The 70,104-nt window shown below is 41.2% G+C and overlaps 7 protein-coding genes across 9 annotated transcripts; 5 read left to right on the forward strand and 2 right to left on the reverse strand.

Annotated features, from left to right (window-relative positions):
- The first annotated feature begins 1,384 nt into the window (after window positions 1–1,384).
- LOC106597551 (ladderlectin) lies at window positions 1,385–4,500 on the forward strand. The gene is made up of 6 exons (XM_014188719.3): window positions 1,385–1,477; window positions 2,502–2,566; window positions 2,697–2,797; window positions 3,201–3,377; window positions 4,073–4,181; window positions 4,327–4,500. Exons 2-6 carry the CDS (start codon window positions 2,509–2,511, stop codon window positions 4,416–4,418), a joined length of 537 nt encoding a protein of 178 aa, XP_014044194.2. The 5' UTR covers window positions 1,385–1,477; window positions 2,502–2,508; the 3' UTR covers window positions 4,419–4,500.
- Window positions 4,501–7,431: 2,931 nt separating this feature from the next.
- On the forward strand, window positions 7,432–10,753 carry LOC106593335 (equistatin-like). 2 transcript variants are annotated; one of them, XM_045701699.2, is made up of 5 exons: window positions 7,432–7,533; window positions 8,834–8,897; window positions 9,573–9,695; window positions 9,785–9,880; window positions 10,576–10,753. In XM_045701699.2, exons 2-4 carry the CDS (start codon window positions 8,846–8,848, stop codon window positions 9,862–9,864), a joined length of 255 nt encoding a protein of 84 aa, XP_045557655.1. In that variant the 5' UTR covers window positions 7,432–7,533; window positions 8,834–8,845; the 3' UTR covers window positions 9,865–9,880; window positions 10,576–10,753. The 2 variants fall into 2 exon arrangements, with proteins under 2 accessions (XP_045557655.1, XP_014040141.1); XM_014184666.3 differs by lacking the exon at window positions 10,576–10,753 and adding an exon at window positions 10,007–10,059.
- Window positions 10,754–10,864: 111 nt separating this feature from the next.
- Window positions 10,865–16,316, reverse strand: LOC106593060 (ladderlectin-like). Its single transcript, XM_014184406.2, has 5 exons — window positions 16,133–16,316; window positions 15,902–16,002; window positions 15,302–15,478; window positions 14,511–14,619; window positions 10,865–14,363 (listed from the first exon to the last, which is right to left on the reverse strand). Exons 1-5 carry the CDS (start codon window positions 16,188–16,190, stop codon window positions 14,272–14,274), a joined length of 537 nt encoding a protein of 178 aa, XP_014039881.2. The 5' UTR covers window positions 16,191–16,316; the 3' UTR covers window positions 10,865–14,271.
- A 5,096-nt stretch (window positions 16,317–21,412) lies between these two features.
- Window positions 21,413–23,406, forward strand: LOC106593062 (equistatin-like). The gene is made up of 5 exons (XM_014184407.3): window positions 21,413–21,503; window positions 22,060–22,124; window positions 22,767–22,898; window positions 23,102–23,189; window positions 23,265–23,406. The coding sequence occupies exons 2-5, from the start codon at window positions 22,073–22,075 to the stop codon at window positions 23,275–23,277; spliced, it is 285 nt and encodes a 94-aa protein (XP_014039882.2). The 5' UTR covers window positions 21,413–21,503; window positions 22,060–22,072; the 3' UTR covers window positions 23,278–23,406.
- A 23,073-nt stretch (window positions 23,407–46,479) lies between these two features.
- Window positions 46,480–50,699, forward strand: LOC145861812 (equistatin). 2 transcript variants are annotated; one of them, XM_082965375.1, is made up of 5 exons: window positions 46,480–46,564; window positions 49,144–49,207; window positions 49,883–50,005; window positions 50,095–50,190; window positions 50,522–50,699. In XM_082965375.1, the coding sequence occupies exons 2-4, from the start codon at window positions 49,156–49,158 to the stop codon at window positions 50,172–50,174; spliced, it is 255 nt and encodes an 84-aa protein (XP_082821501.1). In that variant the 5' UTR covers window positions 46,480–46,564; window positions 49,144–49,155; the 3' UTR covers window positions 50,175–50,190; window positions 50,522–50,699. The 2 variants fall into 2 exon arrangements, with proteins under 2 accessions (XP_082821501.1, XP_082821502.1); XM_082965376.1 differs by lacking the exon at window positions 46,480–46,564 and adding an exon at window positions 47,752–47,842.
- Window positions 50,700–54,100: 3,401 nt separating this feature from the next.
- LOC106595770 (ladderlectin-like) lies at window positions 54,101–56,172 on the reverse strand. The gene is made up of 5 exons (XM_014187126.3): window positions 56,102–56,172; window positions 55,865–55,965; window positions 55,265–55,441; window positions 54,474–54,582; window positions 54,101–54,326 (listed from the first exon to the last, which is right to left on the reverse strand). Exons 1-5 carry the CDS (start codon window positions 56,157–56,159, stop codon window positions 54,235–54,237), a joined length of 537 nt encoding a protein of 178 aa, XP_014042601.2. The 5' UTR covers window positions 56,160–56,172; the 3' UTR covers window positions 54,101–54,234.
- An 8,491-nt stretch (window positions 56,173–64,663) lies between these two features.
- LOC123728774 (equistatin-like) lies at window positions 64,664–66,577 on the forward strand. Its single transcript, XM_082965377.1, has 5 exons — window positions 64,664–64,726; window positions 65,264–65,328; window positions 65,959–66,090; window positions 66,293–66,380; window positions 66,456–66,577. Exons 2-5 carry the CDS (start codon window positions 65,277–65,279, stop codon window positions 66,466–66,468), a joined length of 285 nt encoding a protein of 94 aa, XP_082821503.1. The 5' UTR covers window positions 64,664–64,726; window positions 65,264–65,276; the 3' UTR covers window positions 66,469–66,577.
- The last annotated feature ends 3,527 nt before the right edge of the window (window positions 66,578–70,104 follow it).

Below are 70,104 nucleotides of genomic sequence, written 5' to 3' on the forward strand. Positions count from 1 at the left end.
AATATTTATAGTTACGTGATAACATCACGTACCCCAACAAACAACGATTAATCAGACTCATTTTCCACAACAATTTGAACCCCTTTTTGTTCCATTCTTGGACTTTACTGTTGTCCACTCATCTTTCTCGCTAACTGTACTCAACATACTTTCAACTTCAAATGACACTTTTGCTTCCGCCATCTCCACCAAACTCCTCACATAACTCGAGAGGGAGGGGTCTGACTCGATCTGTCCATAAAAAGGAGAGGAGGGAGAGGTAGAACTCAATTTCAGCCAAAGGGAGAGTGTGGTGTCTAATTTCTGCATTACCAAATGAGGGGAGGTACAAACACACCAGTCTCAGTTAAACTACATATTTAATAATTAAGATACTTTTGCAAAAGTACTTTCACCTTCAATAATGCACTCTCTCGAATGAACCAGGAAGGTCCCAACACAATGGCTACTGAGATATTTTATACCCAAGAACCACCTCTTCAACGTACATTGACGAACCACAAATCTTAGGAACAGTTCACAAAGTTTAAGTTTTGTATGAAAATACATCTATAAAACACAGCAGACAGCAACTGCTATCTCAACAGTGTTTATTATATAGACGAGTGTCTGGTCTTCCTAGAACTGTCCCTCCCTGGTACGGTATAGTACAAAACCATTAGCTCATGTCGTCTGGAATGCTTTCTAGGCATTCTTATCAAAATATACCATAAATCTCCTCTGTCAGTGCTATCTCATAGAGGCCCATCCTCAGTAAAACACCTCTTGTTCCCACTCCTGGACAAGCTCACTGAGGGGAGTGACTTGCGCCCAGACAATGTGGAGACAAATAATTGGTTCCCCATTAATCACGCCATCCCTTCACATGGTTTAAGAATAGGTAAAGACACATTCACATATGAAGACAATGTTTCATTCTGTCCTCCTCTCTTGCTGATATTCTGCATAGCAACAGAGACATGTAAAAAACAAGTCTGACCTCTCCCCTCTCTGGGCCCCAAGTGACTGAGCCCCAGCTAAGGGAAATGTGCAACAGTATCTCACATAAGCATATTATACTAATGAAACATCTTAATTATCTGTTACCCAACTAATTCTGATTCATCCACCACAAGAGTTAGAACTCAACTCACAGGCAGGATTTCAGAAGGTGAGATTTCAACGTCTGTTCATCTAATACTGTATGTGACAGTATCCCAAATAGCCCTCAATTGCCTATGAAGTGCACTACTTTTGACCAGAGCCCGTAGTGAATATGTGGCCCTGCATTTGTTTTGAAGGATAATGCTAATTCCACAAACTCCCAATTACCCTCTGGACACGCCCCTCTCCTGCTAACTCACCACACCTGAACTCTCTCTGCTAATCACCAATTCCTCTTCCATTCCTTTGGTATAAAAGCAGCTTGTTCTACCTGGGTTTGTTCAGTAGTTGTGGTGTCCCAGTTCCTTTATTGGTCTGTTGTTGTTTGGCTAAAGTAAGTTCCTGCTATTGAAAAATGTATAGGGTTTTAATTTCCTGCGTTGTGGCATAATGTCCTGTTCGTCCTAGCCCAGTATTAGACCTTTAATTTAACTGTAAGGGACTTGTTACAGCTTGTGAGATGAGACATGGTCCAATGATGGTACCTGCTAGCAGAATGAGTCTTACATCTATAATCCTGTAGACTGTTCTGCTCGGTTGCCTTTTGCACTGCGTCTCAGTGAACAACAAACTGAAATGCTGTTTTTACTTTCACCCCCCCCCCCCCCCCCCATCAAAACCTTAAATGGATTTCATGTTGTGCTCAGCTGTCTAGCTAATCCACCTCACCATATGGGCACCATGCAGGGCCATATTGGAAATAGAAGAAACATGGATGTGCAAAGCCAGAACGCAACATAGGCAGCCAAATTTGGATGGGTAGTGTATAAATTTGATTTAGTTATTGATCAGTGCTGTAAATGGTGACTTATCAGAACCATGTAATGTATTATGGATGGCTCTTCAGAGGTGGGACCCATGCTGCTAGCAGGTACCTCATAGAACCATGTCTAGCAAGCTGTTGCTATGGAATGACCTTATACCTTGATTCATTAATTGGTATAATATTGGGCTGTGGTGTAGCTTACTGGTCAGTCGTATGGTAATGTGGAGTATTCGATCCAGCACCACATGTTATCACAGCCTTTCCTGATGGCCATTTCACCTTACCTACTGGTGTTATAAGCCACTAAGCCTTATCTGCCAGCCTTTAATATTATGCTTTTATTTTTTGTTGGATAATAAAAGAACCAGAATTGAATATGGTTCAATAGCCAAAGCTGCAGGGCATTTCTACATTTGGGATCTAGGCCTCTATTACTCCTGTATGAGTGGAGAGAAATACCTGCCCAGATATTCTCCTCAGCCCTGCTTAGGGAATAGGATGGCATTTAGAAAAGCAGACATATTCCTGTTCTAATCTACTGTATGTGGAGTTGAATCTGGTTTTGATGGCTTCACTCTTTGTTTCGCTCAAGAGACTCCATGACCATGTTGACTAGTCTTCTGATTCTCAGTGCTGCCTTTGCTCTAGGAGATGCAAGTAAGAGTCCACTCTTCTTGACTCATTCTGTATTTTTCTTGTAGCATAGGTGACTGACTGATCTACAAATAATATTGTAGCTGTGATTTGTACACTGGCCTTTAAAGCCACATGTAACTTCTCCGTACAGATTCAATTCTAGAAGAAGACTTGTGTCCTTCCGGTTGGACCAAATATGGATCACGCTGCTTAATGTTTGTAAAGACTACAAGGAGCTGGCCTGAAGCAGAGGTATAACCCTTACCATCTAGTGTGAATTTAAAGTGGAAGTGCAGTTGAAATTAGCTCTTTGACATTACCTTAACGGTAATACTTTCTTAAATGGCAACACATGACTGATGTGAAATACTGAACTTCCCTTTAAGATGGGAATTTTCTATACATATTTAATGTGGAGTCGTGCCTCCTGTATACTAGAACCCACAGGACATGGTTTAAGACTGAGGTGAACTAATATCTTTAAGATAATGTTTTTAAAAGGTTAATTAGTTGTGATGGTCAAGTCCAGAAGACAAATTCTCAGCAACACTGGCTAATACATGAAATGTCTTTGTTCCCATCTACTGCTTGGCTGTTACTGTAGGTAATATTTTTTAATTGACTTGCCTAGTTAAATAAATACTTTCTTCTCTAGCGGAACTGTGTGTCCCTTGGTGATAAACTGGTGTCTGTACCCAACGTTGTGAAGTACCTTGGCGCAAACCTGTCATCTGTGCACAGCTCCGAGGAGGATGAGTTTCTACAAGCGTTGGTCTTGGTCAAGACTGTTGGTTTCCCTCCTACCTGGATTGGCGGATTTTATTCTGTGAAGGTGGGACCATTAAGCACAGTGTTATATAGAGCCATTACTGCAAGGAACTCCGTTCCATCTCATATTGCTCAAGTGAAGCGCAGACCTGGATTAAAAAAATAAACGTGAGGTGTGGCATGTAGGCACCTATAATTATTTTTCGTAGTTCTATCTGAGTTGTGTAATGCTATTTTGTGTGGACTCCAGGAAGACTAGCTGCTGCTTGTTAACAGCTACTGTAATGGGATCCACATAAAATATCAAGAGTACTTAGGTAGCCTAGCCGTTAAGACCATGGGTCCAATAAAGGCAAGGCTGCTAGTTTGAATCCCAGAGCTCACTCCGTGAAATCTGACGTGCCCTTGAGCAACGCCCTTAACCTAATTGATCCTGTAAGTCCTTCTAGATGAGAGAATCTACTAAATTACATTTAACTGTCAACTTCAGTAGGAGGTTTTTATACACATGTGAAACGGTTCTAGTTAAGTATAAATGTGATCTATTCCAGACAGTCTTCTTGTAAACGTGTGTGGTCTTTGAAATGCATTGGGATGATTGCGGATGTGAGGATTAGGCTCCACGTTGTTCGTTACACAAGCAACAGTCCCAGTCGGAGGGTTTTGAAGTAGTGGTAGCTTTAACTGTTTTGTTGTTTCAGGTGGTAGAGGAAGGACTACATTTAGTTTGTATTCTGAAATCCCACTTTCCCCCCTCAGGACAGGCGGTGGTTCTGGAGCGATGGCTCCGACTTTGATCACCAGAACTGGGCAAAAGGAAGGCCTGATGCTGGTGCCAGAGAGGCCTGTATTCATATCAACTTTGGAGGTACAGTAATCCCAGTGTCATTCATTGATCCAGTCATCAAAAGAAACTTTATTCCCAGTTCATTTAACAATTGACTCATGTAGACTTTCCTACTGTTGTGTGTCTGTGTACAGCTGAATATTTTGGTTCTGTGTTTCGTCTTCAGGTCAAAAGCGCTGGAACAATGCTTTATGTGGAAGGAGCTTGCCCTCGGTGTGCTCCCTGAGACTCCTGCCGCTTCGCCAGACTATACATTAAAAGCAGCAATGCTATTCCGTAGTGTCTGCATCCTCAATACTTTGTTGAGGATTTGTTTACAGCCAATAAAACGTGTTCACTATTTTGTCTCATGAGTTATTGAACATGAATGATACGTTGTAGTTAGTACTTTCTCTTACTGGTCCCCTGTGGGACTCAAACCCACAACCCCAATGTTGCAAGTGCCATGCTTGACTGCGCCACCAGGACTTAACTATATGTTAATGTAGACCTGCAAAATGCCGCAATATGTTTAGGATACTGACGGTTGAAAAGACATGTTTAACCTGTCATGAAGTTATTTTGATTATGAATTTTTCTTAAGTTGTGTGTTAACCTCTCTAGGCTAGGCGGGACGAATTCGTCCCACCTACGTAACAGCCACTGCTATCCTGTGGCGCGATTTTCAAAACCTTAAAAATCCTATTACTTCAATTTCTCAAACATGACTATTTTACAGCCATTTAATAGGTCTAATATTGGGCTGTGGTGTAACTTACTGGTCAGTCGTATGTTAATGTGGTGTATTCCATCCAGCACCACATGTTATCACAGCCTTTCCTGATGGCCATTTCACCTTACCTACTGGTGTTACAAGCCACTAAGCCTTACCTGCCAGCCTTTTGTATTGTGCTTTTATTTTTTGTTGGACAATAAAAGACCCAGAATTGAATATGGTTCAACCATAATGCCTGCATTCTGACAGATTTGTCAATAGCCAAAGCTGCAGGGCATTTCTACATTTGGGAACTAGGCTTCTGATTCTCAGTGCTGCCTTTGCTCTAGGAGATGCAAGAAAGAGTCCACTTTTCTTGACTCATTCTGTATTTTTAATGTAGAATAGGTGACTGACTGATCTTCAAATAACATTGTAGCTGTGATTTGTACACTGGCCTTTAAAGCCGTATGTAACTTCTCCTTACAGATTCAATTCTAGAAGAAGACTTGTGTCCTTGCGGTTGGACCAAATATAGATCAAGCTGCTAAATGTTTGTAAAGACTACAAGGAGCTGGCCTGAAGCAGAGGTTTCGCCCTTACCATCTACTGTGAATTTGGAGGGACAGTGCAGTTGAAATTAGCTCCTTTACATTACCTTAAAGGTGATACTTTCTTAAACGGCAACACATGACTGATGTGAAATACTGAACATCCCTTTAAATTAACCTTTTAAGACAACATATTTTGCTACAGGGGTACAATAGGAACCATCTTTCACAATAATCCTATTGCAAGATATTCCCTACATAGTACACTGCTTTTAACCAGGGCCTATAGGGTCACAACTAGTCCACTATATAGGGAACAGGGTTCTATTTGGGACACAACTCATCCATCTATTCCATTGTCCTGTTCTTCCAGAAATACAAAAAGTCACCTTGATGACAAGGTTTGGTGAAAGAGAGGCACGCTAGCTATTCACCTTCTCCCACCTTCTCTCCTCCTCACAAAGGAATGCTGTTGGTCCTATCTCTCTTCCAATACTTTAGCCTTAAGACATTGATCTATCACCTCTCATCTTGCAGACTGTTTGAAATTAAATCACACTGAGATTGTGGTATTTCTTGCACAATACTTTTGCACTACGATTATGTAAAAACGTACTACAAACGTCTGCTAACATTAGCCACCGCTAGTTGAGAATCATTGGGAGTGGTGGGGCAGGCTGTGCCGGTCATCTTTTTTTTTTTTTTTTTTTTTTCAAGGGTCTGAAAGATGTTGGAAATTAATATCTTGTTAATGCAAAGAGCAGGAAACTCTGGAAAAAAATACAAGTCGATTTATATAAATGAATGGCTCTGAATGCACTGTCAGCATGCAGCCAAAAGTTACCAACCACTTTTGGAGCTAACTAGCTAGTGCTCTCAAATGGAATCCTTATGTCGACAGCAGATGAGACTTGTGTTCATAACATGGCTAACTTACCTAGCTAACATGACCTAGCTAACAAAACAAGTTATTTTAACAGGATAGATAGCTGGCCATCAGCAACATTGGGTTGTCAATGAGACAGAGCTCGCTAACCAGCTGAGCCAGCAAACAAAATAATAATTTCGTATTTGAAAAAATACCCAACAGACTCTGCATTTCAGGAATCACAGTAGCAAGTATCCCTGGTGCACTGTTGAAATATTTAGCCATTTTAAACTATTTGTTTTTCAATGAAAACTCTACCTTTTTGTAATCATCTCAATGGATTTCATGTGTTTTAAACATGAGCTTGTCCAAGGTGTTGACACTTGACGACAGTGCTATTCATTGGAGCTCTACGATCAGATGCCCAACATTCTGGGGCAAAAGGTCAATAAGACAGACAGCAGGGTTGGCAGTTAATTAAAATGAATGTAACATTCCAGAGCTTATAGTTAAAGTTGCATCTAAAGTCTATCTGCTGACATCACAATGATGACAAAAGGTTTTCCTGCTCATTATTTATCTCATTCTGAAATGTCATTGTGTTTCCAAGACATTATAATGAACTTCAGACTACATCTTCCTCAGCTTCAATTAGGTAGAATTAAGTATCTTCATAACCATATTGTGACCCAATATGCAACACATGAATGTGTTACAAAAGTTGAATACCTTCACTTTGAATTGACCCCAACCCTGTCAAACCGGTAGATGTTGGACAGGTCCAGCAGGTGTTGGGCTGGACAGAAAGTATGCAGAGGTTTGAAGGATGAGAGATAGATTGAGAAAAAAAGAGGGAGGAGTCTGACTGGACGGGTCCTTAAAAAGGAGAGGAGGGAGACTTAGTACTCAACTCACAGGCAGGATTTCAGAAAGTGAGATTTCAACATCTGTTCATCTAATACTGTATGTGACCGTATCTCGAATAGCCCTCAATTGCCTATGAAGTGCACTACTTTTGACCAGAGCCCATAGTGAATATGTGGCCCTGCACTTGTTTTGAAGGATAATGCTAATTCCACAAACTCCCAATTACCCTCTGGACACGCCCCTCTCCTGCTAACTCACCACACCTGAACTCACTCTGCTAATCACCAATTCCTCTTCCATTCCTTTGGTATATAAGCAGCTTGTTTTGTCTGGGGTTGTTCAGAGTTTGTGGTGTCCCCGTTGCTTTATTGGGCCTTTTGTTGGTTGGCTAAAGTAAGTTCCTGCTATTGAAACGGCTCTATGATTTTCATTTCCTGCATTGTGGCATAATATCCTGTTCATCCTAACTTGTGTATTGTTATGGTGTTGCTAGTCCAGTATTAAACCTTTAATTTAAGTGTAAGGAAATTGTTACAGCTTGTGAGATGAGACAAGATACAATGATGTTACCTGCTAGCAGAATGTGTCTTACATCTATAATCCTGTAGACTGTTCTGATTGGTTGCCATTTGCACTGCGTCTCAGTGAACTAGAAACGATGAAATGCTATTTTTACTTTCAAATCAAAAATGGATTCCATGTTGTACTCAGTTATCTAGCCAATCCACCTCACCATATGGGCACCGTGCTGGGCCAGAACGGAAGTAGAGGAAACATGGATGTGCAAAGCCAGAACAAAACATTGGCAGCCATATTTGGATGGGTAGTGTATAAACTAGATTTAGTTATTGATCAGTGCTGTAAATGGTGACTTACTAGAACCATCTAGTGCATTATGGATGGCTCTTCAGAGGTGGGACCCATGCTGCTAGCAGGTACCTCATTGAAAATAATGTAAAGTGAAAGTTGTCAAAAATATAAATAGTAAAGAGACACCCAAAAAATGACTTAAGTACTACTTTAAAGTATTTTTAAATAAGTTCTTTACACCACTAACTAACGGCCCGACAACGGGACCGCTCATTGGGTTAATGAGGCAACTAGTCACACCTGTGACAGGTCCTGTTGGAAGAAGTAGACCGTAACTCAGAGACACCCAGTGAATCCCTTGTGAGAGTGCATCGTTATTTAATAGACGATCTGCATCTCAAATTCTACCTTAATGTTATGTGGCCCTTGTCAAAAGTAGTGCACTATATAGTTGTGCCATTTTGTGGAGCGGCCCCCTGAATTTAAGAGCATAGACTTATCCGTACCTTTGCAGTAAATGGGTAGTCTCTGACAATATCTATAATGCTTCCCATTCCCTATGTAGTGCATTGTAGGCCCTCATCAAAGGTAGTTCACTACATAAGGAGTGAGGAGCCATTTGGGAAGGATGCATATTCCTGTGTGCCAGGCTAATCTATTGTGTGGTTGAAGAAATGATACATGCGTTTTGGCAGAAGACTAGTAGCACCGTGTTGCCCGTACTTGGTTCTTGGGGTCCTCAGTACTGGGTTTAGAAAATTCTGCTTTGGCAGTTGATTAAGTTTTGACAGTAACAGTGGGTTTCCTTAACCTCTCCTCTAGTACCCACAGCCATTCCAGATTTAAAATGCTCAACTAATCTCGCTCTTGGTCTCTCTCTCAGGAGACTATCACCATGGCGATATTGACCATCATTGTGCTTGTCAGCACAGCTTTTGCTCTGGGAGGTAAGAGTGACGTAGCTCACACCTACTCACCACATTTTAATATAAACATTAGTTGGTGTTGCTCTGTCCTACTTCACACACATGTAGGTATTAATACGCAGGTGTGAATTGGAAATGCGTTAATATTCATAACCGGTTCTCCATGGGACACCCTATGAGGGGTCAGCCATTATCAACCTTGACACTGGAGAAATGAAGGTTGTGCCTTGCTGAAGGGAACATAGACGGATATATGAACTTGTCAGCTCACTGACTTGACCTACTGGCCCAACTCTCTAACTGCTAGGCTACCTGCCACTCCTCTACTTCCAGAGATGTATATTGGCGTCTAGATGCTGGACTGAGGTATACTGATATGAATGGTTTGATCATTCAACTGGATTTACGATAGGTTTGTTTAGCAACTATCAGGAAATAACACTGATACAATTTCCAGTCTTAGTATCATCAGCTGTTATATGGAACACAGAAACAGAATTGACTGCACAGGGCTTTTAAACAAGTAGCAGAACTTCAATATTTAGGTTGCATCTGAAACGGAACCCTATTCCGTATGAACTTCTTCTGACCAGGGCCCATATGGGACGCAACCCAAGATTCCAGAAATGTATATTCTGTCCGTACATTTTCCTGTAATGTGATGTCTACATTACAATGTATGTTACCTGTGTCCAGATGCTATGATACGACCCTGTGAGGATGCTAGAGATGCCGCTAAACATGGCCCACCTGGAGCCTACGTCCCCACGTGTGACGACAATGGACAATACACCCCTGAGCAATGTTCGGGCTCTACAGGTTAACAGTGACGCACATGCACACGAAATTCACTTGAATGTGATAATTCAATGTGTATATATTGTATATGCAACATGTCTTTCTGGTAGGTTACTGTTGGTGTGTGACCAGCTACGGACAGAAGATCCAGGGTACAGAGACCCCACCAGGCACTGCTATCAACTGCTAGCAACTGTTCCCCCAAGGTGTGTGTATATAATCATTCACTAAATGTTACTTCTTGCAGCTGGTTCTTGATGTGTCTAATTGTAGATGAAAGGTGTTGGAACTAAAGATGTAGAAGACTGACAGTTGTCTTTACTGTTCTACAGGAACTGATTCACATTCCATACAAATAAATACATGACGGAATCCAGAGATTAAACTGTATTTACTTACTTTATTGTTGGTGTGATATGCTGAACAATTTATCTGAACCAGTCCATTTCTGGGAAATAGAGGAAGGAGTAGGACTGTATTACCACCACACCGGCGGTTACAGGACATGAAGACAGTCAAATTCCACGTGACCATGTAGTAGTTAGGCTTCTCCAAGCTCTGATGCTGGTGATGGTCATTAGTAGCCTGGTACTCAGCACTCTATTGTCCCTCTAATCACTCTGACAAAAGTTGGACAGCCGTTAAGGGGGTTGTGGGGTTAGGTTACACAGGCAAGGCCTTTTTAACGCCTATGGCTCTTGGGTCCATGATATGGGGCATCAGCTTACTCAGTGACACCCACAGAACACAATTGAAAGAGTTGACAGATATTAGCATCTTAACTCTGATTGGAGGACTTGGACTGTGGAATCAAATCTGTAAGTATTTCCTTTGTGGATTTGTCTTTATATGGCAGCTTTCATTCTCTATAGACATCAACATGTCATTCCAATATATACAGGAGTTCAGCAGAGTCCACAATCAGAACCATGCTACTCTGAGGCTGAAGAATTGTTCCAGGCCACTGACGGATGAAAGACCCTTTTACTGAATCTACATCTTCACATTTCACTAAATCATTGCGTTGTTTGCTTCATGCATTCTATCATCCTGTAAAATAAATGACATGCTCTTCGTCATTTGCTGCCATCTGATCTTTTAGGGCCAGACTATGATCTATTAATGGTTAGGGTACGTCATGCCAATATTTGGAGGCAGGGAAGTAACTTGTATGAAAATGGTGGCTCAGTTGGTAGAGGATGGTGTTTGCAACACCAGCTTGGTGTTTGCAACGCCAGGGTTGTTGTGGGTTCGATTCCCACGGGGGGGCCAGTATGAGAAGAAAAGAAATGTATGCATTCACTACTGTAAGTCGCTCTGGATAAGAGTGTCTGCTAAATGACAAAAATGTACAGTATTAGCTAGCATTAAAGTATCGGTTATTCACGTCATTGCCCTATATGAACAGGACATCCAAGAAGTGAAATGAATAACTTCAGAGGGTTAAGTAAATGTTCAGCCTATAATTTTGTAACTAGTTTATTTTATAACTAAAACACACATGACCAGAACAATGTGGGCACCTGCTCGTCAAACATCTCATTCCAAAATCATGGAGTTGGTCCCCTTTTGCTATTACAGCCTCCACTCTTCTGGGAAGGCTTTGCACTAGATGTCGGGAACATTGCTGTGGGGACGTGCTTCCATTCAGCCACAAGAGCATTAGTGAGGTCGGGCACTGATTTTAGGCAATTAGGCCTGGCTTGTAGTTGGCGTTCCAATTCATCCCAAAAGTACTCGATGGGGTTGAGTCAAGTTCTTCTACACCAATCTCGACAAACCATTTATGTATAAACCTGCACGGGGGGGGGGGGACTGTCATGCTGAAACAGGAAAGGGCCTTCCCCAAACTGATGCCACAAAGTTGGAAGCACAGAATCGTCTACAATGTCATTGTATGCAGCAGAAGACCATTGTTCCTCCACCAAACTTTACAGTTGGCACTATGCATTCAGGCAGGTAGCATTCTCCTGGCATCTGCCAAATCAAGATGTGTCCGTCGGACTGCCAGATGGTGACGCGTGACTCATCACTCCAGAGAACGCGTTTCCACTGCTCCAGAGTCCAATTGCGGTGAGATACACACCGCTCCAGTCGACTGTTGCCGTTGCGCATGGTGATCTAAGGGTTGTGTGCGGCTGCTCGGCCATGGAAACCCATTTCGTGAAGCTCCCGACAAACAGTTCTTGCGCTGACATTGCTTCTAGCGGGCTGTTCTAAACTCGGTAGTGAGCGTTGCAACCGAGGACAGACGATTTTTACTTAGGCGTTACGCGCTTCAGCACTCGACGGTCCAATTCTGTGAGCTTGTGTGACTTACCACTTCGTGGCTGAGCCGTTGTTGGTCCTAGACTTTTCCACTTCACAATAACAGCACTTACATTTACAAACTAACTTGTTGAAAAGGTGGCTTCCTATGACGGTGCCACATTGAAAGTCACTGAGCTCTTCTGTAAGGCAATTCTACTGCCAATGTTTGTCTATGGAGATTGCATGGCTGGGTGCTCGATTTTATACACCTGTCAGGAAGGGGAATGTTGCGACAAACAAAAAACATCCAATCAGTGGCAGTACTTTAGGGCGAAAACAGCAAGTTGATGAAAGAGAATGTCAGGTATCATGCAAGCTGGACAATTGAGTGGAAAAAACAGCCTGGCCCGATGAATCTCTAAGCAGCATCAGTCCACAGCCACATCCTGCCTGGTGTCAACGGTACAGGCTGGTGGCGGAGGTGTAATGTTTCCCTGGTACACGTTAAGTCCCTTGATAGTTTCCAAGCCCTGAAGAACTCAAGCTTTTCTGGAGGCAATGGGGGGGATCCAACCCAGTATTAGATGGGTGTACATGTCTTTTCATTATTTAAACTGGTCTACCTTCAGATGAGTCTTGTGAGGCTTGTGTGAAAAGCAAAACAACCGCCATTTTATATTTTGATGGTGGGGTCATATCAATGTCTTTTGAAGAATGTTTAGGGATTTTCACTCTCATTATTCCCAAAAGGTCTTAATGATGAAATGCCTATTTATGTTTTAAATGTGAACATGAATTAATGCTGCCACTTTAGTTTACTCATGTTTTATTCTTGTACGGAAACTTACTTGATAGGTCTATGTCCTCTCTGTGATTTTAGTCTTGTTTGACACGTTATGTTCACACTTTATTAGAATACTCATGAAACGCACAGTTATTTTTGGGTAACACTTATTTTCTCTCATACTCCAACCCCATTGGATGCATTGAACGGATGTGGTTGGAGCAATGTCTACATAGAGGTGCAGGTTGTGAACACTGAAAGCTCTGACAAGGGCGATACGTACAGCTTTAGAGCAGTCAGACTAGCATAGTGTTCGGTGTTCTTTCTCGTCTTATTCAAAACCATGCACCTGCAAATAGATGTGCGAGTGCCTTTTGAATCCTAGTCAGAGTACAATAAAAATGTGGGGTTTAACTGGAGTTCTAAGGTCCGCAGTTCTTTGAACAACCTTACGGTTCTTGGCACTGAAAGTAGCCCCAGAAAGGTTTGTCCAAGAACCCCATAGAAGGTGGGGTTCAAAGAACCTCCTTAGCTGTGTGGGGGGGTTTGCAGGAACCTACCTGCCCAACAAACATTTTGATTTAATGGACAGTAGCAGGCGCTTAACTGAAAAATGGAAAGATCAAGGTGAGCTTTGTCCCTTGTATGATCTAAATATAGTTTGATACCATTTTCCTTTGTGTTCATCTTAAACAGAGATTGGACACAATTCAATGGATAATCATGAGGTAAGATAAGGTTAGCTGTATTGCGTGCAGAAGACTGAACTGCTCACTTGTCTGCAGGTATACAGATGAGGCATGTCAAATGGTATGTTATTCAGATCACATTTACCATCCTTCCACTCAAATATCATGTAGGACTCCACGTTATGGACAAGGTATGAAAACAATAAACAAAAGTTCTGTCACCACAAAAATCAAGGCATGAATTCTGTCATGTGCTTGTGAGTCTGTATAATAAATGCTCAGACTTCGACCTCACTACACCGCTGAATATAACAGTAATCCTGTTCTGCAGTGCACGGTGAGCATTCTGGCTATGGATAGAGAACAGCAACACCCCAGATATCAAATTTTGGACTTGCATGTCACCTCATGATTTTATTTTCTCTCCAAGGATCACTTACAAGGGGTTCTTTGAACATAGGGTTTCTTCAAATTGTAACCAGGGGGAACTCCTAAACGATACTCCAGGAACCTGCACCCGAGTGGCACTGCTGAGTGGTGACAAAGGACAGGCATAACACTTAATGACCTTCTCAGTTCTTTAACACACAACTTAAGAAACATTTATAATCAAAAGAACTTGGCGCAGTCAAGCATGGCACTTGCCAGGGTTGTGAGTTTGAGTCCCACAGGTGACCAGTAAGAAAAGGTACTAACTACAACGAATCAATCATTCATGTTCAATAACTCATGAGACAAAATAGTGTACACATTTTATTGGCTGCAGACAACTCCAACATTTGTGTAGTAACTGAAACTTCATTTAGCAGCAACAATATTTGACTTTACCATGAAGTATTAAGGATGCAGACACTACGGAATAGCATTGCTGCTTTTAATGTATAGTCTGGCGAAGCGGCAGGAGTCTCAGGGAGCACACCGAGGGCAGGCTCCTTCCACATAAAGCATTGTTCCAGCGCTTTTGACCTGAAGATGAAACACAGAACCAAAATAGTCAGCTGTACACAGACACACAACAGTAGGAAAGTCTACATGAGATTCAATTGTTGAATGAACTGGGAATAAAGTTTAATTTGATGACTGGATCAATGAATGATACTGGGATTACTGTACCTCCAAAGTTGATATGAATACAGGCCTCTCTGGCACCAGCATCAGGCCTTCCTTTTGCCCAGTTCTGGTGATCAAAGTCGGAGCCATCGCTCCAGAACCACCGCCTGTCCTGAGGGGGGAAAGTGGGATTTCAGAATACAAACTAAATGTAGTCCTTCCTCTACCACCTGAAACAACAAAACAGTTAAAGCTACCACTACTTCAAAACCCTCCGACTGGGACTGTTGCTTGTGTAACGAACAACGTGGAGCCTAATCCTCACATCCGCAATCATCCCAATGCATTTCAAAGACCACACACATGTTTACAAGAAGACTGTCTGGAATTGATCACATTTATACTTAACTAGAACCGTTTCACATGTGTATAAAAGCCTCCTACTGAAGTTGACAGTTAAATGTAATTTAGTAGAGTCTCATCTAGAAGGACTTACAGGATCAATTAGGTTAAGGGCGTTGCTCAAGGGCACATCAGATTTCACGGAGTGAGCTCTGGGATTCAAACTAGCAGCCTTGCCTTTATTGGCCCCATGGTCTTAACGGCTACTCTTGATATTTTGTATGGAACCCATTACAGTAGCTGTTAACAAGCAGCAGCTCCTCTTCCTGGGGTCCACACAAAATAGCATTAAACAACTAACACAGAACTACGAAAAATAATTACAGGTGCCTACATGCCACACCTCACGTTTATTTTTTGAATCCAGGTTTGCTCTTCACTTGAGCAATATGAGATGGAACGGAGTTCCTTGCAGTAATGGCTCTATATAACACTGTGCTTAATGGTCCCACCTTAACAGAATAAAATCCGCCAATCCAGGTAGGAGGGAAACCAACAGTCTTGACCAAGACCAACGCCTGTAGAAACTCATCCTCCTCGGAGCTGTGCACAGATGCCAGGTTTGCGCCAAGGTACTTCACAACATTGGGTACAGACACCAGTTTATCACCAAGGGACACACAGTGCCGCTAGAGAAGAAAGTATTTATTTAACGAGGCAAGTCAATTAAGAAAATTATCTACAATGACAGCCAAGCAGTAGATGGGAAGAAAGACATTTCATGTATCAGTCAGTGGGCATTGCTGACAATTTGTCCTCTGGACTCTCAACCAAATATTGATCACCAAAACTAATTCCCTTTTAAAACATTCTTAAAGATAACAGTTTATCGCCGCCTCAGGCCATGTCCTGTGGGTTCCAAAATAAAGGAGGCACGACTCCACATTAAAATATTTAAAATGTATAGAAAACACCCATCTTAAAGGGATGTTCAGTATTTCACATCAGTCATGTGTTGCCATTTAAGGAAGTATTACCATTAAGGTAATGTCAAAGAGCTAATTTCAACTACACTTCCCCTTCAAATTCACAGTAGATAGTAAGGGTTATACCTCCGCTTCAGGCCAGCTCCTTGTAGTCTTTACAAACATTAAGCAGCGGGATCCATATTTGGTCCAACCGGAAGGACACAAGTCTTCTTCTAGAATTGAATCTGTACGGAGAAGTTACATGTGGCTTTAAACGCCAGTGTACAAATCACAGGTACAATATTATTTGTAGATCAGTCAGTCACCTATGCTACAAGAGAAATACAGAATGAGTTAAGAAAAGTGGACTCTTACTTGCATCTCCTAGAGCAAAGGTAGCACTGAGAATCAGAAGACTAGTCAACATGGTCATGGAGTCTCCTGAGAGAAACAAAGAGTGAAGTCATCAAAACCACAGATTCAACTCCACATACAGTAGATTAGAACAGGAATATGTCTGCTTTTCTAAATGCCAACCTATTCCCTAAGCAGGGCTGAGGAGAATTTCTGAGCAGGTATTTCTCTCCACTCATACTGGAGTAATAGAGGCCTAGATCCCAAATGTAGAAATGCCCTGCAGCTTTGGCCATTGCCAAATCTGTCAGAATGCAGGCATTATGGTTGAACCATATTCAATTCTGGTTCTTTTATTTTTCAACGAAAAAGTAAAAGCACAATACAAAAGGCTGGCAGCTAAGGCTTAGTGGCTTGTAACACCAGTAGGTAGGGTCAAATGGCCATCAGGAAAGGCTGTGATAACATGTGTTGCTGGATGGAATACTCCACATTAACATACGACTGACCAGTAAGTTACACCACAGCCCAATATTAGACCTATTAATTAATGAAGCAAGGTCTAAGGACATTCCATAGCAACCGCTTGCTAGACATGGTTCAATGAGGTACCTGCTAGCAGCATGGGTCCCACCTCTGAAGAGCCATCCATAATGCACTAGATGGTTCTAGTAAGTCACCATTTACAGCACTGATCAATAAGTAAATCTAGTTTATACACTACCCATCCAAATATGGCTGCCAATGTTTTGTTCTGGCTTTGCACATCCATGTTTCCTCTACTTCCGTTCTGGCCCAGCCCGGTGCCCATATGGTGAGGTGGATTAGCTAGACAGCTGAGCACAACATGGAATCCAAGTTTTTTTTTTTTTTTTTTGGGGGGGGGGGGGGGGGGTTCAGGTGTGGTGAGCAGAGTGAGTTCAGGTGTGGTGAGTTAGCAGGAGAGGGGCGTGTCCAGAGGGTAATTGGGAGTTTGTGGAATTAGCATTATCCTTCAAAACAATTGCAGGGCCACATATTCACTATGGGCTCTGGTCAAAAGTAGTGCACTTCATAGGGAATAGAGGGTTATTTGGGATACATTCACATACAGTATTAGATGAACAGATGTTGAAATCTCACTTTCTGAAATCCTGACTGTGAGTTGAGTTCTAACTCGCCCTTTGGCTGAAACTGAGTTCTATCTCTCCCACCTCTCTATTTTATGGACAGATCCAGTCAGACCCCTCCCTTTCGAGTTTTGTGAGGAGGTCGGTGGAGATTGCGGAAGCAAAAGTGTCGTTTGAAGTTGAAAGTATGTTGTGTACAGTTAGCGAGAAAGATGAGTGGACAACAGTGAAGTCCAAGAATGGAACAAAAAGGGGTTCAAATTGTTGTGGAAAATGAGTCTGATTAACCTGTTATGGCTAGGGGTAGTATTTTCACGGCTGGATAAAAAACGTACCCGATTCAATCTGGTTCCTACTCCTGCCCAGTAACTAGAATATGCATTTAATTATTGGCTTTGGATAGAAAACACTCCAAAGTTTCTAAAACTGTTTGAATGGTGTCTGTGAGTATAACAGAACTCAAATGGCAGGTCAAAACCTGAGAGATTCCTTTACGGGAAGTGGCCTGTCTGACCATTTCTTGAACTTCTTTGCCATCTCTATCTTTTACAAAGGATCTCTGCTCTAACGTGACACTTCCTACGTCTTCCATGGGCGCTCAGAGCCCGGGAAAAACCTGAATGTCGTCATCCCAGCCCCAGGCTGAAACACATTATCGCCTTTCTCAAGTGGCCGATCAAGGGATTGTGGGCTTAGGCGCGTGCCCTGGCCGCCCCCGTCTTTGTGATTTTTCCTCTGTTTGCCGAAAAGGAGATTCCCGGTCGGAATATTATCGCTTTTTTACGAGATAAACTGCATAAAAATTGATTTTAAACAGCGGTTTGACATGCTTCGAAGTACGGTAATGGAATATTTAGACATTTTTTGTCACGAATTGCGCCATGCGCGCGACCCTGATTTACCATTTCGGATAGTTTCTGGAACGCACGAACAAAACGCCGCTATTCGGATAAAACGATGGATTATTTGGGACCAAACCAACATTTGTTATTGAAGTAGCAGTCCTGGGAGTGCATTCTGACGAAGACAACAAAGGTAATAACATTTTTGTTATAGTAAATCTGATTTTGGTGAAGGCTAAACTTGCTGGGTGTCTAAATAGCTAGCCCGTGATGGCTGGGCTATGTACTTAGAATATTGCAAAATGTGCTTTCACCAAAAAGCTATTTTAAAATCGGACATATCGAGTGCATAGAGGAGTTCTGTATCTATAATTCTTAAAATAATTGTTATGCTTTTTGTGAACGTTTATCGTGAGTAATTTAGTAAATTGTTAGTAAATTCCCCGGAAGTTTGCGGGGGGTATGCTAGTTCTGAACGTCACATGCTAATGTAAAAAGCTGTTTTTTGATGTAAATATGAACTTGATTGAACAAAACATGCAAGTATTGTATAACATAATGTCCTAGGTGTGTCATCTGATGAAGATCATCAAAGGTTAGTGCTGCATTTAGCTGTCTTCTGGGTTTTTGTGACATTATATGCTAGCTTGAAAAATGGGTGTCTGATTATTTCTGGCTGGGTACTCTGCTGACATAATCTAATGTTTTGCTTTCGCTGTAAAGCCTTTTTGAAATCGGACAGTGTGGTTAGATAAAGGAGAGTCTTGTCTTTAAAATGCTGTGAAATAGTCATATGTTTGAAAAATTGAAGTTTTTGTATTTTTGAGGAATTTGTAATTCGCGCCACGCCTATCATTGGATATTGGAGCAGGTGTTCCGCTAGCGGAACGTCTAGATGTAAGAGGTTAATCGTTGTTTGTTGGGGTACGTGATGTTATCACGTAACAATAAAGATTCAATCCTTTAACCTCTATGGGCTAGGTGGGACGCTTGCTACTCTACAGCCAGTGTAATCCCGTGGCGCGTTATTCAAATTCCTCAAAAATGCAAAACCTTCAATTTTTCAAACATATGACTATTTTACACCATTTTAAAGATAAGACTCTGGTTAATCTAACCACACTGTCCGATTTCAAAAAGGCTTTTTTTTTATTATTGAACACAGAGTGAGTCCATGCAACTTATAATGTGACTATATAAGAAAATCATTACTCCTGAACTTGTTTCGGTTTGCCGTAACAAAGAGGTTGAATACTTATTGACTCAAGACTTTTCAGCTTTTCATTTAGCTTTTTTTATCAAGCTGCATTTTTATAGTGAAAATTATTTTCCCCAAATGAGAAACTCACGCGCTGCAAATGTATTCCAGTTAGGCTCTACACCCATTGTAAAGGGGATTAATATGCTTAATTTTTAAGAAAGTATTTGGCCACTTTAGTTGTGACACAAACCTTATGAAAACATATCGGGCGGCAGGGTAGCCTAGTGGTTAGAGCATTGGACTAGTAACCGAAAGGTTGCAAGATCGAATCCACGAGCTGACAAGGTACAAATCTGTCATTCTCCCCCTGAACAAGGCAGTTAACCCACTGTTCCTAGGCCATCATTGAAAATAAGAATTTGTTCTTAACTGACTTGCCTAGTTAAATAAAAACATTACATTACGCTTTGATTTGAAAAAGTAGCAAAAAAAAAGTTATGTGCTGTTTCTTGAATTACACTGGGCATAAGTGATAATATATCATTCACAATTTATAGGGTAATATTGTCACCCATCAGACTATTCTTGATTTAATCTTGTCTTTACATGTACTAAATGTGTGAAATTTGTTTTGATTTAGAATGGACAATTATAATACACCTGTCTCAAATCAGGGGCCATAATGTATTATTCCAGCCAGGTGAATTTAGATTTTGGCTAGATGGGAGCAGTGTATGTGCAAAGTTTTACGCTGATCCAATGAACCATTTAATTTCTGTTCAAAATGTTGCATCAACAAACATGTTTATTAATGAAGATTATCTGACTTAGGACTCTAGGCGCAATTTATATTTTGGCTACTAGATGGCAAGTTTTGCATTTCTATTCAAAATGTTGTATCAAGTCTGCTCGAATGTGCCTAATTGATCAATATATACATTTTCAAGTAGATAACTGTACACTCTCCTCAAACAATAGCATGACATTTTTTCACTGTAACAGCTACTGTAAATTGGACAGTGCAATTTGATTAACAAGAAGTTAAGCTTTCTGACCGAAAAAAGACATGTCTATGTCCTGGGAAATGTTCTTGTTACTTACAAACTCATGCTAATCACATAAGCCTACGTTAGCTCAACCGTCCTGCATGGGGGACACCGATCCCGAGGTTAACTAAAATTGGAGAATTTAGTAGTGTGTGTGTGTGTGTGTGTGTGTGATTGTGTGCGCCGACTCGTGCTGGTGTGTGATCCTAGACCCATCAAAACCTCCCCACTATTCCACTACTTGGCCCAATCTGATCCTACAGAAGGCCGGCAGCCTGGGAGAACGGGACACTATCGTTCATTACACCTTGTAACTATTCTGCAGTAAAATCTCATAATCCAATGAGTTCTCTGCAGCTACCACCACAACATCTATTTTCAGTGATTTATGTTCCATTTCTGTTGTACAGTTGATAACCATGGCTATGAATGCTAAGAAACCAACCTTACTGAAACACATGTTATTCCTATCACTCTCTATTGGCAACGGCATACTCACAGGGAGCCTCTCTGGATCCCTCGAAACTGGACCCATCTTCCTCTACTACTCTCTTCACTGCCTATGAAGATTCCTTCAATGAAAATGACTGAAGTAAAAGTGAAAGTCACCCAGTAAAATATTACTTGAGAAAAGGTCTAAAAGTATTAGGTTTTAAATATACTGAAGTATCAAATTCCTTATACTAAGCAAAGCAGACGGCACCATTTTATTGTTGTTTTTCATTTAATTACGGATAGCCAGTGTCACACTCCAACACTCAGACATAATTTACAAAGAAAGCATTTGTGTTTAGGGAGTCTGCCAGATCAGAGGCAGTATGGATGACCAGGGATGTTCTCTTGATAAGTGTGTGAATTGGACCATTTTTCTGTTCTGCTAATCATTCAAAATGTAACGAGTACTTTTGGGTGTCAGGGAAAATGTACGGAGTAAAAAGAACATTATTTCCTTTAGGAATGTAGTGAAGTGAAAGTTGTCAAAAACATAAATAGTAAAGTAAAGATACCCCAAAAAAACGAATTAGTACTTTACACCACTGGCTATGGCCGACATCGGGATCTCTCGTTGGGTTAATGAGGCAACTAGTCACACCTGTGACAGGTCCTTTAAAAGGAGAGGTAGAAGAGGTAGACCATAACTCACAGACAACAAAGAGAGAGACTCACAGTGAATCCCTTGGAAGAGTGCAGAAGGTGAGATTGTGTCATTATTTAATAGACTATCTGCATCTCAAATGGCACCTTAATCTTATATGGCCCTGGTCAAATGTAGTGCACTATATAGGGTGCCATTTTGTGGAGTGACCCCCTGCATTTAAGAGCGTAGACTAATAGTTACCTTTGCTGTAAATGGGTAGTCTCTGACTAGATCTAGGCTGCTTCGCAATCCCTATGTACTTCATTATGGGCCCTCGTCAAAGATGGTTCACTACATAAGAAATGAGGAGCCATTTGTGAAGAATACATATTCCTGTGTGCCAGGCTTATCTATTGTATGTGGTTGAAGAGCTGATACCTGAGTTTTGGCAGAAGACTAGTAGCACCGTGTTGCCAATACTCGGTTCTTGGGGTCCTCAGGACTGGATTTAGGAAAGGCTGCCTTAGCAGTTGCTTAAGTGTTATAATTAACAGAGGGTTTCCTTAACCTCTCCTCTAGTTCCACCAGCCATTCCACTGACTTGGAATATTCCAGTACTATCACAGCTGATTAAAATTCTCAACTAATCCTCTCTCTCTCTCTCTCTCTCAGGAGACCTATCATCATGGCGACATTGACCATCATTCTGCTTGTCAGCACGGTTTTTGCTCTGGGAGGTAGGAGTTACATACCTCACACCTGCATTTTAATAAACATTAGTGGGTGTTGCTCTGCCCTATTTCACACATGCAGGTGTGACTTGGAAATGTTTTCATAACCGGTTCTCCATGGGACACCCTCTGACACTGGAATAATCAAGGTTGTGCCTTGCTGAAGGGAACATGGATGGATATATCAACTTGTCAGTACACTGATATGAACTACTGGCCCAACGCTCTAACGGCAAGGCTACCTGCCACTCCTCTAGTTCCAGAGATGTATATCGGTGTCTAGATGCTGGACTGAGGTGTTCTGATATGATTGGTTTAATCATTCAACTGTATGTATGACTGGCTTGTCTAGCAAGTATCCGTGTCACTTCTTGATAGAATTTACCCCCACTTTTACAGTCTTTTTTTTTTTCATCAGCAGTTATACAATATGATACAAACACAGGAACTGAATTGACTGTGGGGCCCTTTAAACAAGTAGCAGAATTTCCATTTTTAGCCAGGAAGTCCCTAGGTTGCATCTGAAATGGAACTCTATTCCGTATAAACTACTTCTGAGTAGGGTCCCACACGCGGGCCCCAGGCCCAGCAGCCCAAGCTTCCAGAATGTTATGTCTACGTTACAATGTATGTTACCTGTGTGTCCAGATGCTATGAAACGACCCAAGACCCCTTGTGAGCGTGCTAGAGATGCTGTGATAAATGGCCCGCCTGGAGTCTACGTCCCCACGTGTGACTGCCAGGGAGAATACACCCCTGAGCAACACTGGGGATCTACAGGTTAATGCTCACCCAGTCTTGTACAGCTAACCTTGTGGGGACACACAATTCAGTCCCATTTAAAATCCTATTTCCCCTACCCTTAACACAAAAACCGTACCTGTAATTCTAACCTTAACCCCCTTGGAAATAGCATTTGACCTCATGGGGACTAACAAAATAAGACTTATGCAACAGCTTTTTAACATGTCCACTTCTGGTAGGTTCCTCTTGGTGTGTTACCAGAACTGGACAAAAGATCCCGGGTACTGAGACTCCACCAGGCACTGCTTCTGTCAAATGTGCATGCAGGTACACTCATTCACTAAATGTTCATTCTTTGCAGCTTGTTCTGAGTGTTAATATTTGTTTTTTGTTTAATTATAGTGGCGCTCGCTGATGAGAGGCATTGGAACCAAGACGTTGAGAAGACTTTGCAAAAACATTGGAATTACTTTGATGCTTGTCTTTACAGTACTATGGGTGTTGATTCACATTCTATATGAATAAATCCAGAGCTAAAATTGTTGCTTCACTTGCTTTATTGTTGGTGTTATATGCTGAACCAGTCCATTTCTGGGAAATGGAAGGAATAAGGCTATGGTGACCGTATTACCACCACACCTGTGGTCATGAAGGCAGTCAATTCCATGTGACTGGGCTTTTCCAAGCTATGCTGATGGTCATAAGTAGCCTACTATACTTGATAACTGCCTGGTACTCAGCACTTTATTGCCCTCTAATCACTGACATCAATGCAAATGTAATTGCAAATCAACTATTGGTCACATGCAGGTTATTAGCAGATGTTGTGGGTGTAGCAAAATGCTTGCGCTTCTAGCTCCGACAGCGCAGTAATATCTAACAAATTACACAACGTGTATACACTTAAGTAGGAATGAATTAAGACTATAAACCTATGGAAGAAGTTACAGTATATACATATGAGATGAGGAATGGCAGATCTGTAAATACTTTTGACGTGGCCAGTGATTCCTAGCCGCTTCCTATAGGCAGCAGCCTCTAAAGTGCTAGTGATGGCCTTGCGAGAGTAGCTATTAAGTCTCTCGGTTCTGGCTTTGATGCACCTGTACTGACTGCCTTCTAGATGATAGCGGGGTGAACATGCAGTTGCTCGGGAGGTTGTCCTTGATCTTTTTGGCCTGCCGGTGACATTGGGTGCTGTAAGTTTCCTGGAGGGGGGATAATTTGCTCCCGGTAATTCCTTGGCCAGACCGCACCACCCTCTGACGAGCGTTGGCGGCAATACAGCCTGACAGGATGCTTTCAACTGCATCTGCAATGTGTGGGTTTTAGGTGACAAGCCAAATTTCTTTAGCCACAAGGTTGACGAGGCTCTGTTGTGCCTTACCACACTGTGTGGGTGGTTCATTTGTCTGTCAGTGACGTGTACGCCAAGGAACTTGAAGCTTTCCACCTTCCCCACTGTGGTCCCGTCAATGTAGATAAGGGGGTGCACCCTCTGCTGTTTCCTGAAGTGCACGATCATCTCCTTTTGTTGACATTGAGTGAGAGGTTGTTTCCCAGGCACTACACTCCCAGAGCCGCCCTCCCTGTAGGCTGTCTCATCGTTGGTAATCAAGCCTTTTAGTGTTGTCTGCAAACTTGTGTTGGAGGCGTGCTTGGCCACGCGGTCATGGGTGAAAAGGGAGTACAGGAGGGGATGAGCACTCACCCTTGTGCGACCGCAGTGTTGAGAATCAGCGGAGTGGAGGTGATGTTTCCTACCTTCAGCACCTGGGGGCGGCCTGTAACTAAGTCCAAGACCCAGTTGCACAGGGCGTGGTTCAGGTCCTCGAGCTTAACCAACACAAAAATATCCTGTGGCGTTCTGCATTAGCATCGAACTGCCCCCGCGATGTGCAACTTTTCAGGGAAGTTAGAAACCAATACACACAGGCAGTTATAAACGCCAAGGCTAGCTTTTTCAAACAGAAATTTGCTTCCTGCAACTCAAACTCTAAAAAGTTCTGGGACATTGTAAAGTCCATGGAGAATAAGAACACCTCCTCTCAACTGCCCACTGCACTGAGGATAGGAAACTCTGTCACCACCGATAAGCCCACTATAATTGAGAATATCTATCATATCTTTCAACTATGCTGTGATGTTTAACGTACAATTTCAATCTATTTAATCGAATAGATTCCACAGATTGCGAGTTGAAGATAAATAATTTTACTAAGAGTATTAGTATGTTAGTAATTGACTGACCTGGTCTCTCCAGATCTCCTAACAGTACTATATCTAGGGTCAATTTTAGATCAATGCTATGCATTTTCAGCCATTCCTGAACCTGAACCCAGAAACAGGCTACCTGAGGGCAATACCAAAATAAATGGTCTATTGATTCTGTATCCTCACAACAAAATCTGCAGAGCTTCGATGATTTTATGCCCAAAATATTCAACATTTTGTTGGTAGCAAGACTTCTATATAATAATTTCTGCTGAAAAGCACAAAGTCTTGAATCATGCGTTGTTTTATATATCAACTCATACGCCCTGTACCATGGAATAGGTACATCATAAATCTCTTCCCAACTATTTTGCAATCTGTATGGCACAGTTGTCAACATCCTGGTCCTCTAATGAAACTGGTATACTTTCCTATTTATGCTATTTTTATTCCTCCGCAAGGTTTGATCCTTTATGTTGGGCAGACAGACCAGTTCCCTACCTCCTCCTGCTGCCACCTGCCTCCTCCTTTTTTGGAGTAATGCTGTAATCAATTGGTTGTACTCTTGGATTGAGCAGACCTTTCCTTACAATTCTGATAACTCCATGAAGGACATAACTATACCATTCCAATTTACAATATCATTTAAGAACAAAATACCCTTTTCAAACATCTTTCCCATAAATACAGGTATTTTATCAACCAGCACAGTTGAGTTCAGCCATAATGTGTTGTAATATTTGTTGTATCTTTTCAGGGGATGAAATTGAAATTGTAGCCAGCTCTGCAATGCTTGTTTGAAAAAGAGAGCTACTTTGAAAAAAAGTATCATTTTCAATTCATTGAAAAGGAGACATGGCAATCTGCACAAAGGCAAAAAGGCCATTTTTAAACAATGGATTTGCTTTTCTTAGTAATCTACTTGAGGACCATTTAGGGTTCAAATAAAACTTTTGAATGAGTGAAGCTTTGAGAGAGAGGTTTAGTGCTTTTATGTTTAATAATCGCAACCCACCCAATTCATATTCAATATATAGATATGCACGTTTTATTTTGTCTGGTTAATGCGTCCCAGATAAAGCAAAATATATTTTGCTAATATGATTTGGGAAAAAAATCATCAGGAGTGGGCAGCGCAATAAGTAAGTGAGTAAACTGACATATGACTAAGGAGTTAATCAGGGCCATTTTTTCATAAATAGACGTATTTACCTCTCCATGGTTGCAGGATCTTGTCTATTTTTACAAGTTTTCTATTGAAATTCATTGTGTAGAGCTTATTTTTATCTTTTGTGATATGAATACCGGAATACCGAGTACGTCTACTTCACCATCAGCCCATTTTATAGGTAAACATGCAGGGTAATGTAAAAGTTGTATTTTTTAAGGATCCAATACGTAATATTGAACACTTATCATAATTAGGTTTTAGTCCAGAGAGTACAGAAAAGTTATCTAGATCTTCAATGAGACAATGCAGGGATCTAGCTTGCGGACTTAATTTAAAAGTTGAGTCATTGGCATACATTTTTTTTTTATTTTACCTTTATTTAACTAGGCAAGTCAGTTAAGAACAAATTCTTATTTTCAATGACGGCCTAGGAACAGTGGGTTAACTGCCTGTTCAGAACAACAGATTTGTACCTCGTCAGCTCGGGGATTTGAACTTGCAACCTTTCGGTTACTAGTCCAATGCTCTAACCACTAGGCTACCCTTCCACCCCATACATGGACAGCCTTTGTTTTAAACCTTGGATATCTAATCCTCTAATGCTGTTATTGGATCTGATTTTCATTGCTAGCATTTCGATGGCCATAACGAATAGATATGGTGACCGCAGACACCCTTGTTTAACTCTTCTTGACATTGCAAAACTCTCTGAGAAGTAGCTGTTATTTACTATTTTACACCTGGGGTTGCTATACATTATTTTCACCTATTTCATAAGAGAATTACCGAAATTAAAAAAACCCAGGCATTTATAAATGAAATCCAGTCTTACTTTATCAAATGCCTTTTCGAAATCCGCTATAAATACCATTCCTGGCTTCTTATATGTTTCATGATGTTCTATTATTTCTAGTAGTTGTCGTATATTATCTCCAATGTATCGTCCATGTCAAAAACCTGTCATTAAACCCTTTTAATTTTGATTGCTTTGGATTTTGCTAGTATTTAAGCATCACAACATTGAAGTGTAAGGGGCCTCCAGTTTTTTAGATAGACTGGGTCTTTATATTTGCCATCTGGGTCTTGTTTTAATAATAGAGAAATCAGACCTTCCTGCTGAGTACCTGACAGACTACCATTTCTGTAGGAGAAGCTAAAACAATCTAACAATGGAGCTTTTAGTATATCAAGAAATACCTGATATACCTCTACCGGTATGCCATCAAGCCCTGGGGTTTTTCCAGACTGAAAGGATTTAACCTCTCTAGGCTAGGCGGGACGAATTCGTCCCACCTACGTAACAGCCACTGCCAGCCTGTGGCGCGATTTTCAAAACCTTAAAAATCCTATTACTTCAATTTCTCAAACATATGACTATTTTACAGCCATTTAAAGATAAGACTCTCGTTAATCTAACCACACCGTCCGATTTCAAAAAGGCTTTACAACGAAAGCAAAACATTAGATTATGTCAGCAGAGTACCAAGCCAGAAATAATCAGACACCCATTTTTCAAGCCAGCATATAATGTCACCAAAACCCAGAAGACAGCTAAATGCAGCACTCACCTTTGATGATCTTCATCAGATGACAACCCTAGGACATTATGTTATACAATACATGCATGTTTTGTTCAATCAAGTTCATATTTATATCAAAAACCAGCTTTTTACATTAGCATGTGACGTTCAGAACTAGCATACCCCCCGCAAACTTCCGGGGAATTCGCTAAAATTTTACTAAATTACTCACGATAAACGTTCACAAAAAGCATAACAATTATTTTAAGAATTATAGATACAGACCTCCTCTATGCACTCGATATGTCCGATTTTAAAATAGCTTTTTGGTGAAAGCACATTTTGCAATATTCTAAGTACATAGCCCAGGCATCACGGGCTCGCTATTTAGACACCCGGCAAGTTTAGCACTCACCATAATCATATTTACTATTATAAAAATGTCATTACCTTTTGTTGTCTTCGTCAGAATACACACCCAGGACAGCTACTTCAATAACAAATGTTGGTTTGGTCCAAAATAATCCATCGTTATATCCGAATAGCGGCGTTTTGTTCGTGCGTTCCAGACACTATCCGAAATAGTAAAGAAGTGTCGCGCGCTTGGCGCAATTCCTGACAATAAAATTCAAAGTATTCCATTACCGTACGTCGAAGCATGTCAACCGCTGTTTAAAATCAATTTTTATGTCATTTTTCTCGTAGAAAAGCGATAATATTCCGACAGGGAATCTCCTTTTCGGCAAACAGAGGAAAAAATCCCAAAGGCGGGGGCGGTCGGGGTCACGCGCATAAGCTAGTGTCTCTTGATGGGCCACTTGAGAAAGGCGATAATGTGTTTCAGCCTGGGGCTGGAATGACGACATTCTGTTTTTTCCCGGGCTCTGAGAGCCTATGGAAGACGTGGGAAGTGTCACGTTAGAGCAGAGATCCTTAGTAAATGATAGAGATGGCAAAGAAGTTCCAGAAATGGTCAGACAGGCCACTTCCTGTAAAGGAATCTCTCAGGTTTTGACCTGCCATTTGAGTTCTGTTATACTCACAGACACCATTCAAACAGTTTTAGAAAATTTAGGGTGTTTTCTATCCATATGTAATAAGTATATGCATATTCTAGTTACTGAGTAGGAGTGGTAACCAGATTAAATCGGGTATGTTTTTTATCCAGCCGTGTCAATGCTGCCCCCTAGCCCTAACAGGTTAAGTCTCAAAAAGTTATTCCTCTGTAATTTGGCCTTCGCACTGACCTTTCTGTACATTTGTTAATTTTCCATTTGTTATATTATTTGGAAAGAATTCCTTACCATAATCTTCATTCAGTGGGAAAGGATGAGACGGAAAAGTGAACATCTGCCTAAAATAATTAGCTTCCTCTTTTAAAAGATAATTCGAAGAATCATAGACGACTTTGTCTTCAGTAACGAGTTTCTGCAAATTCTTTTTGTTAGCGTTCCTGTATTGGAGATTCAGGAAGAATTTGGTGCATTTTTCTCCATATTCCATCCAGTTTGCTTTATTTTTGTAATAGATTACATTAGATCGTTCTTGAATAAGTTCCTCAAGTTCTTTATGTTTTTCCTCCAACTTATTTTGTATCTCTGCAGTATCATTTTTATTGCTATCTACCTGTACTATTAGTTCATGGATTTCCCTTGTTAGTCTTGTCTCTTTAGCCAGAAACTGTTTTTTTATATGTTGTGGTCCCCAGCATCAAGATATGGGTGGTCCCCAGTTCACCTGGCTGTGCTTCTGCTCCAGTTTCAACTGTTCTGCCTGCAGCTATGAAGCCTTGACCTGTTCACCGGACGTGCTACCTGTCCCAGACCTGCTGTTTTCAACTCTCTAGAGACAGCAGGAGCGATAGAGATACTCTGAATGATCGGCTATGAAAAGCCAACTGACATTTACTGACTTGTTGACCTGTTGCACCCTCGACAACCAATGTGATTATTATTATTTTACCCTGCTGGTCATCTATGAACATTTGAACATCTTGGCCATGTTCTGTTATAATCTCCACCCGGCACAGCCAGAAGAGGACTGGCCACCCCTGGTTCCTCTCTAGGTTTCTTCCTTGGTTCTGACCTTTCTAGGGAGTTTTTCCTATCCACCATGCTTCTACACGTGCATTGCTTGCTGTTTGGGGTTTTAGACTGGGTTTCTGTACATCACTTTGTGACATCAGCTGATGTAAGAAGGGCTTTATAAATACATTTGATTGATTTGATTGATTGCAAGTGATGCACCATCCAGCTACGCTCTGAAGACGCAAGTCTAATAGGGCTGAGATGCAAGTTTACGTGGACCGAGTTATAACGTGTGGGCTGTGTCCTGTTCTGGAGAGTGAATTCATGACATTTTGTGACACAAAAAAGGGGAGGGTATAAAAGAATGGAGAAATGGATAGAAAAAAAACTGAAAACAAAAATTGCCCTACCAACTAACCATACACACATTAAAACATCACCACTATTCCACTACCTGAACCTGTCTGAACATAGACCCATTAACTTCTTGGGGCTATGTGGGACGCTAGCGTGCCACCCGTGGTGCACCCTATCAACAGCAGGTGCATTTCAAGAGCGGCAAATTTGAAACCAAATAAATGTCAAAATTCAAATTTTTCAAACATACAACTATCTTACACCCTTTGAAAGATAAACATCTCCTTAATCTAACCACATTGTCCGATTTCAAAAAGGTTTTACGGCGAAAGCATAAAGTAAGATTATGTTAGGAGAGTACATTGACAATAGCTGTGTGTAATGTTTTGTCAATTCAAAGACAGGGTCACCAAAACCATAAAACCAGCTAAAATGATGCACTAACCTTTTACAATCTCCATCAGATGACACTCCTAGGACATTATGTTAGACAATGCATGCATTTTTAGTTCTATCAAGTTCATATTTATATCCAAAAACAGCGTTTTACTATGGCATTGATGTTGAGGAAATCGTTTCCCTCCAATAACCGGCAGTCAAGTCAGCACCACAAATTAAATAATTAAAATTAGAAAACATTGGTAAAATATTATATTGTCATTTAAAGAATTATAGATTTACATCTCTTGAACGCAATCAAGTTGCCAGATTTAAAAATAACCTTACTGGGAAATCACACTTTGCAATAATCTGAGCACTGCGCCCAGAAAAATATGCTTTGCTATACAGACAAACGGCCATGTTGGAGAGATCTAAAATCGAAAATACTATGTAAATAATCCATTACCTTTGATTCTCTTCATCAGATGTCACTTCCAGGAATCCCAGGTCCATAACGAATGTAGTTTTGTTCAAAAAAGCTCATCATTTATATCCAAAAAGCTCCGTGTTGTTAGCACATGATCTAAGCCAGCCGGACTTCTCGTCATGAACGAGGGAAAAAAATATATTTACGTTCGTTCAAACATGTCAAACGTTGTATAGCATAAATCATTAGTGCCTTTTTTAACAGGAACATGAATAATATTCAAGGTGGACGAATGCATTCTCTTTTATAACGTATTGGAACGAGGGTACCCAACATGAACTCGCGCGCCAGAGTCTAATCGGCCATCATCGTTCCATGGCTCTTGTTCGGTCAGATCTCACAGTAAAAGACTCAAAACACTTTGTAAAGGCTGGTGACATCTAGTGGAAGCAATAGGAAGTGCCAAAACATTAATCAACCCCTGTGTGTTTCAATGGCATAGGCTTAAAGGTAATTCAACACATCAGGTATCCACTTCCTGTCAGAAAATGTCTCAGGGTTTTGCCTGCCAAATGAGTTCTGTTATACTCACAGACACCATTCAAACAGTTTTAGAAACTTTAGGGTGTTTTCTATCCATAAATAATAAGTATATGCATATTCTAGTTACTGGGTAGGATTAGTAACCAGATTAAATCGGGTACGTTTTTTTATCCAGCCGTGAAAATACTGCCCCCTAGCCCCAACAGGTTAACCTCTTGGCGTTCCCCTAGGATAGGGGGTGCCGCAGCGCATTTTGAAAAAAATTCGTGCCCATTTTAAACGGCCTACTACTCAAACTCAGAAGCTAGGATATGCATATAATTAATACTTGTGGATAGAAAACACCCTAAAGTTTCTAAAACTGTTTGAATGGTGTCTGTGAATATAACAGAACTCATATGGCAGTCAAAACCCCGAGACCGATCGTAACAGGATGTGGAATTCTGAATTGTGGACTCAACTTCACATCTTTGCCTATTAATCACACCGTGAGCTATGGTTCATTGAGCACTTTCTATTGCTTCCACTAGATGTCCCCAGTCTTTACAAAGTGGTTTGAGCCTTCTACTGTTAAAACTGAATGAATGAGACGCTGTTGAAATTGGTCACACGGAGAGGTCCATCACCATTATGACGCCGGCGGCCCTGTCTACCCTCCCCTTTCAAAACGTTTTGAAACACAATGCAATCATCCCCCTCGATTCTTATTGGCTCTCTTGTTGAAACAGGCCCTGAAGATTTATGTTATACAACGTTTGACATGTTTGAACGAACCTAAATGGGAAGAAAAATTTTTTTTGTCGAAATAGCTGGCCCGCGCCCGACGGAGCTTTTGGATCAGCCTTCAGACGCGCTAACAAGAACAAGCTATTGGAATATAAAGGATGAACTTTTTCAAACGAAAATACATTTGTTGTGGACCTGGGATGCCTGGAAATGCTTTCTGATGAAGACAACCAAAGGTAAGGGATTATTGACAATAGTATACAAGACTAGATGTGATATGCGATTGTTCCAAGATGGCGCAGAGCTGTATTTACTAGGTAATTTTCTGAGTATCGCATCCCCTTTTATCGCAAAGTGTGATTACCCAGTAAAGTTATTTTTAAATCTGGTATTACAGGTGCTTTCAAGAGATATTCATCTATAAATCTTAGAATGACAATATTACATTTAAAAAATGTTTTCGAATAGTAATTGAGTAAATTGTAGCACTGTTTCCCCAGATGCATTTGAGGGAAAATAGTTAGTCAACGTTACGTGCCGATGTAAAATGCTGTTTTTATATATAAATATGAACTTTATCGCTGTTTTTGGGTTATTTGTGATGCATGTGGTTGGTCGGAAAATGGCTATGTGGCTACTTTTACGATATACTCCTCTAACATAATCTGATGTTTTGCTTTTCCTGTAAAGCCTTTTTGAAATCGGACAACGTGGTTCGATTCAGGAGTGGTGTATCTATAAAACGATATAAAAATTGATTATTTTATTTATTTTTTTATTATAAAATTTTGTTATGCTAATGGCGATATGATTTTTCGCTGGAGGCCGTACAGGGGTTAAAACATCCCACTATTCCACTACCTGAACCTATCTGACTATAGACCCATTAAAACCTCACCACTATTCCACTACTTGACCCTATCTGACCTTAGACCCGTTATAACCTCACCACTATTCCACTATCTGAACCTATCTGACCATAGACCCATTAAAACCTCACCACTATTCCACTACTTGACCCTATCTGACCATAGACCCATTAAAACCTCAACACTATTCCACTACATGACCCTATCTGATACTAGACCAATTATAACCTCACCACTATTCCACTACCTGAACCTATCTGACCATAGACCCATTAAAACCTCACCACTATTCCACTACTTGACCCTATCTGACAATAGACCCATTAAAACCTCACCACTATTCCACTACATGACCCTATCTGATACTAGACCAATTATAACCTCACCACTATTCCACTACTTGGCCCTATCTGATTCTAGACCCATTAAAACCTCACCACTATTCCACTACTTGGCCCTATCTGATTCTAGACCCATTAAAACCTCACCACTATTCCACTACATGACCCTATCTGGTCCTAGACCCATTATAACCTCACCACTATTCCAATACTTGGGTCTATCTTATCCTACAGCAGGCCGGCAGCCTGGGAGAACGGGACACTATCGTTCATCACACCTTGTAACTGTTCTGCAGTAAAATCTCATAACCCAAGGAGTTCTCTGCAGCTACCACCACAACATACATTTTCTGTGATTTATGTTCCATTTCTGCGGTACAGTTGATCACCATGGCTATGAATGCTAAGAAACCAACCTTACTGAAACACATGTTATTCCTATCACTCTCTATTGGCCTCGGCATACTCACAGGGAGCATCTCTGGATCCCTCGAAACTGGACCCATCTTCCTCTACTACTCTCTTCACTGCCTATGAAGATTCCTTCATTGAAAATGACTCAAGTAAAAGTGAAAGTCAACCAGTAAAATGTTACTTGAGAAAAGGTCTAAAAGTACTAGGTTTTAAATATACTGAAGTATCAAAAATAAAAGTATAAATCATTTCAAATTCCTTATACTAAGCAAACCAGACGGCACCATTTCATTGTTGTTTTTAACCTCTTATGGCTAGGGGGCAGTATTTTCACGGCTGGATAAAAAACGTACCCGATTTAATCTGGTTACTAATCCTACCCAGTAACTAGAATATGCATATACTTATTATATATGGATAGAAAACACCCTAAAGTTTCTAAAACTGTTTGAATGGTGTCTGTGAGTATAACAGAACTCAAATGGCAGGTCAAAACCTGAGAGATTCCTTTACAGGAAGTGGCCTGTCTGACCATTTCTGGAACTTCTTTGCCATCTCTATCTTTTACTAAGGATCTCTGCTCTAACGTGACACTTCCTACGTCGTCCATAGGCGCTCAGAGCCCGGGAAAAACCTGAATGTCGTCATCCCAGCCCCAGGCTGAAACACATTATCGCCTTTCTCAAGTGGCCGATCAAGGGACTGTGGGCTTAGGCGCATGACCTGACCGCCCCCGTCTTTGTGATTTTTTCCTCTGTTTGCCGAAAAGGAGATTCCCGGTCTGAATATTATCGCTTTTCTACGAGAAAAATGGCATAAAAATGGATTTTAAACAGGGTTGACATGCTTCGAAGTACGGTAATGGAATATTTAGAATTTTTTTGTCACGAATTGCGCCATGCGCACGACCCTTCTTTACCATTTCGGATAGTGTCTGGAACGCACGAACAAAACGCCACTATTCGGATATAACGATGGATTATATTGGACCAAACCAACATTTGTTATTGAAGTAGCAGTCCTGGGAGTGCATTCTGACGAAGACAACAAAGGTAATGAAACTTTTGTAATAGTAAATCGGAGTTTGATCAGGGCTAAACTTGGTCGGTGTCTAAATGGCTAGCCGTGATGGCTGGGCTATCTACTGAGAATATTGCAAAATGTGCTTTCACCGAAAAGCTATTTTAAAATCGGACATATCGAGTGCATAGAGGAGTTCTGTATCTATAATTCTTAAAATAATTGTTATGCTTTTTGTGAACGTTTATCGTGAGTAATTTAGTAAATTCGCCGGATGTTTGCGGGGGGTATGCTAGTTCTGAACGTCACATGCTAATGTGAAAAGCTGGTTTTTGATATAAATATGAACTTGATTGAACAAAACATGCATGTATTGTATAACATAATGTCCTAGGGTTGTCATCTGATGAAGATCATCAAAGGTTAGTGCTGCATTTAGCTGTGGTTTTGTTTTTTGTGACATTATATGCTAGCTTGAAAAATGGGTGTCTGATTATTTCTGGCTTGGTACTCTGCTGACATAATCTAATGTTTTGCTTTCGCTGTAAAGCCTTTTTGAAATCGGACAGTGTGGTTAGATAAAGGAGAGTCTTGTCTTTAAAATGCTGTGAAATAGTCATATGTTTGAAAAATTGAAGTTTTTGTATTTTTGAGGAATTTGTAATTCGCGCCACGCCTATCATTGGATATTGGAGCAGGTGTTCCGCTAGCGGAACGTCTAGATGTAAGAGGTTAATTTAATTACGGATAGCCAGTGTCACACTCCAACACTCAGACATAATTTACAAAGAAAGCATTTGTGTTTAGGGAGTCTGCCAGATCAGAGGCAGTATGGATGACCAGGGATGTTCTCTTGATAAGTGTGTGAATTAGACAATTTTTCTGTTCTGCTAGTCATTCAAATGTAATGAGTACTTTTGTGTGTCAGGGAAAATGTATGGAGTAAAAAGTACATTATTTTCTTTAAGAATGTAGTTAAGTGAAAGTTGTCAAAAACATGAATAGTAAAGTAAAGATACCCCCAAAAAACGACTTAAGTACTACTTTAAAGTATTTCTAATTAAGTTGTTTACACCACCAACTAATGGCCCGACAACGGGATCTCTCGTTGGGTTAACCTCTATGGGCTAGGCGGGACGAATTCGTCCCACCTACGTAACAGCCACCTGAAGCCTGTGGCGCGATTTTCAAAACCTTAAAAATCCTATGACTTCAATTTCTCAAACATATGACTATTTTACAGCTATTTAAAGACAAGACTCTCGTTAATCTAACCACACTGTCCGATTTCAAAAAGGCTTTACAACGAGAGCAAAACATTAGATTATGTCAGCAGAGTACCAAGCCAGAAATAATCAGACACCCATTTTTAAAGCTTGCATATAATGTCACCAAAACCCAGAAGACAGCTAAATGCAAAACTAAGCTTTGATGATCTTCATCAGATGACAACCCTAGGACATTATGTTATACAATACATGCATGTTTTGTTCAATCAAGTTCAGCTTTTTACCAGCTTTTTACATTAGCATGTGACGTTCAGAACTAGCATACCCCCCGCAAACTTCTGGGGAATTCGCTAACATTTTACTAAATTACTCACGATAAACGTTCACAAAAAGCATAACAATTATTTTAAGAATTATAGATACAGACCTCCTCTATGCACTCGATATGTCCGATTTTAAAATAGCTTTTTGGTGAAAGCACATTTTGCAATATTCTAAGTACATAGCCCAGGCATCACGGGCTAGCTATTTAGACACCCGGCAAGTTTAGCACTCACCATAATCATATTTACTATTATAAAAGTTTGATTACCTTTTGTTGTCTTCGTCAGAATGCACTCCCAGGACTGCTACTTCAATAACAAATGTTGGTTTGGTCCAAAATAATCCATCGTTATATCCGAATAGCGGCGTTTTGTTCGTGCGTTCCAGACACTATCCGAAATGATAAAGAAGGGTCGTGCGCATGGCGCAATTCGTGACCAAAAAATTCTAAATATTCCATTACCGTACTTCGAAGCATGTCAACCGCTGTTTAAAATCAATTTTTATGCCATTTTTCTCGTAGAAAAGCGATAATATTCCGACCGGGAATCTCCTTTTCGGCAAACAGAGGAAAAAAATCACAAAGACGGGGGCGGTCAGGTCATGCGCCTAAGCCCACAGTCCCTTGATCGGCCACTTGAGAAAGGCGATAATGTGTTTCAGCCTGGGGCTGGGATGACGACATTCAGGTTTTTCCCGGGCTCTGAGCGCCTATGGACGACGTAGGAAGTGTCACGTTAGAGCAGAGATCCTTAGTAAAAGATAGAGATGGCAAAGAAGTTCCAGAAATGGTCAGACAGGCCACTTCCTGTAAAGGAATCTCTCAGGTTTTGACCTGCCATTTGAGTTCTGTTATACTCACAGATACCATTCAAACAGTTTTAGAAACTTTAGGGTGTTTTCTATCCATATGTAATAAGTATATGCATATTCTAGTTACTGGGTAGGAGTGGTAACCAGATTAAATCGGGTACGTTTTTTATCCAGCCGTGTCAATACTGCCCCCTAGCCCTAACAGGTTAAAACCTTGTCTGGGCTAGGGAGCAGTATTTTTACGGCCGGATGAGAAACGTACCCAATTTAAACGGGTTACTACTCTGGCCCAGGAACTAGAATATGCATATTATTAGTAGATTTGGATAGGAAACACTGAAGTTTCTAAAAGTGTCTGAGTATAACATAACTCGTATGGCAGGCAAAAACCTGAGGAAAAATCCAAGCAGGAAGAGAATTCCGAGAATTGTAGTTCTTCTGATTCTCTATCGAAACTAGTGTCTCTGGGGGACGTTGCACTTCCATTGGCTGTCTAAAGCCTTCAGACAGTGATTTGAGCATATTCCTGTCACTGGGCAGATAATAGGAGCTCAGTTTCTGAGTGGACTGCCTGGCAACAAAGGGATTGGATATGCTCGGTCCCGTGAGCGCACCCCTCCTTCTTTTTCTTCTTGAATGAATATGCCATTGTCCGGTAGGAATATTATCGCAATTTTACGTTAAAAATATCATAAAGATTGATTTTAAACAGCGTTTGACATGCTTCTAAGTACGGTAATGGAACATTTTGACTTTTCGTGTCTCGTTCCGCCCTCGCGCGTTATGCCTTTGGATAAGTGATCTGTATGCACGAACAAAACAGAGGTATTTGTACATAAATATGGATTATTTTGAACAAAAACATTTCTTGTGGAAGTAGCAGTCCTGGGAGTGCCTTCTGATGAAGATCAGCAAAGGTAAGAGAATATTTCTAATACTAATTCTGAGTTTAGGTTGCCCCGAACTTGGCGGGTGTCTGAATAGCTCGCCGTGATGGCTGAGCTATGTACTCAGAATATTGAAAAATGTGCTTTCTCTGTAAAGCTATTTTAAAATCTGACACAGCGGTTGCATCCAGGGGTAGTCTATCTATAATTCTAAAAAGAATTGTTATGTTTTGTCAACGGTGATGAGTATTTTTGTAAATTGATGTGCACATTCACCGGACGTTTTGGTGGGAATACATTTTCTGAACATCACGCGCCAATGTAAAATGCTGTTTTTGGATATAAATATGAACTTTATCGAACAAAACATACATGTATTGTGTAACATAATGTCCTAGGAGTGTCATCTGATGAAGATCGTCAAAGGTTAGTGCTTCATTTAGCTGTGTTTTGGGTTTTATTGACATGTCCTTGCTTGGAAAATGACTGTGTGATTATTTTTGTCTATGTACTCTCCTAACATATTCTAATGTTTTGCTTTCGCTGTAAAGCATTTTTGAAATTGGACAATGTGGTTAGAATAACGAGACTTGTATGGTTGAGAAAGTTGAATTATGACATTTTGTTGTTTTTGAATTTTCCGCCATGATATTTCACTGGCTGTGCCCATAGAAGTTAAGATTGACACACAGGAAATAAATGTTATCCTACAAGGGACAAACCTCATCTTGATCTTTCCATTTCAGTTAACCTCTCTCGGGTATGTGGGATGAAATCGTCCCACCCTATTCAACAGCCAGTGAGAAATCAGAGTGCCAAATTTGAAACCACAAAATGTCATAATTCAAAGTTCTCAAACAGGACTATTTTACACCATTTTATAGATGCACTTCTCCTGAATCGAACCACGTTGTCCGATTTCCAAAAGGCTTTACAGCGAAAGCAAAACATTAGAATATGTTAGGAGAGTACATCGTCACAATAACCACACAGCCATTTTCTAAGCAACTAGCATGCATCACAAATACCCAAAACACAGCTAAATGCAGCACTAACCTTTGATGATCTTCATCAGATGACACTCCTAGGACATTATGCTATACAATACATGCATGTTTTGTTCAATCAAGTTCATAATTATATCAAAAACCATCTTTTTACCTTAGCATGTGATGTTCAGAACTAGCATACCCACCGAAAACTTCCGGTGAATTGACTAAATTACTCACGATTAACGTTCACAAAATACATAACAATTATTTTAAGAATTATAGATACACAACTCATTTATGCAATCGCAGTGTCAGATTTTAAAATAGCTTTTCGTCGAAAGCACATTTTGCAATATTCTGAGTAGATATCACGGCTAGCTCATTTGACACCCAGCAAGTTTGGCCCTCACCAAACTCAGATTTACTATAAGAAAAATTGGATTACCTTTGCTGTTCTTCGTCAGAATGCACTCCCAGGACTTCTACTTCAACAACAAATGTTGTTTTGGTTCCAAAAAATCCATAGTTATATTCAAATAGCTCCGTTTTGTTCATGCGTTTAGGTCAGTATCCGAAGGGTGACGCGCGGGCGCATTTCGTGACAATTTTTTTTCTCAAAATATTCCATTACCGTACTTCGAAGCATGTCAAACGCAGTTTAAAATCAATTTTTATGCGATTTTTCTCGTAAAATAGCGATAATATTCCAACCGGGAGACGTTGTATCCGTTCAAACACTGAAAGAAGTAAAATGGAGTCGTCACATGCACGCGCGCACCAGTGTCATTGTTCTCAGAACGACCACTTTCCAAAACCCCTACTGTTTTTCGCCCAGGGACTGCAGAGTTATCATTCCACGTTCTGGCGCCTTCTGAGAGCCTATGGGAGCCTTAGAAAATGTCACGTTACAGCAGAGATCCTGTATTTTTGATAAAGAGGCTATAGAAGGACAAGAAATGGTCAGACAGGGCACTTCCCATATAGAATCTTCTCAGGTTTTGGCCTGCCATATGAGTTCTGTTATACTCACAGATACCATTCAAACAGTTTTAGAAACTTTAGGGTGTTTTCTATCCAAATCTACTAATTATATGCATATTATAGTTTCTGGGCAGGAGTAATAACCAGATTAAATAGGGTACGTTTTTTTTATCCGGCCGTGAAAATACTGCCCCCTATCCTAAACAGGTTAACCTTTGTGAACTGTTCCTAAGATTTGTGGTTCGTCAATGTACGTTGAAGAGGTGGTTCTTGGGTATAAAATATCTCAGTAGCCATTGTGTTGGGACCTTCCTGGTTCATTCGAGAGAGTGCATTATTGAAGGTGAAAGTACTTTTGCAAAAGTATCTTAATTATTAAATATGTAGTTTAACTCAGACTGGTGTGTTTGTACCTCTCCTCATTTGGTAATGCAGAAATTAGCCACCACACTCTCCCTTTGGCTGAAATTGAGTTCTACCTCTCCCTCCTCTCCTTTTTATGGACAAATCCAGTCAGACCCCTCCCTCTCGAGTTACGTGAGGAGGTTAGTGGAGATGGCGAAAGCAAAAGTGTCATTTGAAGTTGAAAGTATGTTGAGTACAGTTAGCGAGAAAGATGAGTGGACAACAGTGAAGTCCAAGAATGGAACAAAAAGGAGTTCAAAGTGTTGTGGAAAATGAGTCTGATTAACCTGTTAGGGCTAGGGGGCAGCATTTGCACGTCTGGATAAAAAAAATGTACCCGATTTAATCTGGTTACTAATCCTACCCAGTAACTAGAATATGCATATACTTATTATATATGGATAGAAAACACTCTAAAGTTTCTAAAACTGTTTGAATGGTGTCTTTGAGTATAACAGAACTCATTTGGCAGGCAAAACCCTGAGACATTTTCTGACAGGAAGTGGATACCTGATGTGTTGTATTACCTTTAAACCTATCCCATTGAAAAACACAGGGGCTGAGGAATATTTTGGCACTTCCTATTGCTTCCACTAGATGTCACCAGCCTTTACAAAGTGTTTTGAGTCTTCTGGAGGGAGATCTGACCGAACAAGAGCCATGGAACGATGATGTCCCATCAGACACCTGGCGCGCGAGTTCATGTTGGGTACCCTCGTTCCAATACGTTATAAAAGAGTATGCATTCGTCCACCTTGAATATTATTCATGTTCTGGTTAAAAAAGGCCCTAATGATTTATGCTATACAACGTTTGACATGTTTGAACGAACGTAAATATATTTTTTCCCCTCGTTCATGACGAGAAGTCCGGCTGGCTTAGATCATGTGCTAACAAGACGGAGATTTTTGGACATAAATGATGAGCTTTTTTGAACAAAACTACATTCGTTATGGACCTGTGATACCTGGAAGTGACATCTGATGAAGAGAATCAAAGGTAATGGATTATTTACATAGTATTTTCGATTTTAGATCTCCCCAACATGACGTCTAGTCTGTATCGCAACGCGTATTTTTCTGGGCGCAGTGCTCAGATTATTGCAAAGTGTGATTTCCCAGTAAGGTTATTTTTAAATCTGGCAAGTTGATTGCGTTCAAGAGATGTAAATCTATAATTCTTTAAATGACAATATAATATTTTACCAATGTTTTCTAATTTTAATTATTTAATTTGTGACGCTGACTTGACTGCCGGTTATTGGAGGGAAACGATTTCCTCAACATCAATGCCATAGTAAAACGCTGTTTTTGGATATAAATATGAACTTGATAGAACTAAAAATGCATGCATTGTCTAACATAATGTCCTAGGAGTGTCATCTGATGGAGATTGTAAAAGGTTAGTGCATCATTTTAGCTGGTTTTATGGTTTTGGTGACCCTGTCTTTGACCTGACAAAACATTACACACAACTCTTGTAAATGTACTGTCCTAACATACTCTAAATTTATGCTTTCGCCGTAAAACCTTTTTGAAATCGTAAAACGTGGTTAGATTAAGGAGATGTTTATCTTTCAAAGGGTGTAAAATAGTTGTATGTTTGAAAAATTTGAATTTTGACATTTATTTGGATTCAAATTTGCCGCTCTTGAAATGCACCTGCTGTTGATGGAGTGCACCACGGGTGGCACGCTAGCGTCCCACCTAGCCCATAGAGGTTAAACAGCGTTTGACATGCTTCGAAGTATGGTAATGGAATATTTAGAATTTTTTGGTCACGAAACGCGTCGGGCGCGTGACCCTTATTTACCCTTCGGATAGTGTCTTGAACGCACGAACAAAACGCCGCTATTTGGATATAACTATGGATTATTTGGGACCAAACCAACATTTGTTATTGAAGTAGAAGTCCTGGGAGTGCATTCTGACGAAGAACACCAAAGGTAATCAAACTTTCTAATAGTAAATCGGAGTTTGGTGAGGGCTAAACTTGGTTGGTGTCAAAATAGCTAGCCTGTGATGGCTGGGCTATCTACTTAGAATATTGCAAAATGTGCTTTCACCAAAAAGCTATTTTAAAATCGGACATAGCGAGTGCATAAAGGAGTTCTGTATCTATAATTCTTAAAATAATTTGTTTTTTGTGAACGTTTATCGCGAGTAATTTAGTAAATTCACCAGAAGTGTTCGGTGGGAATGCTAGTCACATGCTAATGTAAAAAGCTGGTTTTTGATATAAATATGAACTTGATTGAACAAAACATGCATGTATTGTATAATAATGTCCGAAAGATTGTCATCTGATGAAGATCATCAAAGGTTATTGCTGCATTTAGCTGTGGTTTGGGTTTATGTGACATTATATGCTAGCTTGAAAAATGGGTGTCTGATTATTTCTGGCTGGGTACTCTGCTGACATAATCTAATGTTTTGCTTTCGTTGTAAAGCCTTTTTGAAATCGGACAGTGTGGTTAGATTAACGAGAGTCTTGTCTTTAAAATGCTGTAAAATTGTCATATGTTTGAGTAATTGAAGTAATAGCATTTCTAAGGTATTTGAATAACGCGCCACGGGATTCCACTGGCTGTTGAGTAGCCCATAGAGGTTAAATTTAAGGTCTAATACTGGGCTAGCAACACCATAATGCTACACAAGCCAGGATGAACAGGATATTATGCCACTATGCAGGAAATTAAAACCCTTTAAATGTTTCAATAGCAGGAACGTACTTTAGCCAACCAACAACAATACCAGTAAAGGAACTGGGACAGCACAAATGCAGAACAAACCCAGGTAGAACAAGCTGCTTTTATACCAGAAGAACGGAAGAGGAATTGGTGATTAGCAGAGTGAGTTCAGGTGTGGTGAGTTAGCAGGAGGGGGCGTGTCCAGAGGGTAATTGGTAGTTTGTGGAATTAGCATTAGCCTTTAAAACAAGTGCACTACATTTGTCCAGGGCAACATATTCACTATGGGCTCTGGTCAAAAGTAGTGAATTTCATAGGGAATAGAGGGCTATTTGGAATACAATCACATGTCAGTATTCTGCCATGGCCAGCGAAGAGCCGGGTCTCAATCCTATTGAGCACGTCTGGGACCTGTTGGATCGGAGGGTGAGGGCTAGGGCCATTCCCCCCAGAAATGTCCGGAATCTTGCAAGTGCTTTGGTGGAAGAGAGGGGTAACATCTCACAGCAAGAACGAGCAAATCTGGTGCAGTACATGAGGAGGAGATGCACTGCATTTCTTAATGCAGCTGGTGGCCACACCAGATACTGACTGTTTCTTTTGATTTTGACCCCCCCCCTTTGTTCAGGGACACATTATTCCATTTCTGCTAGTCACATGTCTGTGGAACTTGTTCCGTTTATGTCTCTGTTGTTGAATCTTATGTTCATACAAATATTTACACATGTTGAGTTTGCTGAAAATAAACGCATTTGACAGTGAGAGGACGTTTCTTTTTTTTGCTGAGTTTAGAAGTAACATGTTTTTAACATGTCCATTTCTGGTAGGTTACTGTTGGTGTGTGACCGCTACTGGACAGAAGATCCAGGGTACTAATACTCCACCAAGATCAACTGTTTCACCTAAGTACACACACACATTCACTAAATGTTAAATCATTACAGCAGATTCTGAATGCAGTTTCTGTCTGTAATTGTAGATGTGAGCGTAGATGAAAACCGTTGGAAAGAAGATGTTGAAAAGACTGACAGTTGTCTTTACTGTACTACAGGAACTGATTCACATTCCATTAAAATAAATGAAGAAATCCAGAGATTAAACTGTCCATTTTATCACGACCGTCGTAGATAGTGGACCAGCGGGTTGAGTGCTCATTTTTACGTTTTATTACAAAAAACCACAAACACTTTACAAAACAAGAAACCGTATGGACAAACAGGATTGCAGGCTAAACACAAAGCTATGCAACCACAACTACCCACAATACCCCATTCTAAATTACCCCTATACATAGGACCTTCAATCAGAGGCAATGAGGAACAGCTGCCTCTAATTGAAGGTCAAATCAAAACTGCACATAGAACTATATCACCTAGATCTAACCTACACACAACCCGACAACACCGAAACACTCTAAACCAATACCCTCTCTACTTAGACACATAAACCACCAAACCCCGAAACACTCTAAACAAATACCCTCTACATAAACACATAATCTAATAAACCCCTAAACACTCTAAACAAATACCCTCTGCCACGTCCTGACCAAACTACAATAACAAATAACCCCTTTACTGGTCAGGACGTGACATCTTTATTGTCGGTTTGATATGCTGAACAATTTATCTGAACCCATCCATTTCTGGGAAATGAAGGAAGGAGTAGGACTCTTTTAAATAAAAATTTTAAGACAACATATTTTGCTACGGGGTACAATAGGAACCATCTTTCACAATAATCCTATTGCAAGATATTCCCTACATAGTACACTGCTTTTAACCAGGGCCTATAGGGTCACAACTAGTCCACTATATAGGCAACAGGGTTCTATTTGGGACACAACTCATCCATCTATTCCATTGTCCTGTTCTTCCAGAAATACAAAAAGTCACCTTGATGACAAGGTTTGGTGAAAGAGAGGCACGCTAGCTATTCACCTTCTCCCACCTTCTCTCCTCCTCACAAAGGAATGCTGTTGGTCCTATCTCTCTTCCAATACTTTAGCCTTAAGACATTGATCTATCACCTCTCATCTTGCAGACTGTTTGAAATTAAATCACACTGAGATTGTGGTATTTCTTGCACAATACTTTTGCACTACGATTATGTAAAAACGTACTACAAACGTCTGCTAACATTAGCCACCGCCATTTGAGAATCATTGGGAGTGGTGGGGCAGGCTGTGCCGGTCATCTTTTTTTTTTTTTTTTTTTTTTTCAAGGGTCTGAAAGATGTTGGAAATTAATATCTTGTTAATGCAAAGAGCAGGAAACTCTGGAAAAAAATACAAGTCGATTTATATAAATGAATGGCTCTGAATGCACTGTCAGCATGCAGCCAAAAGTTACCAACCACTTTTGGAGCTAACTAGCTAGTGCTCTCAAATGGAATCCTTATGTCGACAGCAGATGAGACTTGTGTTCATAACATGGCTAACTTACCTAGCTAACATGACCTAGCTAACATTACCTAGCTAACAAAACAAGTTATTTTAACAGGATAGATAGCTGGCCATCAGCAACATTGGGTTGTCAATGAGACAGAGCTCGCTAACCAGCTGAGCCAGCAAACAAAATAATAATTTCGTATTTGAAAAAATACCCAACAGACTCTGCATTTCAGGAATCACAGTAGCAAGTATCCCTGGTGCACTGTTGAAATATTTAGCCATTTTAAACTATTTGTTTTTCAATGAAAACTCTACCTTTTCTGTAATCATCTCAATAGATTTCATGTGTTTTAAAATTAGCTTGTCCAAGGTGTTGGACTTGACGACAGTTGCTATTCATTGGAGCTCTACGATCAGTTGCCCAACATTCTGGGGCAAAAGGTCAATTAGACAGACAGCAGGGTTGGCAGTTAATTAAAATGAATGTAACATTCCAGAGCTTATAGTTAAAGTTGCATCTAAAGTCTATCTGCTGACATCACAATGATGACAAAAGGTTTTCCTCCTCATTATTTATCTCATTCTGAAATGTCATTGTGTTTCCAAGACATTATAATGCACTTCAGACTACATCTTCCTCAGCTTCAATTAGGTAGAATTAAGAATCTTCATAACCATATTGTGACCCAATATGCAACACATGAATGTGTTACAAAAGTTGAATACCTTCACTTTGAATTGACCCCAACCCTGTCAAACAGGTAGATATCGGACATGTCTAGCAGGTTTTGGGCTGCACAGAAAGTATGCGGAGGTTTGAAGGATGAGAGATAGATTGAGAAAAATAGAGGGAGGAGTCTGACTGGACGGGTCCTTAAAAAGGAGAGGAGGGAGAGGTAGAACTCAACTCACAAGCAGGACAGAGAGAGACCCAGTGGAGACCTTTGAAGAAGTGAAGCTACAACTGAAGACTTCAGGAGGTGAGATTTTTACATCTCTTCATCTAATACTGTCCTTGTCTGCGTCCCAACTGACCTCCTATTCCCTATGTAGTGAGCTACTTTAGACAAGGGTCCATATTACCTTTGTGGCCCTGAGCTATTCTCTATTTAGTTCACTGTGGGTCCCGGTCCAAAGTAGTGCACTACATAGGGGATAAGAAGCCATTTGGGAAGCATCCATGTGTCTGTGTGCTAGGAGAATCTATTGTCTGTGGTTGAAGAGATGATACCTGGGATGACCAGGACCGAGTTGAGAAAATGCTGCCTTAACAGTTGCATCATTTTTGCAGCTAACACAGGGTTTCCTTAACCTCTCTGTCACGGATCCCTCCGGTACTGTTGCTCTTTCTGTGCACCAGTTTCGGAGTTCTACATCACCGGCCTCTAGGAACTGAACTGTCATTACTCACACCTGGTCCCCATATTCTCCCCTGATTAGTAATTGTATAAGTTTGCCCTTTGTTCTCAATTGATTTATTGTTCCAATGTCCATTGGTAGTTGGTCGTGTGAGTACCTGTGCCTTGTTGTGTTAGCTTTGTGCATAGATGATTACGAGTCTCGTCCCGTGTATTTATTCGAGGTACTCAGGTTTCAGCCCTGTGTTTTGTATACGTGTTTGTTTGGATATAAAAAAAAATATTGCATGCAGTGGGCATAATAAAAGTTAAAATAAAACACTTTGCTTTTATAATTAAAGGGTTGAATCTTTATAGTTATGTGATGACATCACGTACCCCAACAAACAACGACTAATCAGACTCAATTCTCGCTAACTGTACTCAATCTGCTTTCAACTTCAAACGACACTTTTGTTTCCGCCATCTCCACCATCCTCCGCACAAAAATTGAGAGGGAGGGGTCTGACTGGATGGGTCCTTAAAAAGGAGAGGAGGGAGACTTAGAACTCAACTCACAGGCAGGATTTCAGAAAGTGAGATTTCAACATCTGTTCATCTAATACTGTATGTGACCGTATCTCGAATAGCCCTCAATTGCCTATGAAGTGCACTACTTTTGACCAGAGCCCATAGTGAATATGTGGCCCTGCACTTGTTTTGAAGGATAATGCTAATTCCACAAACTCCCAATTACCCTCTGGACACGCCCCTCTCCTGCTAACTCACCACACCTGAACTCACTCTGCTAATCACCAATTCCTCTTCCATTCCTTTGGTATATAAGCAGCTTGTTTTGTCTGGGGTTGCTCAGAGTTTGTGGTGTCCCCGTTCCTTTATTGGGCCTGTTGGTTGGCTAAAGTAAGTTCCTGCTATTGAAACGGCTCTATGATTTTCATTTCCTGCATTGTGGCATAATATCCTGTTCATCCTAACTTGTGTATTGTTATGGTGTTGCTAGTCCAGTATTAAACCTTTAATTTAAGTGTAAGGAAATTGTTACAGCTTGTGAGATGAGACAAGATACAATGATGTTACCTGCTAGCAGAATGTGTCTTACATCTATAATCCTGTAGACTGTTCTGATTGGTTGCCATTTGCACTGCGTCTCAGTGAACTAGAAACGATGAAATGCTATTTTTACTTTCAAATCAAAAATGGATTCCATGTTGTACTCAGTTATCTAGCCAATCCACCTCACCATATGGGCACCGTGCTGGGCCAGAACGGAAGTAGAGGAAACATGGATGTGCAAAGCCAGAACAAAACATTGGCAGCCATATTTGGATGGGTAGTGTATAAACTAGATTTAGTTATTGATCAGTGCTGTAAATGGTGACTTACTAGAACCATCTAGTGCATTATGGATGGCTCTTCAGAGGTGGGACCCATGCTGCTAGCAGGTACCTCATTGAAAATAATGTAAAGTGAAAGTTGTCAAAAATATAAATAGTAAAGAGACACCCAAAAAATGACTTAAGAACTACTTTAAAGTATTTTTAAATAAGTTCTTTACACCACTAACTAACGGCCCGACAACGGGACCGCTCATTGGGTTAATGAGGCAACTAGTCACACCTGTGACAGGTCCTGTTGGAAGAAGTAGACCGTAACTCAGAGACACCCAGTGAATCCCTTGTGAGAGTGCATCGTTATTTAATAGACGATCTGCATCTCAAATTCTACCTTAAGTGTTATGTGGCCCTTGTCAAAAGTAGTGCACTATATAGTTGTGCCATTTTGTGGAGCGGCCCCCTGAATTTAAGAGCATAGACTTATCCGTACCTTTGCAGTAAATGGGTAGTCTCTGACAATATCTATAATGCTTCCCATTCCCTATGTAGTGCATTGTAGGCCCTCATCAAAGGTAGTTCACTACATAAGGAGTGAGGAGCCATTTGGGAAGGATGCATATTCCTGTGTGCCAGGCAAATCTATTGTGTGGTTGAAGAAATGATACATGCGTTTTGGCAGAAGACTAGTAGCACCGTGTTGCCCATACTTGGTTCTTGGGGTCCTCAGTACTGGGTTTAGAAAATTCTGCTTTGGCAGTTGATTAAGTTTTGACAGTAACAGTGGGTTTCCTTAACCTCTCCTCTAGTACCCACAGCCATTCCAGATTTAAAATGCTCAACTAATCTCGCTCTTGGTCTCTCTCTCAGGAGACTATCACCATGGCGATATTGACCATCATTCTGCTTGTCAGCACAGCTTTTGCTCTGGGAGGTAAGAGTGACGTAGCTCACACCTACTCACCACATTTTAATATAAACATTAGTTGGTGTTGCTCTGTCCTACTTCACACACATGTAGGTATTAATACGCAGGTGTGAATTGGAAATGCGTTAATATTCATAACCGGTTCTCCATGGGACACCCTATGAGGGGTCAGCCATTATCAACCTTGACACTGGAGAAATGAAGGTTGTGCCTTGCTGAAGGGAACATAGACGGATATATGAACTTGTCAGCTCACTGACTTGACCTACTGGCCCAACTCTCTAACTGCTAGGCTACCTGCCACTCCTCTACTTCCAGAGATGTATATTGGCGTCTAGATGCTGGACTGAGGTATACTGATATGAATGGTTTGATCATTCAACTGGATTTACGATAGGTTTGTTTAGCAACTATCAGGAAATAACACTGATACAATTTCCAGTCTTAGTATCATCAGCTGTTATATGGAACACAGAAACAGAATTGACTGCACAGGGCTTTTAAACAAGTAGCAGAACTTCAATATTTAGGTTGCATCTGAAACGGAACCCTATTCCGTATGAACTTCTTCTGACCAGGGCCCATATGGGACGCAACCCAAGATTCCAGAAATGTATATTCTGTCCGTACATTTTCCTGTAATGTTATGTCCACATTACAATGCATGTTACCTGTGTCCAGATGCTATGATACGACCCTGTGAGGATGCTAGAGATGCCGCTAAACATGGCCCACCTGGAGCCTACGTCCCCACGTGTGACGACAATGGACAATACACCCCTGAGCAATGTTCGGGCTCTACAGGTTAACAGTGACGCACATACACACTAAATTCACTTGACTGTGATAATTCAATGTGTATATATTGTATATGCAACATGTCTTTCTGGTAGGTTACTGTTGGTGTGTGACCAGCTACGGACAGAAGATCCAGGGTACAGCGACCCCACCAGGCACTGCTATCAACTGCTAGCAACTGTTCCACCAAGGTGGTCATTAGTAGCCTGGTACTCAGCACTCTATTGTCCCTCTAATCACTCTGACAAAAGTTGGACAGCCGTTAAGGGGGTTGTGGGGTTAGTTTACACAGGCAAGGCCTTTTTAACGCCTATGGCTCTTGGGTCCATGATATGGGGCATCAGCTTACTCAGTGACACCCACAGAACACAATTGAAAGAGTTGACAAATATTAGCATCCTAACTCTGATTGGAGGACTTGGACTGTGGAATCAAATCTGTCAGTATTTCCTTTGTGGATTTGTCTTTATATGGCAGCTTTCATTCTCTATAGACATCAACATGTCATTCCAATATATACAGGAGTTCAGCAGAGTCCACAATCAGAACCATGCTACTCTGAGGCTGAAGAATTGTTCCAGGCCACTGAGGGATGAAAGACCCCTTTACTGAATCTACATCTTCACATTTCACTAAATCATTGCGTTGTTTGCTTCATGCATTCTATCATCCTGTAAAATAAATGACATGCTCTTCGTCATTTGCTGCCATCTGATCTTTTAGGGCCAGACTATGATCTATTAATGGTTAGGGTACGTCATGCCAATATTTGGAGGCAGGGAAGTAACTTGTATGAAAATGGTGGCTCAGTTGGTAGAGGATGGTGTTTGCAACGCCAGGGTTGTTGTGGGTTCGATTCCCACGGGGGGGCCAGTATGAGAAGAAAAGAAATGTATGCATTCACTACTGTAAGTCGCTCTGGATAAGAGTGTCTGCTAAATGACAAATGTACAGTATTAGCTAGCATTAAAGTATCGGTTATTCACGTCATTGCCCTATGTGAACAGGACATCCAAGAAGTGAAATGAATAACTTCAGAGGGTTAAGTAAATGTTCAGCCTATAATTTTCTAACTAGTTTATTTTATAACTAAAACACATGACCAGAACAATGTGGGCAACTGCTCGTCAAACATCTCATTCCAAAATCATGGAGTTGGTCCCCTTTTGCTATAACAGCCTCCACTCTTCTGGGAAGGCTTTGCACTAGATGTCGGGAACATTGCTGTGGGGGACGTGCTTCCATTCAGCCACAAGAGCATTAGTGAGGTCGGGCACTGATTTTAGGCAATTAGGCCTGGCTCGTAGTTGGCGTTCCAATTCATCCCAAAAGTACTCGATGGGGTTGAGTCAAGTTCTTCTACACTAATCTCGACAAACCATTTATGTATAAACCTGCACGGGGGGGGGGGGCTGTCATGCTGAAACAGGAAAGGGCCTTCCCCAAACTGATGCCACAAAGTTGGAAGCACAGAATCGTCTACAATGTCATTGTATGCAGCAGAAGACCATTGTTCCTCCACCAAACTTTACAGTTGGCACTATGCATTCAGGCAGGTAGCATTATCCTGGCATCTGCCAAATCAAGATGTGTCCGTCGGACTGCCAGATGGTGACGCGTGACTCATCACTCCAGAGAACGCGTTTCCACTGCTCCAGAGTCCAATTGCGGTGAGATACACACCGCTCCAGTCGACTCTTGCCGTTGCGCATGGTGATCTAAGGGTTGTGTGCGGCTGCTCGGCCATGGAAACCCATTTCGTGAAGCTCCCGACAAACAGTTCTTGCGCTGACATTGCTTCTAGCGGGCTGTTCTAAACTCGGTAGTGAGCGTTGCAACCGAGGACAGACGATTTTTACTTAGGCGTTACGCGTTTCAGCACTCGACGGTCCAATTCTGTGAGCTTGTGTGACTTACCACTTCGTGGCTGAGCCGTTGTTGGTCCTAGACTTTTCCACTTCACAATAACAGCACTTACATTTACAAACTAACTTGTTGAAAAGGTGGCTTCCTATGACGGTGCCACATTGAAAGTCACTGAGCTCTTCTGTAAGGCAATTCTACTGCCAATGTTTGTCTATGGAGATTGCATGGCTGGGTGCTCGATTTTATACACCTGTCAGGGAGGGGAATGTTGCGACAAACAAAAAACATCCAATCAGTGGCAGTACTTTAGGGCGAAAACAGCAAGTTGATGAAAGAGAATGTCAGGTATCATGCAAGCTGGACAATTGAGTGGAAAACATCGCCTGGCCCGATGAATCTCTAAGCAGCATCAGTCCACGGCCACATCCTGCCTGGTGTCAACGGTACAGGCTGGTGGCGGAGGTGTAATGTTTCCCTGGTACACGTTAAGTCCCTTGATACCAAATGAGCAATGTTTCCAAGCCCTGAAGAACTCAAGCTTTTCTGGAGGCAATGGGGGGGATCCAACCCAGTATTAGATGGGTGTACATGTCTTTTCATTATTTAAACTGGTCTACCTTCAGATGAGTCTTGTGAGGCTTGTGTGAAAAGCAAAACAACCGCCATTTTATCTTTTGATGGTGGGGTCATATCAGTGTCTTTTGAAGAATGTTTAGGGATTTTCACCCTCATTATTCCCAAAAGGTCTTAATGATGAAATGCCTATTTATGTTTTAAATGTGAACATGAATTAATGCTGCCACTTTAGTTTACTCATGTTTTATTCTTGTACGGAATCTTACTTGATAGGTCTGTCCTCTGTGATTTTAGTCTTGTTTGACACGTTATGTTCACACTTTATTAGAATACTCATGAAACGCACAGTTATTTTTGGGTAACACTTATTTTCTCTCATACTCCAACCCCATTGGATGCATTGAACGGATGTGGTTGGAGCAATGTCTACATAGAGGTGCAGGTTGTGAACACTGAAAGCTCTGACGAGGGCGATACGTACAGCTTTAGAGCAGTCAGACTAGCATAGTGTTCGGTGTTCTTTCTCGTCTTATTCAAAACCATGCACCTGCAAATAGATGTGCGAGTGCCTTTTGAATCCTATTCAGAGTACAATAAAAATGTGGGGTTTAACTAGAGTTCTAAGGTCCGCAGTTCTTTGAACAACCTTACGGTTCTTGGCACTGAAAGTAGCCCCAGAAAGGTTTGTCCAAGAACCCCATAGAAGGTGGGGTTCATCAAAGAACCTCCTTAGCTGTGTGTGGGGGGGGGGGGGGGGGGGGGGTTTGCAGGAACCTACCTGCCCAACAAACATTTTGATTTAATGGACAGTAGCAGGCGCTTAACTGAAAAATGGAAAGATCAAGGTGAGCTTTGTCCCTTGTATGATCTAAATATAGTTTGATACCATTTTCCTTCGTGTTCATCTTAAACAGAGATTGGACACAATTCAATGGATAATCATGAGGTAAGAAGGTTAGCTGTATTGCGTGCAGAAGACTGAACTGCTCACTTGTCTGCAGGTATACAGATGAGGCATGTCAAATGGTATGTTATTCAGATCACATTTACCATCCTTCCACTCAAATATCATGTAGGACTCCACGTTATGGACAAGGTATGAAAACTATTAGCAAAAGTTCTGTCACCACAAAAATCAAGGCATTAATTCTGTCATGTGCTTGTGAGTCTGTATAATAAATGCTCAGACTTCGACCTCACTAAACCGCTGAATATAACGGTAATCCTGTTCTGCAGTGCACGGTGAGCATTCTGGCTATGGATAGAGAACAGCAACACCCCAGATATCAAATTTTGGACTTGCATGTCACCTCATAATTTTATTTTCTCTCCAAGGATCACTTACAAGGGGTTCTTTGAACATAGGGTTTCTTCAAATTGTAACTAGGGGGAACTCCTAAACGATACTCCAGGGACCTGCACCTGAGTGGCACAGCAGTCAAAGGCACTGCTGAGTGGTGACAAAGGACAGGCATAACACTTAATGACCTTCTCAGTTCTTTAACACACAACTTAAGAAACATTTATAATCAAAAGAACTTGGCGCAGTCAAGCATGGCACTTGCCAGGGTTGTGAGTTGAGTCCCACAGGTGACCAGTAAGAAAAGGTACTAACTACAACGAATCAATCATTCATGTTCAATAACTCATGAGACAAAATAGTGTACACATTTTATTGGCTGCAGACAACTCCAACATTTGTGTAGTAACTGAAACTTCATTTAGCAGCAACAATATTTGACTTTACCATGAAGTATTATGGATGCAGACACAACGGAATAGCATTGCTGCTTTTAATGTATAGTCTGGCGAAGCGGCAGGAGTCTCAGGGAGCACACCGAGGGCAAGCTCCTTCCACATAAAGCATTGTTCCAGCGCTTTTGACCTGAAGATGAAACACAGAACCAAAATAGTCAGCTGTACACAGACACACAACAGTAGGAAAGTCTACATGAGATTCAATTGTTGAATGAACTGGGAATAAAGTTTAATTTGATGACTGGATCAATGAATGATACTGGGATTACTGTACCTCCAAAGTTGATATGAATACAGGCCTCTCTGGCACCAGCATCAGGCCTTCCTTTTGCCCAGTTCTGGTGATCAAAGTCGGAGCCATCGCTCCAGAACCACCGCCTGTCCTGAGGGGGGAAAGTGGGATTTCAGAATACAAACTAAATGTAGTCCTTCCTCTACCACCTGAAACAACAAAACAGTTAAAGCTACCACTACTTCAAAACCCTCCGACTGGGACTGTTGCTTGTGTAACGAACAACGTGGAGCCTAATCCTCACATCCGCAATCATCCCAATGCATTTCAAAGACCACACACATGTTTACAAGAAGACTGTCTGGAATTGATCACATTTATACTTAACTAGAACCGTTTCACATGTGTATAAAAGCCTCCTACTGAAGTTGACAGTTAAATGTAATTTAGTAGAGTCTCATCTAGAAGGACTTACAGGATCAATTAGGATAAGGGCGTTGCTCAAGGGCACATCAGATTTCACGGAGTGAGCTCTGGGATTCAAACTAGCAGCCTTGCCTTTATTGGCCCCATGGTCTTAACGGCTACTCTTGATATTTTGTATGGAACCCATTACAGTAGCTGTTAACAAGCAGCAGCTCCTCTTCCTGGGGTCCACACAAAATAGCATTAAACAACTAACACAGAACTACGAAAAATAATTACATGTGCCTACATGCCACACCTCACGTTTATTTTTTGAATCCAGGTTTGCTCTTCACTTGAGCAATATGAGATGGAACGGAGTTCCTTGCAGTAATGGCTCTATATAACACTGTGCTTAATGGTCTCACCTTAACAGAATAAAATCCGCCAATCCAGGTAGGCGGGAAACCAACAGTCTTGACCAAGACCAACGCCTGTAGAAACTCATCCTCCTCGGAGCTGTGCACAGATGCCAGGTTTGCGCCAAGGTACTTCACAACATTGGGTACAGACACCAGTTTATCACCAAGGGACACACAGTGCCGCTAGAGAAGAAAGTATTTATTTAACGAGGCAAGTCAATTAAGAAAATTATCTACAATGACAGCCAAGCAGTAGATGGGAAGAAAGACATTTCATGTATCAGTCAGTGGGCATTGCTGACAATTTGTCCTCTGGACTCTCAACCAAATATTGATCACCAAAACTAATTCCCTTTTAAAACATTCTTAAAGATAACAGTTTATCGCCGCCTCAGGCCATGTCCTGTGGGTTCCAAAATAAAGGAGGCACGACTCCACATTAAAATATTTAAAATGTATAGAAACCACCCATCTTAAAGGGATGTTCATTATTTCACATCAGTCATGTGTTGCCATTTAAGGAAGTATTACCATTAAGGTAATGTCAAAGAGCTAATTTCAACTACACTTCCCATTCAAATTCACAGTAGATGCTAAGGGTTATACCTCTGCTTCAGGCCAGCGCCGTGTAGTCTTTACAAACATTAAGCAGCTTGATCCATATTTGGTCCAACCAGAAGGACACAAGTCTTCTTCAATAAATGAATCTGTAAGGAGAAGTTACATGTGGCTTTAAATGCCAGTGGAGACACATGTACAAGTCACAGCTACAATATTATTTGTAGATCAGTCACCTATGCTACAAGAATAATACAGAATGAGTCAAGAAGAGTGGACTCTTACTTGCATCTCCTAGAGCAAAGGCAGCACTGAGAATCAGAAGACTAGTCAACATGGTCATGGAGTCTCCTGAGAGAAACAAAGAGTGAAGTCATCAAAACCACAGATTCAACTCCACATACAGTAGATTAGAACAGGAATATGTCTGCTTTTCTAAATACCAACCTACTCCCTAAGCAGGGCTGAGGAGAATTTCTGGGCAGGTATTTCTCTCCACTCATACAGGAGTAAGAGGCCTAGACCCCAAATGTAGAAATGCCCTGCAGCTTTGGCCATTGCCAAATCTGTCAGAATGCAGGCGTTCTGGTTCTTTTATTTTTCAACAAAAAAGTAAAAGCACAATACAAAAGGCTGGCAGCTAAGGCTTAGTGGCTTGTAACACCAGTAGGTAGGGTCAAATGGCCATCAGGAAAGGCTGTGATAACACGTGGTGCTGGATGGAATACTCCACATTAACATACACCACAGCCCAATATTAGACCTATTAGTTAATGAAGCAAGGTCTAAGGACATTCCATAGCAACAGCTTGCTAGATATGGTTCAATGAGGTACCTGCTAGCAGCATGGGTCCCAACTCTGAAGAGCCAGACCTAATAAGTCAACCTGTAAATTTTATGGTGTAAATGGTGATAAGTCACCATTTACAGCACTGATCAATACCTAAGTCTAGTTTAGACACTACCCATCCAAATATGGCTGCCAATGTTTTGTACTGGCTTTGCACATCCATGTTTCTTCTACTTAAGCTCTAGCCCAGCATGGTGCCCATATGGTGAGGTGGATTAGCTAGACAGCTGAGCACAACATGGAATCTAAATTACTCACGATTAACGTTCACAAAAAGCATAACAATTATTTTAAGAATTATAGATACAGAACTCCTCTATGCACTCGATATGTCCGATTTTAAAATAGCTTTTCGGTGAAAGCACATTTTGCAATATTCTCAGTAGATAGCCCGGCATCACAGGGCTAGCTATTTAGACACCCAGCAAGTTTAGCACTCATCAAAGTCAGATTTACTATAAGAAAAATGTTATTACCTTTGCTGTCTTCGTCAGAATGCACTCCCAGGACTTCTACTTCAATAACAAATGTTGGTTTGGTTCAAAATAATCCATAGTTATATCCAAACAGCGGCGTTTTGTTCGTGAGTTCAAGACACTATCCGAAAGGGTAAATAAGGGTGACGAGCATGGCGCAATTCGTGACAAAAAATGTCTAAATATTCCATTACCGTACTTCGAAGCATGTCAACCGCTGTTTAAAATCAATTTTTATGCCATTTTTCTCATAAAAAAGCGATAATATTCCGACCGGGAATCTGCGTTTAGGTAAACAGACAAAAGAAAATAAAGCATTCGGGTCGACTCGGGCACGCGCCTAAGCCCATAGTACTCTGATCGGCCACTTGCCAAAAGCGATAAAGTGTTTCAGCCAGAGCCTGCCTCGATATCGTTCAGCTTTTTCCCGGGCTCTGAGAGCCTATGGGAGCCGTATGAAGTGTCACGTTATTGCAAAGATCCTCAGTCTTCAATAAAAAGAGCCAAGATGAAACACAACTTCTCAGACAGGCCACTTCCTGCATGGAATCTTCTCAGGTTTTGGCCTGCCATATGAGTTCTGTTATACTCACAGACACCATTCAAACAGTTTTAGAAACTTTAGGGTGTTTTCTATCCAAAGCCAATAATTATATGCATATTCTAGTTACTGGGCAGGAATAGTAACCAGATTAAATCGGGTACGTTTTTTATCCGGCCGTGTCAATACTGCCCCCTAGCCCTAACAGGTTAATTATAAAAGCAGTGTTTTATTTTGACTTTTATTATGCCCACTGCATGCAGTTTTTTTATTATAATCAAATAAAAATCATTTTTTCAGGACAAGGATTATTGTGACTTTCAAGAATGCCTGAATTGCTTCACCTTGCTTTTCTGGTAGGCTCGATGCAAGTTTCACCATACAATTATTTCAGACATACAATGCAAGTTCCACCATGGCACGGACCATGATGATACATTGGCACAGACCATGGCGCTACGTTGGCACAGACCGCTTGTTTATTCCACACTCTAGGTATGTTTCTTTTGGGGGGGGGGGGGGTTGAAGTTATAACGTCCAGTTGTTTTTATCGACACAAGACAGTTCAACGGAATCTCACTGTAGCAGGCAATTGTCACATCTTTTTTCTATGCAAACTTTCTAAATGTCGACAAAATGTTTAAAGCTGAAGGTCTGGAGGAGGGAGAGTGAAAGTAGGACCAGGATTTATGTTGTTAGGAGAGGAGGAGGGGAGAGAGGTATGGGAGAGGGGAGAGGGGAGGAGAGGAGAGAGGTATAGGAGAGAGGAGTGGTTAGAGAAGGAGGGGAGAGAGGTGTATGAGACAGGAGAGGTTAGGGGAGGAGAGGAGGAGGGAAGAGAGGTATATGAAAGAGGAGAGGTCAGGTGAGGAGAAGAGAGGAGGAAAGATGACCGGTCAAGGTGTTAAATGGATATTGTGAGATTTTGGCAATTTAGCCCTGTTTCTTTAGTTTGAAGGAAGTTTTTTTAATTAACTACTCTAGCTTCAGCACAATTGCTAACTATGAGAGCAGATCCCAAAGACTTCTAGTCATTGCGCTGACGCTAGTTAGCGATCGATGGAAAAACTACCTTCAAAGTCCTTCAAATTGCATGCAGAGACAAAATCTGACTCTGGGTAAGAAGAAAAAGGTTTTAATAATTGCCAAAATATTGCACTATCCCTTTAAGGAGGAAATAGCACCGGTTCCAATCCAAGTGCCATTTATCAAAAGACTCCAGGCAGTGCTATGGTCAGATGACATGAAAATAGAGCTCTTTAGTTATGAACATCAGTGGTGGTTTTGGTGTGGAAAAACAGAAGCACGTGCAGAGAAGTACCTCATACCTACAGTAAAATATGGTTCTGCATCTTTAACGTTTATGAAGCTATTTTGCTTCTGCTGGTTCTGTGGCCCTTTTTAAGGTCAACGGCATCATAAACTTGACCAAGTACCAGGACATTATAGTCCCAAAAAAACTAGTTCTCTCTGCCAGAATGCTGACATTGGCCGCAAGTGGATCTTCAAGCAAGACAATAACCCCAAGCACACATCAAAATCCACAATTAAATGGATAATTGACCACATGTTGCAATGTCCTGCTTTTTTTTATTTTGACCCATCTATCAATAGGTGCCCTTCGTTGCAAGGCATTGGAAAACTCCCTGGTCTTTGCTGTTGAATCTGTGTGTATGAAATGCATTGCTCGACTGAGGGAACTTACAGATAATTATATGTGTGGGGTACAGAGATGAGGTAGTCATTCAAAAATCATGTCAAACATTATTATTGAACACAGAGTGAGTCCATGCAACTTATAATGTGACTTTATAAGAAAATCTTTACTCCTGAACTTGTTTAGGTTTGCCGTAACAAAGAGGTTGAATACTTACTGACTCAAGACTTTTCAGCTTTTCATTTTGCTTTTATTATCAAGCTGCATTTTTTAGTGAAAATGATTTTCCATAAATGAGAAACTCACGCGCTGCAAATGTATTCCAGTTAGGCTCTACACCCATTGTAAAGGGGATTAATGTGCTTCATTTTTAACCTGTTGGGTCTAGGGGGCAGCATTTGCACGTCTGGATAAAAAAATGTACCCGATTTAATCTGGTTACTAATCCTACCCAGTAACTAGAATATGCATATACTTATTATATATGGATAGAAAACACTCTAAAGTTTCCAAAACTGTTTGAATGGTGTCTGTGAGTATAACAGAACTCATTTGGCAGGCAAAACCCTGAGACATTTTCTGACAGGAAGTGGATACCTGATGTGTTGTATTGACTTTAAACCTATCCCATTGAAAAACACAGGGGTTTAGGAATATTTTGGCACTTCCTATTGCTTCCACTAGATGTCACCAGCCTTTACAAAGTGTTTTGAGTCTTCTGGAGGGAGATCTGACCGAACAAGAGCCATGGAACGGTGATGTCCCATTAGACACCTGGCGCGCTACTTCATGTTGGGTACCCTCGTTCCAATACGTTATAAAAGACTATGCATTCGTCCACCTTGAATATTATTCATGTTCTGGTTAAAAAAGGCCCTAATGATTTATGCTATACAACGTTTGACATGTTTGAACGAACGGAAATATATTTTTTCCCCTCGTTCATGACGAGAAGTCCGGCTGGCTTACATCATGTGCTAACGAGACGGAGATTTTTGGACATAAATGATGAGCTTTTTTGAACAAAACTACATTCGTTATGGACCTGTGATACCTGGAAGTGACATCTGATGAAGAGAATCAAAGGTAATGGATTATTTACATAGTATTTTCGATTTTAGATCTCCCCAACATGACGTCTAGTCTGTATCGCAACGCGTATTTTTCTGGGCACAGTGCTCAGATTATTGCAAAGTGTGATTTCCCAGTAAGGTTATTTTTAAATCTGGCAAGTTGATTGCGTTCAAAAGATGTAAATCTATAATTCTTTAAATGACAATATAATATTTTACCAATGTTTTCTAATTTTAATTATTTAATTTGTGACGCTGACTTGACTGCCGGTTATTGGAGGGAAACGATTTCCTCAACATCAATGCCATAGTAAAACGCTGTTTTTGGATATAAATATCAACTTGATAGAACTAAAAATGCATGCATTGTCTAACATAATGTCCTAGGAGTGTCATCTGATGGAGATTGTAAAAGGTTAGTGTGTCATTTTAGCTGGTTTTATGGTTTTGGTGACCCTGTCTTTGACTTGACAAAACATTACACACAACTCTTGTAAATGTACTGTCCTAACATACTCTAAATTTATGCTTTCGCCGTAAAACCTTTTTGAAATCGTAAAACGTGGTTAGATTAAGGAGATGTTTATCTTTCAAATGGTGTAACATAGTTGTATTTTTGAAAAATTTGAATTTTGACATTTATTTGGATTCAAATTTGCCGCTCTTGAAATGCACCTGCTGTTGATGGAGTGCACCACGGGTGGCACGCTAGCGTCCCACCTAGCCCCATTAAGAAGTTATTTGGCCACTTTCGTTGTGACACAAACCTTATCAAAACATATCGGGCGACAGGATAGCCTATTGGTTAGAGCGTTGGACTAGTAAACGAAAGGTTGTAAGATCGATTCTCCGAGCTGACAAGGTACAAATCTGTCGTTCTCCCCCTGAACAAGGCAGTTAACCCACTGTTCCTAGGCCGTCATTGAAAATAAGAATGTGTTCTTATTTGACTTGCCTAGTAAAATACACTGCTCAAAAAAATTAAGGGAACACTTAAACAACACAATGTAACTCCAAGTCAATCACACTTCTGTGAAATCAAACTGTCCACTTAGGAAGCAACACTGATTGACAATAAATTTCACATGCTGTTGTGCAAATGGAATAGACAACAGGTGGAAATTATAGGCAATTAGCAAGACACCCCCAATAAAGGAGTGGTTCTGCAGGTGGGGACCACAGACCACTTCTCAGTTCCTATGCTTCCTGGCTGATGTTTTGGTCACTTTTGAATGCTTCCACTCTAGTGGTAGCATGAGACGGAGTTTCCAACCCACACAAGTGGCTCAGGTAGTGCAGCTCATCCAGGATGGCACATCAATGCGAGCTGTGGCAAGAAGGTTTGCTGTGTCTGCCAGCGTAGTGTCCAGAGCATGGAGGCACTACCAGGAGACAGGCCAGTACATCAGGAGACGTGGAGGAGGCCGTAGGAGGGCAACAACCCAGCAGCAGGACCGCTACCTCCGCCTTTGTGCAAGGAGGAGCAGGAGAAGCACTGCCAGAGCCCTGCAAAATGACCTCCAGCAGGCCACAAATGTGCATGTGTCTGCTCAAACGGTCAGAAACAGACTCCATGAGCGTGGTATGAGGGCCCGACGTCCACAGGTGGGGGTTGTGCTTACACTCCAACACCGTGCAGGACGTTTGGCATTTGCCAGAGAACACCAAGATTGGCAAATTCGCCACTGGCGCCCTGTGCTCTTCACAGATGAAAGCAGGTTCACACTGAGCACGTGACAGAGACTGGAGACGCCGTGGAGAACGTTCTGATGCCTGCAACATCCTCCAGCATGACCGGTTTGGCGGTGGGTCAGTCATGGTGTGGGGTGGCATTTCTTTGGGGGGCCGCACAGCCCTCCACGTGCTCGCCAGAGGTAGCCTGACTGCCATTAGGTACCGAGATGAGATCCTCAGACCCCTTGTGAGACCATATGCTGGTGCGGTTGGCCCTGGGTTCCTCCTAATGCAAGACAATGCTAGACCTCATGTGGCTGGAGTGTGTCAGCAGTTCCTGCAAGAGGAAGGCATTGATGCTATGGACTGGCCCGCCCGTTCCCCAGACCTGAATCCAATTGAGCACATCTGGGACATAATGTCTCGCTCCATCCACCAACGCCACGTTGCACCACAGACTGTCCAGGAGTTGGCGGATGCTCTAGTCCAGGTCTAGGAGGAGATCCCTCAGCAGACCATCCGCCACCTCATCAGGAGCATGCCCAGGCGTTGTAGGGAGGTCATACAGGCACGTGGAGGCCACACACACTACTGAGCCTCATTTTGACTTGTTTTAAGGACATTACATCAAAGTTGGATCAGCCTGTAGTGTGGTTTTCCACTGTAATTTTGAGTGTGACTCCAAATCCAGACCTCCATGGGTTGATAAATTGGATTTCCATTGATTATTTGTGTGTGATTTTGTTGTCAGTACATTCAACTATGTAAAGAAAAAAGTATTTAATAAGATTATTTCTTTCATTCAGATCTAGGATGTGTTGTTTAAGTGTTCCCTTTATTTTTTGGAGCAGTATAAAAACAAAATGAGTATAAAAACACTATGATTTGAAAAAGTAGCCCAAAAAAGTTATGTGCTGTTTCTTGAATTACACTGGGCATCATGCATAAGTGATAATATATCATTCACAATTTATAGGGTAATATTGTCACCCATCAGACTATTCTTGATTTAATCTTGTCTTTACATGTACTAAATGTGTGAAATTTGTTTTGATTTAGAATGGACAATTATAATACACCTGTCTCGAAACAGGGGCCATAATGTATTATTCCTGCCCAGGTGAATTTAGATTTTGGCTAGATGGGAGCAGTGTATGTGCAAAGTTTTACGCTGATCCAATGAACCATTTAATTTCTGTTCAAAATGTTGCATCAACAAACGTGTTTATTAATGAAGATTATCTGACTTAGGACTCTAGGCGCAATTTATATTCTGGCTACTAGATGGCAAGTTTTGCATTTCTATTCAAAATGTTGTATCAAGTCTGCTTGAATGTGCCTAATTGATCAATATATACATTTTCAAGTAGATAACTGTACACTCTCCTCAAACAATAGCATGACATTTTTTCACTGTAATAGCTACTGTAAATTGGACAGTGCAGTTTGAAAAACAAGAAGTTAAGCTTTCTGACCGAATAAGACATGTCTATGTCCTGGGAAAGGTTCTTGTTACTTACAACCTCATGCTAATCACATAAGCCTACGTTAGCTCAACCGTCCCGCATGGGGGACACCGATCCCGAGGTTAACTAAAATTGGAGAATTTAGTATGTGTGTGTGTGTGCGCGCACTCGTGCTTGTGTGTGATCCTAGACCCATCAAAACCTCCCCACTATTCCACTACTTGGCCCAATCTGATCCTACAGAAGGCCGGCAGCCTGGGAAAACAGGACACTATCGTTCATCACACCTTGTAACTATTCTGCAGTTAAAACTCATAACCCAACGAGTTCTCTGCAGCTACCACCACAACATCTATTTTCTGTGATTTATGTTTCATTTCTGTGGTACAGTTGATAACCATGGCTATGAATGCTAAGAAACCAACCTTACTGAAACACGTTATTCCTATCACTCTATTGGCAACGGCATACTCACAGGGAGCCTCTCTGGATCCCTCGAAACTGGACCTACTCTACTACTCTCTTCACTGCCTATGAAGATTCCTTCATTGAAAATGACTCAAGTAAAAGTGAAAGTCACCCAGTAAAATATTACTTGAGAAAAGGTCAAAAGTATTAGGTTTTAAATATACTGAAGTATCAAAAATAAATGTATAAATCATTTCAAATTCCTTATACTAAGCAAACCAGACGGCACCATTTTATTGTTGTTTTTCATTTCATTACGGATAGCCAGTGTCACACTCCAACACTCAGACATCATTTACAAAGAAAGCATTTGTGTTTAGGGAGTCTGGCAGTATGGATGACCAGGGATGTTCTCTTGATAAGTGTGTGAATTGGACCATTTTTCTGCTAATCATTCAAAATGTAACGAGTACTTTTGGGTGTCAGGGAAAATGTACGGAGTAAAAAGAACATTATTTTCTTTAGGAATGTAGTGAAGTTAAAGTTGTCAAAAACATAAATAGTAAAGTAAAGATACCCCCCCAAAAAAGAATTAGTACTTTACACCACTGGCTATGGCCGACATCGGGATCTCTCGTTGGGTTAATGAGGCAACTAGTCACACCTGTGACAGGTCCTTTAAAATGAGAGGTAGAAGAGGTAGACCATAACTCACAGACAACAAAGAGAGAGACTCCAAGTGAATCCCTTGGAAGAGTGTAGAAGGTGAGAGTGTGTCATTATTTAATAGACTATCTGCATCTCAAATGGCACTGGTCAATGTAGTGCACTAAATAGGGTGCCGTTTTGTGGAGTGACCCCCCCCCCCCCCCCCCCCCCCCCTGCATAGACTAATAGTTACCTTTGCAGTAAATGGGTAGTCTCTGACTAGATCTAGGCTGCTTCCCAATCCCTATGTAGTGCATTATGGGCCCTCGTCAAAGATGGTTCACTACATTAGAAATGAGGAGCCATTTGTGAAGAATACATATTCCTGTGTGCCAGGCTTATCTATTGTATGTGGTTGAAGAGCTGATACCTGAGTTTTGGCAGAAGACTAGTAGCACCGTGTTGCCAATACTCGGTTCTTGGGGTCCTCGGGACTGGCTTTAGAAAATGCTGCCTTAGCAGTTGCTTAAGTGTTGTAATTAACACAGGGTTTCCTTAACCTCTCCTCTAGTTCCACCAGCCATTCCACTGACTTGGAATATTCCAGTACTATCACAGCTGATTAAAATTCTCAACTAATCCTCTCTCTCTCAGGAGACCTATCATCATGGCGACATTGACCATCATTCTGCTTGTCAGCACGGTTTTTTCTCTGGGAGGTAGGAGTTACATACCTCACACCTGCATTTTAATAAACATTAGTGGGTGTTGCTCTGTCCTATTTCACACATGCAGGTGTGACTTGGAAATGTTTTCATAACCGGTTCTCCATGGGACACCCTCTGACACTGGAATAATCAAGGTTGTGCATTGCTGAAGGGAACATAGATGGATATATCAACTTGTCAGTACACTGATATGAACTACTGGCCCAACGCTCTAACGGCAAGGCTACCTGCCACTCCTCTAGTTCCAGAGATGTATATCGGTGTCTAGATGCTGGACTGAGGTGTTCTGATATGATTGGTTTAATCATTCAACTGTATGACTGGCTTGTCTAGCAACTATCAAGAAGTGACACTGATACAATTTACCCCCACTTTTACAGTCTTTTTTTTCATCAGCAGTTATACAATATGATACAAACACAGAAACTGAATTTTGACTGTGTGGGCCCTTTAAACAAGTAGCAGAATTAAAAAATTTTTTTGCCAGGAAGTCCCTAGGTTGCATCTGAAATGGAACTCTATTCTGTATAAACTACTTCTGAGTAGGGTCCCACACGGGAGGCAACCCAAGCTTCCAGAATGTTATGTCTACGTTACAATGTATGTTACCTGTGTGTCCAGATGCTATGAAACGACCCAAGACCCCTTGTGAGCGTGCTAGAGATGCTGTGATAAATGGCCCGCCTGGAGTCTACGTCCCCACGTGTGACTGCCAGGGAGAATACACCCCTGAGCAACACTGGGGATCTACAGGTTCATGCTCACCCAGTCTTGTACAGCTAACCTTGTGGGGACACACAATTCAGTCCCATTTAAAATCCTATTTCCCCTACCCTTAACACAAAAACCGTACCTTAATTCTAACCTTAACCCCCTTGGAAATAGCAGTTGACCTCATGGGGACTAACAAAATAAGACTTATGGAACAGCTTTTTAACATGTCCACTTCTGGTAGGTTCCTCTTGGTGTGTTACCAGAACTGGACAAAAGATCCCGGGTACTGAGACTCCACCAGGCACTGCTTCTGTCAAATGTGCATGCAGGTACACTCATTCACTAAATGTTCATTCTTTGCAGCTTGTTCTGAGTGTTAATATTTGTTTTTTGTTTAATTATAGTGGCGCTCGCTGATGAGAGGCATTGGAACCAAGACGTTGAGAAGACTTTGCAAAGACATTGGAATTACTTTGATGCTTGTCTTTACAGTACTATGGGCGTTGATTCACATTCTATATGAATAAATCCAGAGCTAAAATTGTTGCTTCACTTCCTTTATTGTTGGTGTTATATGCTGAACCAGTCCATTTCTGGGAAATGGAAGGAATAAGGCAATGGTGACCGTATTACCACCACACCTGTGGTCATGAAGGCAGTCAATTCCATGTGACTGGGCTTTTCCAAGCTATGCTGATGGTCATAAGTAGCCTACTATACTTGATAACTGCCTGGTACTCAGCACTTTATTGCCCTCTAATCACTGACATCAATGCAAATGTAATTGCAAATCAACTATTGGTCACATGCAGGTTATTAGCAGATGTTGTGGGTGTAGCAAAATGCTTGCGCTTCTAGCTCCGACAGCGCAGTAATATCTAACAAATTACACAACGTGTATACACTTAAGTAGGAATGAATTAAGACTATAAACCTATTCAAGAAGTTACAGTATATACATATGAGATGAGGACTGGCAGATCTGTAAATACTTTTGACGTGGCCAGTGATTCCTAGCCGCTTCCTATAGGCAGCAGCCTCTAAAGTGCTAGTGATGGCCTTGCGAGAGTAGCTATTAAGTCTCTCGGTTCTGGCTTTGATGCACCTGTACTGACTGCCTTCTAGATGATAGCGGGGTGAACAGGCAGTGGCTCGGGAGGTTGTCCTTGATCTTTTTGGCCTGCCGGTGACATTGGGTGCTGTAAGTTTCCTGGAGGGGGGATAATTTGCCCCCGGTAATTCCTTGGCCAGACCGCACCACCCTCTGACGAGCGCTGGCGGCAATACAGCCTGACAGGATGCTTTCAACTGCATCTGCAATGTGTGGGTTTTAGGTGACAAGCCAAATTTCTTTAGCCACAAGGTTGACGAGGCTCTGTTGTGCCTTCACCACACTGTGTGGGTGGTTCATTTGTCTGTCAGTGAGGTGTACGCCAAGGAACTTGAAGCTTTCCACCTTCTCCACTGTGGTCCCATCAATGTAGATAAGTTGGTGCACCCTCTGCTGTTTCCTGAAGTGCACGATCATCTCCTTTTGTTGACATTGAGTGAGAGGTTGTTTCCCAGGCACTACACTCCCAGAGCCGCCCTCCCTGTAGGCTGTCTCATCGTTGGTAATCAAGCCTTTTAGTGTTGTCTGCAAACTTGTGTTGGAGGCGTGCTTGGCCACGCGGTCATGGGTGAAAAGGGAGTACAGGAGGGGATGAGCACTCACCCTTGTGGGACCGCAGTGTTGAGAATCAGCGGAGTGGAGGTGATGTTTCCTACCTTCACCACCTGGGGGCGGCCTGTAAGTAAGTCCAAGACCCAGTTGCACAGGGTGAGGTTCAGGGCCTCGAGCTTAATGATTATTAAATGCGGTGGTTGGTGCGACTGCTACCATCTATCCACGGTTTCTGGTTAGGGTATTGAATAGTACGAAGCACGGGCACTTCCTGTTTGAGTTTCTGTCTATAGGACAGGAGGAGCAAGATGGAGTCGTGGTCAGATTTGCCGAAAGGAGGGCGGGGGAGGGCCTTGTAAGCATCCCGGAAGTTTAACCTGTTAGGGCTAGGGGGCAGCATTGACACGGCTGGATAAAAAACATACCCGATTTAATCTGGTTACCACTCCTACTCAGTAACTAGAATATGCATATACTTATTACATATGGATAGAAAACACCCTAAATTTTCTAAAACTGTTTGAATGGTGTCTGTGAGTATAACAGAACTCAAATGGCAGGTCAAAACCTGAGAGATTCCTTTACAGGAAGTGGCCTGTCTGACCATTTCTGGAACTTCTTTGCCATCTCTATCATTTACTAAGGATCTCTGCTCTAACGTGACACTTCCCACGTCGTCCATAGGCGCTCAGAGCCCGGGAAAAAACAGAATGTCGTCATTCCAGCCCCAGGCTGAAACACATTATCGCCTTTCTCAAGTGGCCCATCAAGAGACACTAGCTTATGCGCGTGACCCCGACCGCCCCCGCCTTTGGGATTTTTTCCTCTGTTTGCCGAAAAGGAGATTCCCTGTCGGAATATTATCGCTTTTCTACGAGAAAAATGACGTAAAAATTGATTTTAAACAGCGGTTGACATGCTTCGACGTACGGCAATGGAATACTTTGAATTTTATTGTCAGGAATTGCGCCAAGCGCGTGACACTTCTTTACTATTTCGGATAGTGTCTGGAACGCACGAACAAAACGCCGCTATTCGGATATAACGATGGATTATTTTGGACCAAACCAACATTTGTTATTGAAGTAGCTGTCCTGGGTGTGCATTCTGACGAAGACAACAAAAGGTAATGACATTTTTATAATAGTAAATATGATTATGGTGAGTGCTAAACTTGCCGGGTGTCTAAATAGCGAGCCCGTGATGCCTGGGCTATGTACTTAGAATATTGCAAAATGTGCTTTCACCAAAAAGCTATTTTAAAATCGGACATATCGAGTGCATAGAGGAGGTCTGTATCTATAATTCTTAAAATAATTGTTATGCTTTTTGTGAACGTTTATCGTGAGTAATTTAGTAAAATGTTAGCGAATTCCCCGGAAGTTTGCGGGGGGTATGCTAGTTCTGAACGTCACATGCTAATGTAAAAAGCTGGTTTTTGATATAAATATGAACTTGATTGAACAAAACATGCATGTATTGTATAACATAATGTCCTAGGGTTGTCATCTGATGAAGATCATCAAAGGTGAGTGCTGCATTTCTTGTGCTGCAGTCTTCTGGGTTTTGGTGACATTATATGCTGGCTTGAAAAATGGGTGTCTGATTATTTCTGGCTTGGTACTCTGCTGACATAATCTAATGTTTTGCTTTCGTTGTAAAGCCTTTTTGAAATCGGACAGTGTGGTTAGATTAACGAGAGTCTTATCTTTAAATGGCTGTAAAATAGTCATATGTTTGAGAAATTGAAGTAATAGGATTTTTAAGATTTTGAAAATCGTGCCACAGGCTGCAAGTGGCTGTTACGTAGGTGGGACGAATTCGTCCCGCCTAGCCTAGAGAGGTTAAATAGCAATGGTCGACTGTATTAGCAGCGCCAGTAGGACAGTCAATATGTTGATAGAATTTCGGCAGCGTAGTCTTCAGATTTGCTTTGTTAAAGTCCCCAGCTACAATAAATGCAGCCTCAGGATATGTGGTTTCCAGTTTGCATAAAGTCCAATCAAGTTCTTTTGAGGGCCGTCGAGGTTTCGGCTTGAGGGGGGATGGAAACGGACGTGGCGATGACGGAGGAGAATTCTCTTGGGAGATAATATGGTTGGCAATTAATTGTGATGTATTCTAGGTCGGGTGAACAAAATGACTTGAGTTCCTGTATGTTCCTAGAATTACACCATGAGTCATTAATCATGAAACACGCCCTTCTGCTTCCCCGAGAGTTGTTTATTCCTGTCTGCGCGATGTACTGAGAATCCTGCTGGCTTTACTGACTCCGACAGAGTATCACGAGAGAGCCATGTTTCCGTGAAACAAAGTATGTTACAGGCCCCGATGTTTCTCTGGAAAGAAATCCTTGCTCTAAGCTCATCAACTTTGTTAACCAAAGACTG

This window comes from Salmo salar, chromosome 18 (genome assembly GCF_965601325.2).
Source record: "Salmo salar chromosome 18, fSalSal1, whole genome shotgun sequence".
Classification (NCBI taxonomy): domain Eukaryota; kingdom Metazoa; phylum Chordata; class Actinopteri; order Salmoniformes; family Salmonidae; genus Salmo; species Salmo salar.

Bases quoted from the DNA above. Each gene is read 5' to 3' on its own strand.
- LOC106593062 (XM_014184407.3), top strand. From the start codon at position 22,073: ATGGCGACATTGACCATCATTCTGCTTGTCAGCACGGTTTTTGCTCTG. The intron at 22,125-22,766 runs GTAGGAGTTACA...CTGTGTGTCCAG, and splicing joins CACGGTTTTTGCTCTGGGAG to ATGCTATGAAACGACCCAAG. The intron at 22,899-23,101 runs GTTAATGCTCAC...CACTTCTGGTAG, and splicing joins GCAACACTGGGGATCTACAG to GTTCCTCTTGGTGTGTTACC.
- LOC106597551 (XM_014188719.3), top strand. From the start codon at position 2,509: ATGACCATGTTGACTAGTCTTCTGATTCTCAGTGCTGCCTTTGCTCTA. The intron at 2,798-3,200 runs GTATAACCCTTA...TTTCTTCTCTAG, and splicing joins GGAGCTGGCCTGAAGCAGAG to CGGAACTGTGTGTCCCTTGG. The intron at 4,182-4,326 runs GTACAGTAATCC...TTTCGTCTTCAG, and splicing joins TATTCATATCAACTTTGGAG to GTCAAAAGCGCTGGAACAAT.
- LOC145861812 (XM_082965375.1), top strand. From the start codon at position 49,156: ATGGCGATATTGACCATCATTCTGCTTGTCAGCACAGCTTTTGCTCTG. The intron at 49,208-49,882 runs GTAAGAGTGACG...ACCTGTGTCCAG, and splicing joins CACAGCTTTTGCTCTGGGAG to ATGCTATGATACGACCCTGT. The intron at 50,006-50,094 runs GTTAACAGTGAC...TCTTTCTGGTAG, and splicing joins GCAATGTTCGGGCTCTACAG to GTTACTGTTGGTGTGTGACC.
- LOC106593335 (XM_045701699.2), top strand. From the start codon at position 8,846: ATGGCGATATTGACCATCATTGTGCTTGTCAGCACAGCTTTTGCTCTG. The intron at 8,898-9,572 runs GTAAGAGTGACG...ACCTGTGTCCAG, and splicing joins CACAGCTTTTGCTCTGGGAG to ATGCTATGATACGACCCTGT. The intron at 9,696-9,784 runs GTTAACAGTGAC...TCTTTCTGGTAG, and splicing joins GCAATGTTCGGGCTCTACAG to GTTACTGTTGGTGTGTGACC.
- LOC106593060 (XM_014184406.2), bottom strand. From the start codon at position 16,190: ATGACCATGTTGACTAGTCTTCTGATTCTCAGTGCTACCTTTGCTCTA. The intron at 15,479-15,901 runs GTATAACCCTTA...TTTCTTCTCTAG, and splicing joins GGAGCTGGCCTGAAGCGGAG to CGGCACTGTGTGTCCCTTGG. The intron at 14,364-14,510 runs GTACAGTAATCC...TTTCATCTTCAG, and splicing joins TATTCATATCAACTTTGGAG to GTCAAAAGCGCTGGAACAAT.
- LOC123728774 (XM_082965377.1), top strand. From the start codon at position 65,277: ATGGCGACATTGACCATCATTCTGCTTGTCAGCACGGTTTTTTCTCTG. The intron at 65,329-65,958 runs GTAGGAGTTACA...CTGTGTGTCCAG, and splicing joins CACGGTTTTTTCTCTGGGAG to ATGCTATGAAACGACCCAAG. The intron at 66,091-66,292 runs GTTCATGCTCAC...CACTTCTGGTAG, and splicing joins GCAACACTGGGGATCTACAG to GTTCCTCTTGGTGTGTTACC.
- LOC106595770 (XM_014187126.3), bottom strand. From the start codon at position 56,159: ATGACCATGTTGACTAGTCTTCTGATTCTCAGTGCTGCCTTTGCTCTA. The intron at 55,966-56,101 runs GTAAGAGTCCAC...TTCTCCTTACAG, and splicing joins CTTTGCTCTAGGAGATGCAA to ATTCATTTATTGAAGAAGAC. The intron at 54,327-54,473 runs GTACAGTAATCC...TTTCATCTTCAG, and splicing joins TATTCATATCAACTTTGGAG to GTCAAAAGCGCTGGAACAAT.